We start from the raw sequence: 72,089 nt of genomic DNA on the forward strand, positions 1-72,089 counted from the left end.
CCACTTAAAGCTCTACAGGAAGATCTTCAAAGGAAATATCAAGTTGAAGTGACTTTGCACCAAGTTTTTAGGGCTAAGATGAAGGCAACAGAGAAAGTGCAGGGTCACTATAGGGCTCAGTATGAGAATCTTAGGAATTATTGTGAGGAGCTTCTCAGATCTAATCCTGGAAGCACAGTTAAGATAGATGTTGAACCTCGTGGCAATCCTAGCAGTCCAACAAGGCAATTCGGGAGGATATATGTTTGCTTAGGTGCATTAAAGGCTGGATTTAAATTGATAGGGAGACCTATACTGGGGCTTGATGGATGTTTTTTGAAAGGGCCATTCCCTGGCCAGATTCTCATAGCAGTAGGAGTGGATGGCAACAATGGGATTTATCCTGTTGCCTATGCAGTGGTGGAGGCTGAAACAACTGCAAGTTGGAAATGGTTTCTTGGGTGTTTAGGTGATGATCTTGAACTGGAACATAACAGTAATTTCACCTTCATAACTGACAGGAAAAAGGTAACTATTGTTCAATGATATACTTGTTAGTTTTGCATTTTCTTATTACAATGCTAACCCATTTTGTAACTATTATGCTAGGGATTGATACCTGCTATACTGAAGGTGTATCCAAGCTCAGAGCACAGATATTGCCTGAGACATATACATGAAAATATGAAATCAAAATGGGGTGGTGATGAATACAAAAACCTGTTGTGGAACTGTGCATCTGCATCAACAGTTCCTGAGTTTGAAATGGCTATGAAGGCAGTTCTTGATAAGGACAAAGGACTACATGATTGGCTAAAAGAAATTCCAACCAAACATTGGGTCAGAGCCTACTTCACAGGTATGTAATTTACCACTTGAATTGTTTTCAGTTGACTTGTTTTGATCATGTTAATTAATTGATTTGAAAATATTACAGGCAGGGCTAGGTGTGATATTTTGCTGAATAACATCTGTGAGGTATTCAATAGGCAATTGATACAAGGTAGGGACAAGCCTATAATAACCTGCCTTGAGTATTGGGTTGAGTCTTGGGTTGAGGTTTACAAGCATAATGTAGAACCAGTTAATGGCAGTGATTTGTGGCCTAAATCTACATGCCCAACCACTTTGATCCCTCCAAAGTATCATGTCCAGATTGGGAGACCAAAAAAGAAATGAAAGAAGTCTGCACAGGAGATTGCAGAGGCTAAAGTTGCAACTTCAAAGGAAAAAAAAGAAGGCTAAAGTTGCAGAATCTGTGGTCAATGTCAGCAACATCATCCCTGTAACTGGTAAGTTGCCAAGGAAGGGAGGCTCAGTGACATGTAAAATCTGCAAGGGTGTTGGGTATAACAAAAGAACTTGTAAAAGGAAAGGGGCAGAAGCACAGCCAGGGGCACAAGGTCAGGAAGGGGCACAAGGTCAGGAAGGGCCACAGGCTTAGATGGACTACAGTTGACTACAGTTGACATTTTTGCAGTTTGTTTCAAACTGTGATGTTTACAGTTTGCAACAAACTGTTTTAGTACATTAGATCATGTCAAACTGCTTAACTTTTAGTTTAATGGTTGTATGGTGCTTATGTTTTGGTACATTATGTTCATGAAACTGTTTATGTATGTTTGGTATGTTAGATCATGAAACTGTTTATGTAATGTTAAAGACTGCACTTTGCAGATCTATTTTGGTATGTTAAATGATGCATATTTGGTATTTGGGTGTACATTTCTTAGGTTAAATGCTGCATATTTGCAGATCTGTTTGGCTGCACATTTGGTGCAGATTTGCTGCACATTTGGTGCAAATTGGCTGCACATTTGTTGCAGATTTGCTGCACATTTGGTGCAAATTGCCTGCACATTTGGTGCAAATTGGCTGCACATTTGTTGCAGATTTGCTGCACATTTGGTGCAAATTGGCTGCACATTTGGTGCAGATTTGCTGCACGTTTGGTGCAAATTGGTAAACTGCACATTTTGGTAACTGCACATTTGGAAAACTGCACGTTTGGTGCACATTTGGTAAACTGGACATTTGGTAAACTGCACATAGTGTCATAAGACATTAGACGCACATGTCGGCACATTTCGGCACATTTGGAAAACTGCACATTTGGTAAACTGCACATAGTGTCATAACAGATTAGATGCACAACACATTAGATAATTCATTACAAAAAGCCCCAAGATTGGCATTACAAAATCCATCATACAAAAAGCCCTAACCATATTAGCAGGTCGATACTACAGACCAAACTTACAAAATCCAAACACAACTCAAACCCTAACCAGACTTAAGATAGTAAAACATAAACAACAAAAAACTGAAACCTAAGATTACTTTAAGCATCTTCTTCTCCTGTGCCAATTTTTTAGCTTCTTCTTCAAGCTTCATGTTCCGAGCAAACATCTGTCTTGCATTCTCTTCATGCCGCTTGATGGTGTCCAACAGTGCAGGAATCATCACAACCGGATTCTCAATCTTCGGTGGCTCAGCCCAAGCAACGAATCCACAGCTTGATGGTTTGTTGCACCGGTGAAAACGACGACCTGGGATTTGTGTTGTCCATGAGGTTCTCAGTGACGTTGAGGCTCCACAAGTGCAAACCACCATTGTCGTTCTTCGATCTCCTGTGGGTTAGGGTTTTTCTGGGGTTTGATCTCTGGTTAGGTTAGGGTTTCGATAGGAACGATGAAGATGATGAACTAATTGTTTGAGATAATAAAGGGGTTTTTATATTATGTGTTTTTTTTAATAATTGAATCACATTAATGAAAATTAAATGCCCAAGCTACCCCTCCAGATAAGGACAAAAAAGGGTGATTAAACCAGTCAAAAATAAGGGATTTTGAGTTTTGGACTAAAATGGCAACAAAATGCAAATCACAGGGACCCAGATGTAATAAGTTTGAGATTTGAACTAAAATGGCAAAACTGGCCAAACCACAGGGGCCAAAATGATAGTTTACTCTAAAATATATTTAATTAATACTAGATTTAATAGTATATTGAATTAATGTCAAACAAAATTTTACCTTATAGTTACCAGAATTATTAAAAGAGTTCGTATAATTATTTTTTTTTTATCTTTTTGTATGTGTACTTTTGAAAGTACAAAGTAGGCTATGTTTGTAAATTCGAAGACATCTTTAGCAATTCGTAAAATAAAGAGGACCCATCATAATAATTTGTACAATTATATGACTACAAAGGTAAAAGAATCGTATTAAAAATCAATACTAAAATATAATCTATCTATACTATATAATAAAAGAAACTATTTTAGGGATACTTGTCATCATATTAGGCCATATTTTATAGATAAGTATTATTTTAGTTTAATATTTTCTAATTAATTATAGATAATCCTCATACTAAATATTATTTGGTTTAATTTCTTATGGATAATTATTATTTGGTTTAATCTCCTTCTCATTTATAATATTATTTATTTAACTAATAGAGTAAATTACGATTTTGGCCCCTATGGTTATATCACTTTTACTCTTTTAGCCCGAAAAGAATTTTTAACATCTAAGCCCCCAACGTCTTTTTTTCTAATCTTTTTGGCCCTTAACGTCTTTTTTCTAACCCTTTTGGCCCCTAACATTTAATAGATGGGGTTAGTGTTAGGGGCCAAAATGGTTAGAAAAAAAGACGTTGGGGGCTCAGATGTTAAAAAAAAAAAAATTGGGCTAAAAGGTTAAAAGTGATATAACCACAGGGGCCAAAATCGTAATTTACTCTAACTAATATTATTTATCATTTATACATTTGATTTGAGTTTTAAATAATGGGTTAAATTTATTGAGACTTCGTTAACAAATATTGCTACAACAAAATAATCTATTTATATCAATCTAAATTTTTATCTATACTATACTATATAATAAAACATTAATGTGTGACAGATGTCGTTCATTGAGGTATTTATTTTATGATTTTCTCGCCTCACTTCCAAACTTATCTTATATTAATTAAATAAATAAATGAATAATGAGCTAATATTAAATTTTATCCTACTTTAAATTTCGAATACCATTCTTCTATTTTTCTAATAAATTATTATCCGAAATTGTAAATTGTTAATTTAAAACATTTTAAATAAAACAAATTATTTAACACGAAAACCAAACTTTGTATTAATATATTAAACATTTTTATTTTCACTATACAAAATTACATTTGCTAACTTTTTTATTATTTGGTATATAAAATTACATTTATTTAATTTGTGTAATAAATGAGGTTTTTTTAAAGATGTATTATTTTATTATTTGGTAAACAATATTACATTTATTCAACCCGTGTAAAACATGTGGTTTTAAAGATATATTTTTTTATTTGGTATATAAAATTACATTAATTCAACCCGTACAATATGGTTCTTATATATATTACTTTTTGTTATTTAATATATAAAATTATATTTATTCAACCCGTGCAAAAAAGGAAGTTTTTAAAGATAAAATATTTTATTATTTAGTATATAAATTTATTTACTCAACCCGTGTAATACACGGGCTTATAACCTAGTATACATAATAGAAAATATAAGGTTTGATTGTATTTTCTTAAAAACTTTAGTGGGGGAGGTGCATTCAGTAAAACTTAAAAAAGGTTAACCAAAACAAATTAAAGTTGAGATTTAACTAAAACAAATAAAGTTTAACCGGAATAAAACAAAAGCAGTTGTTTTTTCAGTATGAAGGTGGTCTAACTTTTAGATTGATATACTTTTATCAAGATTTCGCACTTGCTCACACTGATTTCTTATATTGTCAAACCTCCGAGTTATCTGAACAGAAAGATCATTTGGTAATTATATTATTTTTTTAAGTATCTACTATATTTGTTTAGTATTTAACAAATTATATACAACTTTCTTTAATATGAAATACTTTTTTTTACTTGCAACTTATCGTTAGATTTTTTGTACATCATAAGATGAAGAACATAATACCTACGACACATGTTACTATAACTGCTTTTCCTAACCATACATGTCAAGTTGTTATGAAGAAACATGGTGAAAATTTTTATATGACTACTTGATGGAACCGCATCAAAGAAGACATGACAATTGAAGATGAACACTTTATTGTCTTCGACATGATTTTCGAGTCAAAGTTTGATATGATGCTTTTTAAAGGGATAGAAGCTTTGGTCTGTATTCCTGAACGACGTCTTGCACGTGTTAAAGAAGAAGTTAACGAAGAAGTTGCCGCTTAAGTTATTTAATATTCTTTTAGCTATGATATATAACGAACTAGAAAGCAACTTTGTTTTTTCTCAATATTACATTTTATAACTGTTTAATTTTACAGACGTTGTTATCGTTTATTAATCTACCTCATTCATCATGCAATTTTCATTTATTAATATATATGTATACTAGTCTTAAGTTACCCGCGTTGCGGGCCAGTGGGCATAAAAACGTGCTATCAACATTGAGGAGATGGGGACACAAAACCATGCTAAGTAGCATCGAACGAAGACCAAAACCGGGTAAAGCGTAAAAAACACGAATTTCCAACACAAAGTGACTTAAGTGACGTAAAACGTAGAAGGAGTCGAATTTATAACGATGCGTATTAGACAGTGGAGGGGGTAAAACAAACTTAAAAGACCAAATGTGACCACCAAATACGAATGAAAAAAAACACTGAGGGGCCAAATGTGACTATCAAACACTGTGCTAAATAGCAACGCACGACGAACAAATCCGAGAAAAACGTAAAACAAAAACAAATAAAAAACTAAAATTATTTAACCTTTGTGACACAATTATGAAAACTAAAGTTTTGTTACAAAATGAAAAATCATAATGCCAAAAAAAAGACAAAAAGACAAAAAATATAATATTCCTTCGTATGTTATTAAAATTAAAATTGAGAGATTTAATAATAATAATAATAATAATAATAATAATAAAATAATAATAAAAAGATTAAGGATAACAAAATACTTTTTATATATAATATTAAAATTGAAATTAAGAGATTTAATAATAATAATAATAATAATAATAATAATAATAATAATAATAATAATAATAAGGATAAGGATAACAAGATATTTTTAAATAAAAATAAAAATATATTTGTGAAGTTGAAGGAGAAATTGACACGTGGCATTAATTGTAATCTTTTATTAATATTTAGATTAGATTTAATTTTTAAATAAAAAAATTCACAACCTGTGAGTATTCACAACTGATAACCTAGTACTCTAATATATCTATTGTTTTCATTTCTTAAAAGCAAATATAATAAATTAGTGACTTTTTCATGGGTGTTAACGATTCAGTTTGATCGGTTACGACTTATGACTACAATTAATTTTGAGGCAAACCACTAACTAAGGTCATGGGGTATGGGGCTTGGGTTAGGGGAAAACGTCCAAGGTACTACCCCGGGTGGGCTTGGGTTGGGGCGTGGCCCTTAGGGCTTGGGTTTCAAGCCGGGCGTGGGGCGGGGGAAGCGAGCTGACATGGTGGGCTGTGTATGGCCAAAAGAAAAGAGCCGTTGAGCTAGCCGTTGGCCAACGGCTATATTAAAAAAAAAATAATTTTTCACTATAAAACTCACATTTTTCTTCCATTTTTACCACATTCAACCACATCTTCTATACATCTTCAATTCTCCTTCTACAAAATGAAAAAATGCATCCTTATAACCGTGCTTATGGCGAGTTATACATCGTATATCGGGAATCGTGTGTTTACTAACTTCTCACACATCGACGATTCGATACCTACCCCGTTTTCACAATCGCCCATCGACCTTTCACCAACCTCCATCGACCTTTCACAAAACGAATCCGTTCCCGAAACTCAACCACCCAATGATGGTCCTTCCGCATCGAAACCCATCAAAAAGAGAAGTCATAGGAAAAAAACCGAGGCGGATAAAGTAGTTGAAACCGCCAAACAAAAACAACAAAAAAGGGTCGTTGCTGAAGAAGTTGCATTGGCGAGGGCTTGGTGTCAACAATCTCAACATTCAACTTTAGGTATTCTTAACCTTTGTTTTTATTAATGGTTATTTTTTATATAACTTTGTAATATATTAATTTTTTTTTATTAAAATAGGAAATTCGCAACATCGAACCGCCCTGTGGGAATCGGTTAGTAGAGTATTCCATGAAGAAATGGGAAGGGAGGCTTATCGTGAAAACGATAGCTTATCCTCAAAGTGGAGCGAGATAAACACCCAACTTACAAAATTTAGTGGTTTTTTAAATAAAGCAAAACAAAACCCTAAAAGTGGTGAAACCGAAGCCGACATTTTGACAAATGCAGTGGTCACATTCAAATCAAATGTGGGGACCGACTTCCGTTTCATGCATTGTTGGGAGATTTGTAAGTTCCATCCAAAGTGGGCGACTATCCCCATTGGTAGCGAAACTAACTCGTCTTCCAAAAGGTCAAGGGCCTCGTCCCAAGCCTAATCTGATGCACGAGATCAAGAGTTTGAGGACCTTTTGGATGATTCGCCAAGCCCAAACCGGCCCGAGTATGGAAAAAATGTCTCAAGAAGGCGTGCTCAAAAATCAAGATCTGGTACGGCATCGCCTTCAGCTGTGAGTTCTGGCTCGCGTAGGGGAATATACAGCGAGCAGTTGGATGACATTTCATGCAAGTTGGATACATTCAACGTATTCCGACAACAAAGGGCCGAAATACGAAGGAGCAAAGAAGCTAGAGATGGCGCTAGTGATGCCCAGAAACAAAAACGGGATGATTTGAAATTTCTATCCCAGCCCATTGATCACCTACAGGGTGACGAGTTACTACTAGTCTTGGCGTTGAGAGAAGAGATAAAAAAACAAATATAAAAGTTAGGATTTTTTTTTTGTAATTTTCTTTATTTAAAAATGTTAAAAAAATTAAATTTGTTGTTTTAAATAATATTCAAATAGCCCAGCGGGTCAGCCCAGCGAAGCCCAACAAACCAACGCCCTAAACCCCCGCCCCACCATACCGTGTTGAATGTGGGTTTAGCCCATGTCTACCACCCAAGCCACGTGTCAACTAATACCCTAACCCAAGCCCAACCCCTACCCCACCATACCCACAGTCTAAGGTTTAGGAAAATGACAAATCAATTTGGCCACGTGGATAAGTAGGTTAGATCGGTTGGTTTTAACAAGTTGGTGTGTTACTTGATGGTGTCTTTTTTCTAGTGATAGAAACTAGAAACTTCTTAATTCTCCATTACCTAAAATGAACCTAACTACCCCAATATGTTGACAGTTAGTTTTAATTGTATGAACCAAAATTTTGAAATTTTTACAAAACCTTTTTTTTTGTTGAAAGTTTTGAAATCATAAAGACTGTCGATGACATATATATAGACCTGGCAAACGGGTCGGGTCGGGTCATGGGTCAAAACGGGTTCGGGTCAAAACGGGTTCGGGTCGAAACGGGTCAATTAAAAAATGGGTTGTTTTGGTTCGGGTCGAAACGGGTTCGGGTCGAAATGGGTTCGGGTCGAAACGGGTTCGGGTTGGAACGGGTTCGGGTCAGAAAGGGTTTCGGGTCGGGTCGGGTCGGGTTGGTTAAAAAATGTTTTTTTTTTTAAATAGGTACCACACCTCTTCACTCATCTATTCCGTTACCTCGTGTATTTCATTCTCTAGTCCACTCCATCACCCCTTAAAAAGAGTTAAAAAGGTTTTGTCTCATCACCCCGCTAAACGTCGCCAAGATCGCAAAAAAGGTGTTGTTCATATCAATCTTTGTTTCTTCATTCTTCTGATTGGATGATGTTGAATGAATTAGTGATGATTCCAGTGCTAATTTGAACATATTATTATTTTTATTATTATGTTAAATTTTGAAATGATGTAATTAGGATTTAGGATCCTGATCGTTGATTTATTAGTGTTTTTTTGAAACGGTACTGGTCGAAACGGTTCATCGAAACGGTTCCCGTCAAAACGGTACGGTTCGAAACGGTTTGATTCGAAACGGTACTGGTCGAAACGGTTCGATTCGAAATGGTACGGGTCGAAACCAAATGGAACTTGGTTACTTGGTTAGTGTTTAGTGATCTTAGGCTTTTTTGTTGTTCAATTTCTTTACAGATCTTATGATTATTTAATTTTAAGTGACTTAAATGAGACTTGGTTAGCGTTTAGTGATTATTTTTCTCAAGTCGCTTTAAACCAAATGGAACATATTATTTGGTGAATTCTTTTCCTCACTGTTATATCTCCTACTTACGTTAAAATATCATCACTAGATAGTAAGCCGGATTCATATATGTTGTATGCAGGTCATTTAACTTAAAACTTTTTATAAACCGATTTGACAAAAATGGAACAATAATAAAACGATACGGATCGAAACGGTACGGGTCGAAATGGTACGGGTCGAAACGGTACAGGTCGAAACGGTACGCGTCGAAAAGGTTCGATTCGAAACGGTACTGGTCGAAACGGTACGTACGAAACAGTTCGCGTCGAAACGGTACATGTCGGAAACGGTACACGTCGAAACGGTTCGATTCGAAACGGTACTGGTCGAAACGGTACGTACGAAACAGTTCGCGTCGAAACGGTTCGCATCAAAACGGTACTGGTCGAAACGGTACGGGTCGAAACGGTACTGGTCGAAACGGTACTGGTCGAAACGGTACGCGTCGAAACGGTTTGATTCGAAACGGTACTGGTCGAAACGGTACGGGTCGAAACGGTACGCGTCGAAACGGTTCGTGTCGAAACGGTACAGGTCGAAACGGTTCGTGTCGAAACGGTACTGGTCGAAACGGTAAGAAACTCGTCCCGACCCGAAACCTGCCCGTTTCTTTAAGACACTGACCCACATCGACCCATTTCTTCAATGTTGTCGACCCGCTTTGACCCGAAAATAACAAGATGGAATTTCAAGTGACCCATTGTGACCCATTTAGTTAAAATACCTTACCCAAACCAACCCATATAATTTTAAAAGTAACCCAAACTAACCCAATTGGAAGGCTTTGGGTCAAGATTGCCCCCTCTACTGATATATAATATTGCATATTACAAAAAAAAAAAAAATAATAATAATAATAAGAAGATAAGGAAATAATAAGGCTGACCGATCGGTTTAGTTTACTCGGCTAGTTCTAAGTTTCAAATCATCTTCAACTGAATCACACAAATCTCAAACCGGCTGAACCAGCCAACGTGCTTTATTATTAGTGATAAAATAAACTTTACATAAAGTGTGCGAAGCAATTTAAACAAGTGAACATAACTAATCCACATCTATCTAACATAACGTCTTGCATGCATGGTGTAACTACTCGATATCTCAATGTGTTCTCTTGATTTTGACATCTTGATCACATGTTGGGAGTGAAAGCGTGAAAACCCCGACCATCTAATGTTACATATGTACCAAGTACAATGATAGAAATGAAACTACAACGAGACATGTCGATACATAAACTTGTAAAATGGCGTTCGATGTGTTTGTCTGCTTAGACCCTCCCGTTCGGCCATTTTTAATATGAGGAGCTATTAACGGGTCGGTTTGGGGTGTTTGCTGCTCCATGCTGCAATGCAAATCAACAAATAGAGATTTAGACAATGGATGAAATAGCTCATTAATGTATTGCTTTGGGTCAAATAGGTTAAAAATTGCTAGATGCAAGTCTAATTTTAATTTTAACTTAAATCCATTTTGACCCACTACTTAACATGGAAGTTGGAACCCACCCACCTTGCCACCTACAATAAGGGTGGTTTACAAAGCTCTCAGCTCATGGCTTGTTCGAAGCTCGCTTGAAATGAATTTAAATTTTGTATATATATATATATATATATATATATATATATATATATATATATATATATATATATACTCACCAACCAATATCATTCCACACGAAAAAGGGCAATTACAAAGCAATGGCAGGTAGTCGGGCAACAAGTTGCGCCGCCACCCCATTTTGAATAAAAAAACCAATTCTACTGAATACAAAGTTTGAAACCTTTAGCGACGAAGAATTACTATTAACGACTTTTTGAACCCGATTCAAAAGTCGCACAGCGTCAGGAGCGAGACCACCAAAGGTAAGCTCGACTCGTTGACTAGCTTATTCGGCTCATTAAATTGGCTCGTTGGCAGGCATGTTGGCTTGTTTTAATTTAAAGTCCAAATTTGTATTGCGTTTGTTTATAATATTGGAAACTATAAGGACGTAAAAAAATTTTAAAAAAAAGTCCAAATTTAAATATATATTAATTATAACCCCGAGCATAACACAAAGTCTAATATTACATAAATATAATTTATTTTGTTTATAAAATATATATCTTAAAAATATTAAGTTTGATTTTTATATATGTAAATACGTGTAAAACTAAAAAAATACTATTTTTAAATAAATGTGTTGGCTTGACGACCCACGAGTCTACTCGATCTCAACATTTCAACTTGCTAAAATAAAGGAGCCAGGCCGGCTTGACTCGTCTTGTAAACGAACCCTGCCTATAATGACCATGATTGCCCCTTGCATGTGAAAACATATATGTTTATCTGTGTGTGATGTATAGAACCTACCTGTTATTGTTGTTGTTATTGTTATTGGGGCAAAAGATAATAACGTATTCATACGCGTTACAAGTGAATGTGCTCGTGCCATCATCAAACGCGTAGCTATAGGCTCGAGGACAAGCTCGTTTAAAGATACTAGAATAGTAAGACGGCTTGCATGTGTTCGGATTCGCATACTGCCCGCTACAACAATATTGATCAATTCCAAATGCACCACAAGCACTGTTGCAAGCAATAATTCCACCTGCGCCACCACCACCATCGCCGCCCACCACCTGTAGCTCTTTGGGGCACCCTGTAAACAAAATTTTACTTATCCAAATCGATCACCTATACATACGATTTAAAGACTCACCCATGTTAATGTCTGAAGCACATCCTGTCGCGTTACATCCACCCGATGTGGACCGTGGCACAACAATGAGTGGTAGATTGTAACCATCTACGAAACTAACATCATAATAATCCAAATTATTGTAGCCACCGAACGTTATCTCAAAGAGGGACGCAGGCGGCGTCGCACCCATGCCACTGCATTCCATCTTGCCACCACAATCTGCGGTTTCACATTTACCTACACCAACCGTCAAAAAAATAATAAGGGCAAACTTGATGCACGGGTTATGAAAACATACATAATAATTTAGATAAAGTGTCATAAACAGTTTTATAAAAGTTATATCAACTGAACTGATTGGGCCTAGTGGCCCTGACCCTGACCTACACCAGATGGATCAAACGTGCAGCCGGTTCTAGCCCATACTCTCCCAGACCACTTTGGGGTTGTAGGGATTTGTGCGCTTTGGCCCGTATTCAGTTGAAAGCCTGACGTTGGAAGCGGGGTTGATCCTGCACCCGAAAGTGTAGCGGGCCATATTGTAAACGGACAGTTGTTCGTTATAGTGAACATGGAAGCCGAAGAACACGTGAATAACGACACCAAGTAGATTAAAATGGTGAATCTATAGGTTGATAATGATATTGAAAGCATGTTAAAGTACTGTTGAATATTGTTTGCTTGTTTTCTGTTAAAAAATGTGGCTTGGTTAATTCATATATTGGGCATGAAAGGCTTAAGGTTGCTTTGATATAAAGGGTCTATAATGGGTGGCCTTTGAAGTAAGTAATTCTTTTCTTTAAAAGATGCAATCAGAAGTTTAATTCTTGAAGGGTGTGTTTAATGGTGGGAAAATGTATTATATTGGTGAGTTGGGTTGGCTGAGTTGACTCAGTATCCTGGAGAGGGGTGTAGGTTGCATGAAGATGGCTGTGAAAAGGGCAATCTAAAGATTCCAAAATCCTATGTCTAGATCTAAAAAACACTATTTTGGGAGAAAAGCAAACAAAATTCCATCTTATAAATATATTAAGTCAAGGTAACCTAAAAAATAGTTTTAAGGAATGGTTTTATTCTTCGACTCATCCCATGAAGCCTTGGTATCATTAGCCTTTACGTACACATGCTAGGCTAGAAAATGGTGTTAAAAAAACGAATAAGTATGAGAATAATAAAAGATGAGCATCGTTCACTCGATCGACATGAACAGACTACTTCAACGGGTCAACTTGAAAAGGATTTTGTTGGTGCACTACATCTGTTGATTTCGTCTTAGATCAAGTCAAACATTGTATTGTATAGATTAGGGCGTGTTTTACGAGAAAATAGGAGAATATACATGTTGAGTGAACAGGTTTCGCTTATAAGGTCATGGTATAAAGGTTTCGCTTGAATAGACATGATGGTTCCGCTTATATGTGCACAAGTGGTTCCGCTTGTGTGGACATGTATGTATAAGCAGAATCCTCACACCTATATATAGCTGTCTTATAAGCGAAACATAGAGGATTTGGACGGACTCCATACCGAGGTGCTGCCGGTGTGACGTTTGAGCTGTAATCATTGTTAAATCAATAAAACAGTAGATTAAAGTGAAGAACAAGCTATTTCTATCTGTGTTTCTTGTTATTCCGCACTTGAAACATAGAAGAACGCCTCTGAACGACTCGTTCGGGTCAGATCACGATCCTACAGGAAGTAACAATGCGATAAAGTTAACCAATCAATAATCAAGCTAATCGAATCATCAATCAAACTCGATACTCGAATTATGCGAACTTGGTGTTATATTACGTGTGTGTGTGCCTTACGTGTTACCTGTGCGTGTTTACTTTATGTTATATGTGGTGACCAATCGAATCAATCAAAATCGAAACTCGAAACTCAATCGAAATCGAAATCGAATATGGAATGTAGATGCTTGTATGTAGATATAGTGGTTGGGATTAAAAGTAATTTGAATAGGAAACTCTATCGTACTCATATCGTCTTCAATCGAAATCGAAATACCAGAAATCGTCGCACCGTACACTCGAAACAGGCTGTGGATCGATCAGGCTCTTAGCCGATCGAACAGCCCAGCCGATCGGACAGACTGTCCGATCGAGCAGGCTGTCCGATCGGGATGCCTGGCCGATCGGCCAGCCCTTTCCTCTTTGGGAAGCCTATAAATAGGCCTGTCATTGTCATTCTTTCCACTTTTGGAAACCCTCTGACCGACCAGCTCGTGCTCCCCTACTTTTCTCAGATTTCTTCCGATTTCGGTAAGTTTTCATCCTAAATCTTGTACTTTCTTGATCAATACACACTCCTACATCTTTCTATCTTTCAAATCTTGATTTATAATTGCGAAATCATCAAGATCTAAGCATTCTAGGATGATGTCATCATGGTGTTCTTCAAGAACATCATGTTATGACCTCAATCCACCAAGAATCGCTTGGATCTAGCCAATTTCCACATAAACAAACTAAGATCCATCACAGATCTAAACATTTACATGATGTGAAGGATTGAAAGAATGAATTTCAACTTTCTTTCAACTCTTTTACACTCAATGCTTTCAAATCGGTAGAAACGGAGCTTGAGCCAACTCACTAATCATTCTAATGTTTGTGTGGTTCAAGATTCGGATTCTATCTACGAGGTTCACCGACTTCGGGTTAAACGTTAAATTACCGTACCGAACTGTTCACCGGCCGGACTTGGGTGATTCCTGTCCGAGCAGGAGAAACAAGGAAGAACGAAGGTTCCATGGTTCAGCTCGTTGTCAAAATACCCCGATATAACGTCAAACAATCAGAACAGCCAAGTGTTAGACGAACAGGCCGACCAGGTCAGGATGCTGACCGATCGAACAGGCTGTTCGAACGAACAGCCCAACCGATCGGACATGTCATCCGATCGACCAGGCCAGCCGATCGGCTAGCACATGGCCCCACACTTTGACAATTTCATGATGTATAGTATTGAACGAAGTAATGTTCGATCGAACGAGCTGTTCGAAAACATTACTCATCGGATCATGAGATACTATGCTTCAACCCTTAATCGAATTTCAACTCGTTCGACGTATTGGGGTGCCACCCGATCGAACATGTTGTCCGATCAGGTGACACCCAGTTGAGGACTCACTATAGAAGTGTCTAACCGATCGGTTAAGCCGGCCGATCGAACAGACCGTTCGATCGATCGACGTGAAAGGTAAGAACACTTCAGTGTTCTCAAATACTACAACGAAAACTTCAAAAGGACAAGCCATCAAACACAAACACATCCTACACAAAGGAAGAAACAATCCACTCGAACAGTCCAACCGATCGAGCCTACCGGCCGATAGAAGAGGCTGTCCGAACGGACTACCTAACCGAACGAACAACCCGTTCGATCGAACCTACCGTTCGATCGACCAGGCTATTCGACCCATCATCACTTGTTTCCATTTTACGCATTGCTCATCGTTATGCTATCGAACTATTCAGGCTAACCCTACTCTCAAGCGCTCCCTTCAATCCATCAATCAATCGCTGTGAGTATACTCGAACCCTTTTTGCTTTAGTATTTTTGGGTGTTACATACATTACCTATTTAAAACACAATCGAACACACTACTCAATTTCTTTAGACGCTAACCGATTATGCATGTATTACGTGACTAAATGAATGCTTGTTGATTGTGTTTACACCTGGAATGCTGTCTACCTGCCTTAACGACGTAGTACTATAGTTTGGACTCAGCACCCGTTCACACGGGGGTTGTTAAGGACAATTACTTGCATGGATTACGGTGGTAATCATGTATTGCAAACTGTATCGGACAGTCAACCCGCAGTCATTGGTATCCATGTCGATAATTAACATGCTTCGTTTTCCTCTGTGTACGTGCTGGTTATGCGTAAACAATTTCGAACTTTATATGCTATATCAAACTTGTATGCTCACCTTTACATTTCATGTATTGACTTTATTTTAACGTATGTGACAGGCAATTAGGATGCTTATCTGCTAGGAAGGCGAGCTTAGAATAAGCGTCTAGAGCATAGTTGTCTGTAGATCTTGCAGATCGAGTCTCTAGAAGCATTTAAACAATTTTTATATTTAAATCTGAGTTGTCGGAATAGAATATTTGACTTGATGTTATCTGTAATAATTTGTTTGCTATTTGAGGTACGGTATGGGAGGTATTATATAAATTGAATTGTGATAATAATTGTTATGGAAACTTTTGGACAATCTGTGTCGCTCAGTGCCATGCCCCGATGATTCCGCCATCGGTTGGGGTGTGACAAGTATAGCCTAAGTAAGTCCGAGTGTCGAACCCACGAGACTCTACTGACTACGTTTACTAGACTCTGACTAGACTGACTCTAACCTAACTGTACTTAACTGTTTTGTTGTTTGGGGGGGTTTTTTAATTAACTAAAATCTAAATTAAACTAATGAAGACGAACGAGATAGCTAAACGACTGGGAACACGAGGTTTAAATCAATCTGAAGGAGAAACCACCTAGGCAATGAATCCCTTAGAACATGTAATGACTTATGACTTTGACAATCGACCAAAGATCTGATATCTAATCCGACCAACTTCCCGCTAAGAATAATTAAGTCCTATAGTAACTAGTCAGCTCAGAGCGGGACCCCCACTCTCCAGTTCCTAGAAACCGACTATGAAGAACAATCAGAACACGTAATGAAGTGCTAAGATGGACCGACTCGACCTATCGATACCAAATCCCACAACTACTAGAATTAGAAGAGGATCACCCTAGTAATCTTTTAGATGTGAAGCTAACCTCAATTTGATACACCGAATATCTAGGAGAAACTAAACGCGTATAAATAGAAGAACCCCGAGCTATCGAGTGTTCAAACTATCAAACATCAAGATTGGATGCACACTTTAACCTAGCTGATCTATTTAACTTGGTCACCTTGGATTATTTCTTAAACCAAACTCTAGATCGAGAACCTGGAATAAACGACCTATAAGTTACTAGAATATGTCTAGGGTGAATTTCTTCTTTCTAAACACATCAAAAATCAATAACCAAACAATAATCACAGCCAAGAACTAGCACACATAATCATATTCAGCAAGAAACCAAAGTTATTTTAAATCAAAACACGTCATAGTCGAAAACGTCAAATATAAAAATCAAAACAAAGGTTCTAAGTTCATCTCAACCTAGGTGGAAAGATAAAACTAGCCAACACTCGTGTTCTTTAATGGCAAGAATCATAACCAAACGAGTTTAAACGAAAAAGAAACCGAAAAATAAAAATTGATGCGTGTTAAATCTTTGTTCTCTCGGTCTCGGATTCGTTCTCGTATCGATCCTTCTCCAACTTCTTAAAATCTTCTCAAGATCCTTCAACCGTGCTGTCTATCCCCCTCTGATCGTTTCCCCTTTTTAGAATGTAGGGATATATCGTAGGTTTTTGGATATATTATCTTAATATATCATAAAAAATGTTTCAAGGCACTAAAAATCCAACTTTCACGTAACCCTTTGCTGGGCTAGACTTTCACGGTCCACATGTCTTTTAAATCAAACTCCAAGTTTGTCCACTCCTCTTCTGATTGTTGGGGAATTTCGGTTTGCCGGATGATCAGAGAGGCGTGTAATCACTCTAAGATCAAATTATTTCGGTGGTTCACCCGAATAATTCAATCGGATACAACTCTGATTTCGAGAAATTGAACCTGGGTATGTGTTTTGCGTGAATTGATGAGCCAGAGAATTGTGACCAAAATCTGAATACGAATTTTGGGGTTTCTTGCAGATAACTGCCTCTGGCAGTTATTTTCGAATTTTAATAAAATTGCATTAAAAACTGCCTTGAATTTTTGTCTGAAAATTTGTGATAAATTTTCATAAATTTTATTTTCTAAGGCAGGGGCTCTGCCCCTTGGACCCCGCCAGGGGCTGCCGCCCCTTGGACCCTGCTCCCAGGGGTGCTGCCCCCGGACCCCTGCCAAGGGGGCGCTGCCCCCTCGGTACCCCGTATAGTACGGGCTCCGCCCGTACAATTCGAATAATAATAACTCAAACAAGCGTACACTCCCGCACCTCCTAACTTGCTTGATGTGTATTATTATTCGCTTTGATCACCAAGTCAATCCCCCGATTACACTAAAATATCTAACATTCCTCCCCCATTTTAGCATAATCCTTGATTAACTTAAACAATTTTACAACAATCAAACTTATGCATAAATGAAATATCGCGACGATTGAATTTCACATTAGTATATTACACATTCCAAATATTCGAATATAGGGGTGTCGTTAAGGATTGAACCCTTTCTATTCAGTGAATACATGAAGATAATATACACACAAGTTTACATACTCTAATGTTCTTTCTTGACACTATTTTTACTAGCCTGTGTCCCATCCTTCAATGAACATATCAAAGCCAAGTCCTAGCTTCTTGAAGCGGCTAAACTTCATGCTCATATAGGTAGCTCTTTATTCTTGCACCTGCATATGCAATTTTTCAAAGAACTATTAAGAAGAAAACCTTCAACCTCCTTTAACTTGTAGGTCTGAACACATACCTTGGGATGATGCTACTAATGTGTTCCAATTTCTAGATGTTAAGCTTTCCACATTGAATTCAGCACCTAACGTCATATTAGGTGGGAATTGGGTATCTTAACACGAGAAATCTCAGGTGGACTTTAATCCCATCCCTACAGCCGCCTTGTGCACAAGATCTCTACATAACTCTTTGGTTAAGTGGTCGGCTAAATTCTGTTGAGTTCTCACAAACTCCACCGATATCACCCCTTGCGTGATGAGCTCACGAATCATGTTGTGTCTAACACCTAAGTGTCTAGACTTCCCATTATACACTTGGCTATATGCCTTAGCCAAGGTAGCAGCACTATCACATCTAATAGATATTGATGATATAGGTTTAGGCCACAATGGAATCTTATAAATCAAGTTTCTTAGCCACTCGGCTTCTTTGCCAGCTGCGGCTAATGCTACAAACTCAGACTCCATTGTTGAATCAGTTATGCAAGTCTGTTTCTTAGATGCCCAAGATATGGCACCTCCTCGAAGTAGAAAAGTCCATCCACTCGTGGAAGAATGATCTTCCTTGTTTTTAATCCAGCTTGCATCCGAATAACCTTCTAAAACCGAAGGAAATCCAGTATAGGTCAAACCATATTTCATGGTTCCTTTCAAGTACCTAAATACTCGATTCATTGCTTGCCAATGACTTGCACCTGGATTGCTAGTATACCTACTAAGCTTTCCAACAGCATAAGCTATATCCGGTCTAGTGCTAATCATGGCGTACATGAGAGATCCAATGGCCCTTGAATATTCAAGTTGGCTTACAGCTACACCTTCATTAGGTGAGAGCTTAAAAGCAGGATCCATTGGAGTGCTAACCGGAGAACTATCATGAAAATTAAACTTTTTCAATATCTTCTCAATATAATGAGATTGAGAAATAGAAATGCCATTGTTCTCCCTTTTGATCCTTATACCAAGGATCACTTCCGCCTCCCCCAAGTCTTTCATATCAAAACAAGATGACAAAAATTTCTTTGTTTTATCAACTTGATCCTGGTCAGTACCGAAGATCAACATGTCATCTACATATAGACAAATTATGACTCCTTTCCTAGAATCATCAAATTTGCTATATACACACTTGTCTGCTTGGTTTAATACAAAACCATTAGACAAAACCACTTCATCAAACTTTTGATGCCACTATTTTGGTGCTTGCTTTAAGCCATATAATGACTTAACTAGCTTACACACCTTATGCTCATTGCCAGACATAACAAAACCCTCTGGTTGTTTCATATATATCTCCTCATCCAAATCACCATTCAGGAAAGCGGTTTTCACATCCATTTGGTGAATTACAAGATTGTGTATTGCAGCCAAGGCAACCAGCAATCTAATAGTGGATATTCTTGCTACAGGAGCGTAAGTATCAAAGTAGTCAATTCTTTCCTTTTGTCTAAAGCCTTGGATAACCAATTGGGCTTTAAACTTTTTAATTCAACCATCTACTTTCATCTTCTTCTTGAAGATCCATTTACAACCAAGTGGTTTACACCCAGGGGGTAGATCAGATAGTTTCCAAGTGTTATTCCGCATAATAGAGTCCATCTCATCATTTATAGCTTCTTTCCAGAAAGCTACATCCCGAGATGCCATGGCTTCACTATAGGTTTTAGGATCTTCCTCAATATTGAAGCAATATTGATATTGAATTTTAATTTCATCTCTTGATCCTTTAACCAAATCTAGCTGAAAATCATCACCAAATGATTTAGCTTTTCTTGCTCTAGCACTCCTCCTAGGTTCCGGAGGAGTATCAATCACTTGATCAGCTAAGTGAGAGTTACTAGAGCTTGGAACCATGTCTCTAGGCCTAGGTATTGAAGAGAATCTATTCTCATCATACTCTGCAGTTCTTGCCTCAATAACCGTATGCACTGACACGTAGTCATTTGGTTCTATAACATAGAACCTGTGAGCAAATGAATGCTCCGCATACCCAATGAAAATGCAGTCTATACCTCTTTCCCCTATGTTCCTTATCTTAGGATCAGTGAGCCTCACCACGGCTCTACAACCCCAAACTCTCAGCTTATGCAGCTCAGGTGGTTTTTTATACCAAAGCTCAAAAGGGGTGGTCTTGTTCCTTTTATTTGGAACCTTATTTAGCAAATAGCAGGCTGTCAACATAGCCTCACCCCAAAAGCCCTCACTTAGGCCCGAATAGGACAACATGGTATTAACCATTTCCTTTAAAGTCCTATTTTTCCTTTCCGCCACACCATTTTGTTCCGGTGTGTAAGGAGTTGTGGTATGGTGTATTATTCCAGTAGATTGGAAATACACCGGATCAAAATACTCACCACCTCTGTCCGTATGTAGGGTTTTGATCAACCCACTCCGATGAAGCTCTACTTCTTGTTTATAAATCTTAAACTTTTCAAGAGCTTCATCCTTAGCATGCAACAAATAAACGTAACAAAATCTAGTAGCATCATCTATAAATGTTACTACATATTTTTTATTACCTAGAGATGGTGTAGCATGAAAATCACATAGATCACTATGTATCAAATCTAACACTTTAGTTTCCCTATAAACATGTTGCATGAAAGGCTTTTTGGTTATCTTATTCAACTTGCAAACATGGCATTTATCATTGTTTATGTTAATAGGCGGAATTAAGCTCATTTTAGACATTTCTTTAACTCTTTTATAATGTACATGTCCTAGTCTAGCATGCCATAATTCCGATTCAGTCAAGTTGTTTCTACTACTAGTTGAAGCTATGCAATTTGCATTACTAGTTGAAGGTACATCATTAACATTACTAGTTGAAGCAACACAAACAGATTCATTCATAAACGAGACATCAACATTCAACATAAACATACCATTACATAGATAACCAAAACCAACAAAGGTACCATGTCTTGACAAGATATACTTGTCATTTTCCAATACTTGTTTGTACCAACAATTATTCAACACAATGCCACTTAACAGATTCTTTCGAATTCCGGGCACATACAAAACATTGTTCAAAAGTAAACATTTTCCAGAAGTAAAAACAAGATTCACAGTTCCTATTCCTTTGATTGGTTCAGTTGCAACGTTCCCCATCTTGATGATAGATCTGTCTTCGATTGGTTGAAAGTCTTTAAACCAACGAAGATCCTTGCATACATGACTCGTTGCACTCGAATCAACCCACCAAGCAATGTCATCATCCTGCACATAAAATTCCTCAGAAATTAGTGACACATAATTCTGAACCGAATTATTAAATTGTACTAAATTCTGACATTGCTTGCCCGGGTCCTTGGACCCGCTAGAACCATCCTCATTCTTGTTCTTTGAACCGGACTTCTTGTTATTCTTCATCATTTTACAGTCCCTCTTAAAGTGACCAACCTTACCACATTTCCAGCAAGGGTAATTCGGCTTTTTGTTTGAACCCGAATTGTTGTTTCCTTGAAACTTGCGTTCCCTTTGAACTTACTGTTTCCTTTCGATGATTCACCCGTTTGAACCATGTTCACAGAACTTGATCCAGCCCATTTCTTATCATCATTGACCAACACATTTTCCTGTGCTCTCAAGCCTTCTTCAATTCTGAAGTGGCTTCCAAGTTCAACCAAAGTTAACTCTCCTTTCTGATGTTTCAGATTATGTTTAACATCTCTCCAGGAAGGAGGTAACTTGTCAATGATACTCGAAACAGAGATGGATTCATCCATCTTCATATCATGTTGGGCAAACTGCCCCAGAATTCGTAGCAATTCATGATATTGTTCCATCACAGGCCGTTCATCAACCATTCTGTAATTATTGAAATTACTGACAAGAAACTTCTTACTAGAAGAATCTTCTGCCATGTATTTGGCTTCCAACGTGTCCCACAGCAACTTTGCAGTTTCAACATTTTGATAAACATCAAATAAGGGATCAGACATACCGTTCAGGATGTGGCCAAGACATATATAATTGCCGTTCTCCCACTTCGACCTCTTCCTGATTTGCTCCAGATTTCCCTCCTCCTGTATCTCCGGGATTGGAGTAGTCAACACGTACACAACCTTCAACGAAGTCAGAAGAAAATGCATCATCTTCTGCCATCTTCGGAAGTCCACCCCTTCGAACTTCTCCAGTTTGTTCTCCTTGATTGTCATATCCTTTATCGATCCGCTTGCCATCTTCACAGAAAGTAATTTGATCTTTGTTGGGGAATTTCGGTTTGCCGGATGATCAGAGAGGCGTGTAATCACTCTCAGATCAAATTATTTCGGTGGTTCACCCGAATAATTCAATCGGATACAACTCTGATTTCGAGAAATTGAACCTGGGTATGTGTTTTGCGTGAATTGATGAACCAGAGAACTGTGACCAAAATCTGAATACGAATTTTGGGGTTTCTTGCAGATAACTGCCTCTGGCAGTTATTTTCGAATTTTAATAAAATTGCATTAAAAACTGCCTTGAATTTTTGTCTGAAAATTTGTGATAAATTTTCATAAATTTTATTTTCTAAGGCAGGGGCTCTCCCTCTTGGACCCCAGCCAGGGACTCTGCCCCTTGGACCCCGCCAGGGGCTGCCGCCCCTTGGACCCTGCTCCCAGGGGCGCTGCCCCCTTGGAACCCCGTATAGTACGGGCTCTGCCCGTACACTTCGAATAATAATAACTCAAACAAGCGTATACTCCCGTACCTCCTAACTTGCTTAATGTGTATTATTATTCGCTTTGATCATCAAGTCAATCCCCGATTACTCTAAAATATCTAACACTGATCACGTCTCCACCGTGTATATATGTTAAATTATGATTAGGGTCCTTTTTTTAATTGTCATAACAATGTGTATATGTTGTTTCAAAAGGCCCAATATCCATAGAATTTACGATTCTTCTCAAATAGCTGGACTGAACATGTATGTCGGCCCCTAACTTATAAAATAGAGATAGTGGCCCTGGTCTACTTACTGAAAATAGCTGCAATTTTTATTCGGTTACTGGCATTCTACTCTGCCCAACTGGCTGATTATTTCCTTTTTACTCTTTTTAGCTCCATTTGCACCAGAACCTGCCAAAACACAAAATAATATAATATAATACTAATAACTAAACAAAACAAATAAAAACTATACAATAATTATACATTTTACACGGGACAAATATTTGCATTTTACCCCACACCAGCGTGTTATTTAAAAAAAGCCCTTGCATCCTTTCTTTTCCAAGTAATATTTTTTATTTTTTTAAATAATTGGGTAATCAATTGATGGGGCATTATTGGGCATTATTCCACTACACCCATTTGTGAAAAACGCCCATAATGTCCCTTTGCTGACTGGGATGACACGTGTCGCACAATGCTCATAGGTGCGGGCATTATTCATATATACCACAACACATGGTGTTATGATAAGGAACACACGATAAGATAGGACAGGAAACAGTTAGTTTTTTTAATTATATATACTTATGTTCTCCTTAAAGTCAAACCTCTAATAGATGAATATCAACCCTTGGATCAATCTGAAATGAAATCCTGACCGTAATAATTCAAAGAAAACTTCTAGAAGGGGAGGTTGTGAACGGTTATCCTCTCCTTCAATTTCTCGCCACGTCGCCGGTCAAACCCCCTCTCATCCTCTTTCTCTGCTCAAAACCATTCATCGTTTCCCCAATATGAATATCGATTTCGGTTCTCACAAGCACAGGAGCCTATTCCAAATCCAACCAATCTTACAATCCATTGGAGTAGTGTGATTTCATCAGATTTTTTATGGGATTTCATCAACAATCAGATTGGTATAGCCTACGATTTCATCCAGTAGGAGAATAATGAAAGCCGGCAGTGAATTGGTTCAATCTAATTCGACGACGGCGATGGCGGTGGCCTCGAAATCGATGACTATTACGTTTCGTTGAATTAAAGGGTTTTTTTCATCGATCGAGATGTCTTGCTTATGTATTCATCATAGTTATTGGTGAGTTTTTTTTTTGATCAATTTTGTCCTTATGTTTTTGCATCTTTCGGGTTTAATTTTTGAGTTAAGTTAAATCCCAGGTTATATCTTCATCACGGTATGTCAATTTGCATTGTTAATTTCTATGATAACATCTCCGATACATATTACAAGGTTGAAATTAATATGTTTCTTTTTTTATTAATATGTAAGATGGAGCTTCGAACATCATCCACCGAAAAGAGGTGGGACAAAATGCAAGTCCATTAAAATCGGGTCAAGCTGAGGTGCTATCAAATTGCATAAAACTACAACGGTTGAAATAGAAAAAGTTTCAATTTTGTTAGGATTTACTTACAGGTCGTTGACATGGTTTGTGCAGGGCAGGTTGCCAAAAAGCATTTGTCTTTGAACTAAATGTTTACACATAAGCTCTTACTTCCAATTATGTTAAATAAATTGTATATGTTCTAAGTTTTGAGTGATGTTTAGGTCCTTTTGTATTACGATAATACAAGGAATTTGATACATTTGTATGTTCTAACAACATTGTGGATCTCACATGCTTAGGAAAAGAAAGGATGTTGCCATTTGTTGATCTCATATGCTTCGGTGGAACTGAGGAAGCACCGGCTGAATAACACTAAAAGTGATGGTTATCGAGATCAGGTTGGTTATTTAGATCTTTTCTTTTTTTGTTTTATTTTTTACAAATGAGCATGTAGATTCTTGGCATAGAAATAAGTAACATTTTGTGCCTGTTGTTTTTTTTTTCTTCTTTTGGGCTACTATCTCAAATACACAGGTGCATGCTACATGATTTTGCAGGAAATGTTGAGATATATGGTGTTTTAGATTTTGTAGGATCGGGACCTATTGAAGCCCGTGTTACCAAGAACTCAACAAAGGTAAATCGAGCTGTTTATTTTAGCTCTTGCTTTTATGCCCACTAAATAAAAATGTTCAAAAATGGCAAGTTCTCATAATTATTTAAATCATGCTGTTCTCTTATGCTCTGTTCCCTTAGGTGGTTGGTATTGGAATGTCAGTGAAGATGCTTAGTATACTTTTTATATGTTTATTAGCATGCGATTAGTGAAATATGGTAGATTTCTTTCTGATTTTTACATGTTAGTTAATATTTCCCAGGCGGTTTTTGCTTAAGAATGTGTGGAGAGGCAAAACTTGGAAGGTTGCTTGCAATAATTAGTCCATCTGGTGGATCAGGGAAGACAACTCTCCCCAGTCACAAGTGCAGGATCCGTTGTTAGGTGATAACAAGAAAGAAGACATTCCAGATCCATTGTTAGGTGACAATGATGATCAACATTAAGATGAAGGTGTTCAGAAGCCTCAGAAGACAACAAAGTATATGACTAAATATGAAAGGGCTACAATTAGGCATAATTAGTTTTCATATTTTGTTGAAAGTAATATTTGACTTTTGAGAATGAAATTGATTTCTTCTTTATTTTTGTTTCAGCATCAATGCTCCAGTGATGGTTGAAGTGAGTGAAACTGATCCCATTGAGGTAATGATTCATATGCCCATTTTTACTTTTTGTTCAAACTGTATCTTTAGTTTCTTAAAAATAATCAAAAGATATCCAACATAGTCTTTTGTGACATACCTTACATGAGTTTATATAATTTTGATTGATTTTAATACACGTTTCATATACCATATAAAACGACCATTAAAACATTATTAATGGATTGTCTTTGTATTTGCAGTTATCTTTCACAGTTAAATAAGTACGGGTACGTGTCGTCAATAAGTTATCTTTACCTTTTAAATCTGAAGGTAGCATCCATATCATCTAATAATTTGGTGGGAATTCAAGCATTATGGATAATGTTGTGAACGCAAGGTAATAAGCCTCTATATATAGGATGTCTGGTCGTGTGTTTTGAAAGTAATTATGTGATATTACATATCATTTGCTAGTGTTATGTAGAAGGTATACATCTCTGTTTATGTAAATCAAGGTGATAGAGATGGGAAAATCGCAACCATAAGGTATACTAATTTGTTGTGATTTCACACTTCCCCATGAATTATACATCGCCAGTACTACTCACTAATCAAACTTCATTCATAATGTATTATTATTCTTTTTTATGTGGGTAGCATGTATCTTGTAATATATTTCTTATTTGGAGGATTTGTCAAGCATAGGCAGGTTTGATTGTCTAATTTTTAATCATATTTTGTATACTAATTATTCAACCTTATTAATTGATTTCTATTTGAACAAGAAAATGGATTTCTTGATGAAGTGTTTAAATTCACACCTAAGAAAAAGCTTCTATAAAGCGCTGATCATGTTTCAGGGATGGTCAAGGTTTGATCCTCTTCTTTAACTCATGTTAGTTATAATATATAGTAACAAAATTCCAACATCAAACATTTTTTATCTCAAAGGAGGTGCAGATCTCCTAACTCCATTTTTAAAAAGGTAAGGGCAGTTTCTGAACAAGCAGTGAATGATGTCTCCTGTAGACAGACTCTATAATATCTACATAGTGTTTGTTAATATTTTTATAAAAAAACGTTGTAAATATTGTGATAATGTTTTTGGTTGCAGGATAGAAACGTCGGGCACTATGCATCCAGGATAGGCGAGGATTAAAGGACGCAACATCAAAATATGCTGGTGTGGGTTAATGAGTCCTCAACCAAGATGATTGCTAAAAGGATTACCATGTTTAGTTAGAAATTCATTTATGCAATTACAATGAAAACTTTAGATCATTGCATCTTACTTGCGTTGTTTGCCTATTATCTAATAAGTTCCCGTGTACAAAATGATCCCTGTATGTAATGTTTTTTAGAATTAAAAAGTAATTTAGTCTCTACCATGTGTTTTTTACATGGCTAAATCATTTTCTTTTTTTAATGCTTATGTAGTTGTACCATTAATATGCCCGTCCATCGGACGGGTATAGAACTAGTTATTAAATACTAGAATAAAGAAGTTGCGGAGCCTTTTGGCTACTCCTTATTTCCTTCTCTCTCTTGGTTGCTTCCCCGTCGAAGTTGCAAAGCCTTTTTTCGATAACCGGAAAGCTCTTCATAAATGTTATGTTTACTTTTTTTTTCCTCCACTTTAACTGCTCTAGAATATATATCATACATTCTGAAGGGTCAAACTATAAAAAATTGGTTTTTGTTGGACATACTGGCTAACTTATACTCGGCCGGCTGGAGGGTCAGCTAACCCCCCTGACCCTCCCGTGGTTCCACCACTATTCGTCGTTGAATAAACTTGTTAATAAACAAAAGGACTTAGAAGTTATTATAGTGAAATCTTGGAAGATGCGACTAATCCACGCACCTTTTTAACTTTTCGAGTAAATAATAACAATATCTAATTGGAACCGTTTCCCAATACCACAAGAAACAACTATGTTTTCATAAGAACCACACCTGAGAAGAAAGAGAATCAACTCATTGGAGTCGTTCTCAACAAACAACTAAAGAGATGGAATCAACAACTGCTACCCACAAGAAGAATATGGGGCTTCTCAACTCATAACTAAACATTTGGATCAAGAACAACTAGGAACAAGACGATTTTGGGTTTCCCCTTTTAATTCCAAGAGTCCAATGCATTAGCCTCCAACTAACATACCTGGAACTCTTTTCTAGGCATAAAAATCCTAATCGATACGAAATACTTTGGTTTGCTTATGAGACCAAATTTATAGCACAAGTAATGATTATAAAACTAGTTGTATGCTAAAGTTTAAACACAAAATATCTTAAATAATACAAAATCACAAAGCTAAATTTTAAATTAACAAATGTAGAAATCTAGATGATTTTCATACCACAATAAACATCTTAACATATATTACAAGTGAACACATAAGATAAGATAACCTAACTCACAACAAGTAGTTGCATATCTAGAAAGAAAGCAAAGGGATTACAAAATATCCTAAATGATTTGTCTTCTTCTTTTCGAAATAATCTTTACACAATCAGCAAAATCAAGAACTTGTTGATAGGTCCTCCGGCTTCAAGAAATGATCACAACAACCCTTCAAGTCCAAAGAAATGTCTCTTTTAGCACCCATGTGATATTGCATACTTTTATCCTTGAAGGGGTATGGTCCCAAAAAGCCGCGCAAACCTCCGACCAGGTTGCGCGCGGAACCATACTCCTTATTTCAGAAAACTTATTAACATTATCCACGCGCGTCCTACACGCGTTGTGGTTTACCCTGCGCGAGGCAAGGCTCACAAGAGGCCCAGATATCAGCACTTAGCATAAAACAATGGAACAAATGAGCCACTCAGTAGGGAAGCGCGCGGCTACCTACAGTGGTACATAAGGTACAAGTGGCAGTAAAAGGAGCCAATGAGCGTCTAGCAGGCTCTGGTCAATCGTGCGCCACGATCGCCTGACGAGAAGTACATAAGGACGCCTACGTGGCACCAATCAGAGGACGGAGACAACTGTCCCACGATCTCCACTCGTCTGCTGATGACAGAAGGACAACAAGGCCGACAACAGTGACACGTGGCTCCAATCAAGGTGCGCCAGCACCAACGAGCGTCTAGAAGCCACTAAGCGGTCGACGCCAGTGAGACAAAGAGCATATCCGTTTTGTTGTCCGCTTCTGGCCCAAGGCCCATCAGCCCATAACCCCTTACACCTCTCCGGCTATAAATAGAGACCTCATTCCACAGGTTAAACATTCGATTCCCTTGGCTCTCACTCTTTACACTTAATTACTCTCAAAGCAGTCGCTTATTCTCACGCCGGAGCCTGGTTAAGAGGGAAACCCCCACATTCCCCTCTTAACGAGTTAACGGTGTTCTGTTTTGCAGGATAAATCACCAAGTCGGAGCTCAAATATCCTTAAGAAGATTAACCCTCATGAAAGGAGCATAAACCAATCTAATTAACTCCCTAATTAGATCACTGTTTCTTCATTGGCGCCCACCGATTTTTTCTATAACCACCCTCATCTTCTTTTATTTGAGCCTTTGACGTCTCTTTCTTCCTTCGGCTATGACTGGTCAAGGAATCATCCCAGAGTTCGGTTTCGGAACCAACTCTAACACGGCGTTGGGCGAGGGAATCCAAAACTTCCAAGCCCAACAAATCGAAGAAATCGGCGAAGTTGAAATCAACAATACTGGGGGTCCGCGCGGGAGCTTCACCCGCATCACCCAAGTGGTCACCCCAGGAAACGGAGAAGGACCTTCGAACACAGCGCCACCTCAAAATGTATCTGCATTACTTGGCTTACCAGAAGGTGAAACCCCAGCCTCGTGGTATGCCAAGAACATCGCCACTATCAATGCAGCATACCAATCGCTCATCGCGCAGCAGGCAGTTTTGACGGCAGAACCGTCCTTGGTCACCCCTCAAAGTCAGGGGGTGCGCCAAATGCCCCCACCAGCCAATATACAAGGCAGAACCAACAGGCCTCCCCCTACAAGACGTTTAAGCGTACAAGACACGCGCGATACAAGAGGGGAAACGGATAGTTACTATGACTATCCGTCGAACCTTCAACGAGGCCCTGTTCACAGCCGGCTCACGCCGCGCAACATGAACAATGAATGGGAAGAAACGGACCCATATGATCCCACATGGGAAGGTGACGAAGAATCGTCAGTCTTTAATCGTTTACCAAAAAACCATGAGTACTACAAGCCAAGACAACACATCGGCTACACAGAAGAAGCTGAAAGAGATTTCCGCCTGGCATACAGACCAGCGGAAGCTGCGGAACACTCCAAGTTTATCCCGAAAATTGCACTCGCGCCGCTTTCACGAGAGAAGCTACCCCCAACTGTTGGGAAATTCAATGGGTTGACTGACCCAGACGATCACGTCAGAACATTCACGAGTGTGGGCTGCATGGGAGGTTGGAACATGCCCATGTGGTGCCACCTGTTCATTCAAACTCTTACCGGAGCGGCTCGCGCCTGGTTTGACAGCCTTCCGCCTGGGAAGATTAAATCATGGACAGATTTCAAGACGCAATTCTTAAGCTACTTTAGCCAGCAACGTCGCTACCAACGTGACACAGCCGAAGTAGAAGATATTTGGCGAAGAGATGGTGAAGGTCTGGAGGACTTCATTACGCGTTTTAACAAAGAGTGTTTGGAAATAGGCGGCGTCAGTGAGCAACTCATGCGCTGTCACTTCAAAAAGGCTATACGCTGCGATAGTCTCATTAGAACCATCACAGGCAAAGATGGAATGCCAAAGGAGTGGGATAAACTGATGGAAGCCGCAAAAATCGTCGCGCAAACTGAGGAGTCCCTTGCTGGTGGAAAGGGCTACTACCCAGAAGATCGATTTTCAAGAGGAAGTACGCGCGACAACAACAACAAGCCTAACAAATACAAGAGTCATGACTGGAAGTCTGAGAGACCAAGAGGCCGTGACGACAGGCCACGTTACAGAGAAGATGCGCGAGAAACGATTGACCGAATCGGTTACAAGAAGGCGGTCAGAGACGACAATCGTGACAAACACTGGACTCCGCTCACAAAAACTCCAAAGGAGGTATTGATGACGGAGAATGTCGATTTCAAGGCGCCAAGGCCAATGACAAACAAGAAAGGGCAAGACCCTAACTTGTACTGCGATTTTCACAAAGATTCAGGGCACCTGACTGACGACTGTTACAGCTTGCGCCAAGAAATCGAGAGAGCGCTCAAAAGCGGCAAGCTAAGCCATTTAGTGAAGAATGTACGCAAGGAAACTCGTCAACTCCAGCGCCACGATGAAGGGAACCACAAAAAGGTCCGACGACTAGAAACTCACATGGTCAACGGACCCAGGTACAGCGCGAAAGAGAAAGGCAAACGCCCTTATGAATCTTCTTGGCAAGAGCAGCAAGTTATATTTCCAGTAGTGCGTGGCGGACCTCGCGCCACACGTCCTGTGGTCATCACCGGCATAATCGGGCATTATGAAACTGACTACATATTCATAGACCCGGGAAGTACTGCCGACATCATTTACGAACAGTGTTTCAATCAGTTGGATGAAGAGGATAAAGCGCGACTCGAACCTGTCGATTATCCTTTGTCTGGATTTTGCAACGAGATGGTTTTTCCTCTCGGACAGATCAGTTTCCCTGTCACGCTCTCTGACGGGAAACACTCAAGAACAACAAATGTGAACTTCATGGTAATGCCAGTGAAATCGAGGCATGATGTGCTTATTGGGAGGGAAACACAAGGCGAGCTAAACATGGTGACTTCAACGCCTCATTCTGCGATAGGTTTCCCAACCAAGACAGGAGTAGCAATCATATATGCCAAGAAAGAAGTAATGTCAACTGAAGAGCTGCGCCCGACAAAGGCGGCGAAGGTCTCCACGACCGAGCCGGAGAAATGGGTTTTAAACCGAAAATACCCCGAGCAGACTGTGACAATTGGCCACGCCATTTCGTCAGAAATCAGAACACGTCTAAAGCAACTGCTGTTTCGAAACATGGATATATTTGCCTGGACACCGGCAGACATGACCGGTGTCCCGCGCAACATCACCGAGCATTGCTTAAACGCGTACCCATCTGTCGAGCCAAAGGTCCAAAGAAGGCGCAGCCTAGGGGCAGACAAGACAAAGCAATGAACGAGCAGGTATATGAGCTGCTCAAAGCCGGGATCCTGCGAGAGGTAAGATATCAGAGTTGGGAGGCGAATCCCGTGATGGTCGAAAAATCAAATGGCGGATGGCGCATGTGCGTAGACTAGACGGATCTCAACAAGGCGTGCCCAAAGGATTGCTATTCCTTGCCTGAGATCGATAAAAAAATAGATTCCCTCGCGCCATACCGATGGAAGTGCTTTTTGGATTGCTACAAAGGATACCATCAAGTGCAGATGAAGCTAGAAGATGAAGACAAGACAGCGTTCAGAACGGATCTTGGAATCTTCTGCTACACAAAGATGCCTTTTGGCCTGAAGAATGCAGGCGCGACATATCAACGCTTGATGGACAAGACCTTCGCAGGTGACATCGGAAAGCATATTGAGGTTTATATCGATGATCTAGTGGTTAAAAGTCCTGAGGAGGACCAAATGTTGAAAGACATCGAGAAAACATTCAACTCATTGCGCAGCGTGAATATGAAGCTAAATCCAGCCAAGTGTTCCTTTGGCATGGAAGAGGGGAAGTTTCTAGGCTTCATTGTCACAAACGGCGGTTTCAAGGTGAATCCAGAGAAAGTACAAGCTATTGAGCGAATGCCCTCACCGAGAAACATCAAGGAAATGCAACGACTAGCCGGCCGGCTGGCCGCGCTTAATCGTTTTCTCTCCAATCACGCCGCAAAGTCGTATCCCTTCATTAGCACGTTGCGCAATTGTGTGAAGAAGCAAGAGTTCAAATGGACCCCGGAAGCCGAAACAGCTTTTCAACAAATGAAAGCGTGTCTGATCGAACTCCCTACCCTGACTGCACCATTTGAGAAGGAGCCCCTCGTACTGTACTTGTCCACCTCGGATAAGGCAGTAGGGTCAGTATTATTGGTCGACAGAAACGGGGTACAAACTCCGATCTACTATGTCAGCAGGGTACTCACTGACCCAGAAACAAGATATTCCACAACGGAAAAGCTGGTTCTTGCGCTGCTACACGCCTCCCGAAGGCTGCGCCGATACTTCACAGGCCATGTGATAACTATGCTTACAAATTTCCACATTGGCACCATACTACAGAAGCCTGAGACATCAGGCAGGTTGGCAAAATGGGCCATTGAACTGGGCGGCCATAACATCTTGTACAGGCCGCGCCCAGCCATTAAGGGGCAGGTCCTTGCCGACTTCATCACAGAAGTGCCGGCCGATAAAATCAAGGAGTGCGAGCTGATAGAGACTCCCGAGAAAGATACAACAGATGAAACTTGGATGCTTTACACCGACGGGGCATCAAATGAAGATGGCGCTGGAGCAGGATTGCGCCTGGTGAGCCCAGAGAATCACGAGTTTACTTACGCCATTAAGTTGGACTTCAAAAACACCAACAACGAGGCTGAGTACGAAGCATTTCTGGCAGGCTTACGCCTCGCCATCAAGATGGGAGCAAAAAACTTGCGCGCACATGTTGACTCACTCCTGATAGCCAGTCAAGTAAATGGCATATACGACGCGAAGGGAGAAGTCATGGCTTTATATCTGGAACAAGCGAAAGAATTGCTCCAACAATTCAAATCCCACAAAGTTATACATATCAATCGCTCAGAAAACAAGCCCGCAGATGCCCTGAGCAAACTCGTCTCGACTTCCTTTCAACATCTCGCCAAGGATGTAAGGATAGAGGTACTCAAGAACCCGTCAGTATTGCTGCGACAGGTGAATGTGATCGAAACAGGGCAACCATCGTGGATGACCCCGATCATCCAATACTTGCAAGAAGGGCTGCTCCCCGAAAACAAAGCGGAAGCAAGGAAGATCCAAAACAAAGCCCTGCAATACGAAATGAACGGCGGTATCTTGTACCGAAAATCCTTCCTAGGGCCACTACTGCGCTGTGTGGACCCCCAGGATGCGAATTATCTGATAAGGGAAATCCACGAAGGGATTTGCGGCATCCACTCCGGACCACGGATGGTTGTCGCGAAGATCATGAGCGCCGGTTACTACTGGCCTGGTATGCATGTTGACGCAATGAAGGAGATCCGCAAATGTGACTCTTGCCAGAGGCACTCTCCAAAAACGCTGCGCCCTAAAAATGATCTTATCCCCGTATCCACCGCATGGCCCTTTCAGCAATGGGGAATTGACATGGTGGGACCCTTCCCGGATGCTCCCGGCGCCGTAAAGTTCATCATAGTAGCTGTCGACTACTTCACAAAGTGGGTAGAAGCCAAAGCCCTTGCATCCACCACAACTATGATTGTGCGCAAATTCATATGGGAGCACATCATATGCAGATTTGGCCTCCCGCTCAAGATCGTGACTGACAATGGCACCAACTTTGCTTCGGACGATCTTAAGAAATGGATGAAGGAGATGAACATCGAACACACTTTCACATCCGTTGCGCACCCACAAGGCAACGGACAAGTGGAAAGTGTGAACAAATGCATCGTCGAAGGGTTAAAGGCCAGATTAGGAACAAGGCGGCGCGGATGGGTTGATGAGCTCCCAAGCATTTTATGGGCTCATCGGACCATGCCAAAGACGAGTACCGGCGAGACCCCTTTCAGCCTGGTCTATGGCTCAGAGGCGGTCATTCCGGCGGAGATTGGCCTGCCCTCGCCACGCATGACAACGGTCAACGCAGTTGACAATGAAGCGGAGAGGCGCCTAGACTTGGACCTGTTAGAAGAAAGACGCGAAATCGCGAGAATCAGAGAGGCCAAATACAAAACCCAGCTGGAAAGGTACTACAACACAAGGGTTCGCATTTGTACCTTCAACCCAGGGGAATACGTCTTTCGCGACAATGAAGCATCAAATGCGGAACGTCCAGGGAAATTGGCACCTAAATGGGAAGGCCCATATCTGATTCATGAGGTCCTGGGCAAAGGGGCCTACAAATTGCGCACCCTAGATGGCCACATCTTACCAAGAACTTGGAATGCGCAACAATTGCGCAAATGTTACATGTAATCTATTTTCGGCCTTGCGCCATCTTTCAATTCACTACGCCGGCTACAAGCCAAGCAATTATGTATGAAGGCCTAAGCGCCCATTTCTGACTTGAATGAAAACATACGACATGTTTTTTCTATTACATTTTTTCGTTTCAAATGCATGCTAAACTTTTGATTAGCGCGAAAACACTCCAGCATTTCAGGGTTGTTCGAACCACCTCCAAGGTCCTCCGCGAACAAAGCGCGAGACCGGGTGGATACCTTAATACTTAAAAAACGCTTCCATTTATTCGAGCTAATTTAACATAAAGTTTTTATAGCAATGCAATAATTGCAACGGAAAAAACCAAAATGTTTCATTTCATTTAAAACTTGCGCAAATGCGCAGCATTGTACATAGAGTGTCAGAAGAAATTACAAAGGCACAAATGCTTATCAACCACCTATTCAACAAACTATCCTATTCATCGCGGCGATCATCACCATCATCTCCGTCATCTTCACCATCATCATCGTTGCCATCATCATCACCATCGCCGCCATCATCACCAACTGGCTCTTCGTCGGACAACTCGACGGTAACTGGTGGATCGAGGACTGCCTTAAGACGCTGACACCAGTCGTCTTTCTTCAACGATTCAACAACCAACTCCATGATAGGCAAGGAAAGGTTGTCATAGGAGTTTTCAGCACTTGCCAGTGCAGCATCAGCATGTTCCGTCACTGAGCAATGACTTATGTCAAATTCCTGCCCAAGCATCTGCTCAACATGATCGGCACACTCCAGGTAGCCTCCCTGATGACCCACCGCACGCGCCGCATCTGTCAGAGCCGCTACGGCGCGGTCTAGCTCGCCCGCATTCAGGATGGAGTTGGTAACCTTCACAAAAAACAAAAAGCATTAAAGATAAACTCTCAACAAGAAAAAGCATAAGACAAAGGCACTTACCAGCACTACTCCACGAGTGCGCATCCATTCAGCTTCTGAGACAAGCGTATCGACGATGCCTTGAGCCTCGGAGTAGTTGGTTTGGGCCACATTCAGCGCAGCAGTGCTAACAGCACGCGCCTCCTCAGCCGTAGCAGCCTTAACCCTCTCGGCTTCCAGGTCGATCTCCAACGACTCGCATCTGTCAATTTGCTCGTTTAAGCGACGTTTGAGCTCCGCAATCTCAGCGTCCTTGGCGTGGAGATCTCTGTCCTTGCTAGACAGCTGTAGTTTGACCTCAGACAATTCAACCTGAAGGCCGACAAAACAACTTAGGCCGATGTATTAACAAAATAGCAAGTATAAAGGAAAACAAATAGACTAACCTCCACCTGCTGTTTGGCAGCCTTCTCTCCCTGCGCCTCCTCTACCTTCGAGGTCAAGTCAGCAACTTTAGCCTCAAGATCAACTATCTTCTGTCGAGCCGCATAGGCGTGCTCGTTGTCTTGGGCACAAATACGTTTAAAATCGGCCTTCTCCTTGGCCAGTTGCTCTTCAACATTGTGGAGTTTTTTCTGCAGCCCCTCACGGCCCCACTCTTCAGCCTTCTTGTCAACCTCAAACTTGGCTCTCTCCTCACCAAACGCGGCTTTAGATTTTTCAAATTCAGCAATACGTTTCAGCATACGCTCGCGATAAGCCTCCCAGTCGGCGCGCTCCCTAACCATCGTTCGCCATTCGCGAACTATTTGATGGTTGGCAGCACGAGCGTTGGCCTCGCCAAGGATATAAGTACGATACAACATTTCGTGAGGTTTCGCCCTTTGCCGATTGACTTCAGCAGGTGTAAAGGAGTTCAAGAACCACTCGCGCGCAGGGCTGAACTCAACGAAGGTATCTTTCTGTTTTAAACTCCAGGGGGCTTGATGAGGAGCGTCACCACGTTCTTCTTCATTGTAAGTCTTGTAGTAAATATCCCCAACGGTGTCCTTCGCACCTATCACATTGGGGTTATAACCCCCAGCTCCACCAGAGCTCGCGCCGCTTGAGGAGAAGCGGCTGGAACCCTTGGAAGTAATAACAGGACCGGTGTTAGTTGGTTTGGTGACCTCGGGACCTGGAGATTTAAGAGGCTGATCCATAGCCTTTTTCGCCGTTAGCTCCTTCTCCAAGGCCTGCTTCCTCGCCACTTCAGCCAACCTCTCCTGCTCCGCCCTCTGCTTCCTCTCCTCCTCCTCTTTTCTCTTTCTCTCCTCCTCTATCTTCTTCCTCTCTTCTTCTTTCTTTTTCTTCTCTTCCGCAACTCTCTTCTTCTCCTCCTCTCTCTTCCGATCCTCCTCCACCTTTCGCTGCGCCTCAGCAGCCTTCGCGGCATCCTGAGCAGCAGTGTCAGTGGACTTGACGGTAATCTTGGGCCTCTTCGCCGCAGCCTCACTGAATGTGACACCCTTATCAGGGGTCTTCTTCTTGATTTCTGAAAAATAAAGCAAGTGCATTTGAGTAAAGAGAAAAGTATTAAGAAGAGAGGCGAAGAACTTACCAGGAGAAAATTTGTATAACGAGCGCAGCTTGCTCGTTTTCCCAACCGCAGGAATCACAACAGATGTAGGGGCGGAAGCCACACCAGTCGTGGCTTCGCTCCTACCTCTCTTCCGCCCAATAAGCTGAGCACCGGCATCTTCTTCTTCTGCTTCGTCATCTTCAGGAAAAGATGGAGTCGCGCCAGCTTCAGGGTTACGAGAACCCGCGCTCCTAGAGCTTTTCGACCCACCAGCACCAGTTTTTCCCTTAGCTACACGTGACAAGCCTTCAAATGAGTCACTGATGATCACATAATCATCTAAGTCACGTTGACGAAGGCGAAGAGTACCTTTGACAGCAGCAGTTGTCGCGCGACTAGGGCCAGTGCCCTTGCTGGTCACTTCAGGCTCCACCTTCTTCTTCTTCTTCACAGGTTTCTTTTTCTTCTCCTCAGGGTCAATCCCCAGGTCGCGCAACACACCTGCAAAGATTTTAGACCAGGAGCTTAGCTCTCCGCTGGAAGACCCTACTGACTCCTCGCTGGAAAGATAGAAAGTCTCTTTCCCAGCAAGAGTCACAGAGCGCAAAGGACGAGGTTTAGGGTATTGCGCACCTTCAGTAGCGGTGGGCGGCGAAGCGAAGGCATCAGCAGCTGGAAACATGAAATTGCCTTTAATCTGGTCAAACCAGCTTTCCTCGTCATCGCGCAGTGGGCGAACGCCCATGGAGCCACCAAATGTAGAGAAGGCAGCTTGGTAGAGTTGCGCTTCTACAAATGGAGATAAGTAAGTGACAATTACAGAAATCCTACTTAGAAAAAGAATAGAGAAATGACTAACCTTGATCGCCAAGCTTTAACACGGGAACTTCCCTGCTGCTAGGTGACCACTGGTCACTCATTTTCGCTGCAACCAAGACGTTTTCCCCAAACACCCGGTTCGGAGTTGGGGTCAGCTGCTGGTACCACAGAGCAGTTTTCGGGATGGGAAGATCTTCCTTGAGTATGGCCTCAGTCCAGTCCCTAAAGGGCATGGCAATCGGCAAGACTTCTTCCCTGATGAAGAAGAACTTGGGTTTCCAGTCGTGGAAACTCTTAGGAGGATTCAACAAGATCTTCTTTGCCGCGCCCCGGCTTGCAAACGAGAAGAACCCCATCGTTCTCTGCAACTGGTAGAAAGCACGAAACTTATCTACCGATGGCTCGAAGCCATGGGAATGGCACAAAAATTCAAAGTGTCGTACCCTCACCATCCCGGGAGGGCTCATCTGAGATATATGGAAATTGTAGTAAGAAAGGATACTGCCTAGGAAGTTGGTCGCCGGCAGTCGGAAATTACCCTGAAGAAAGAAGTCTTCATACAGGGTAATGTAACCGGGTGGTGCATCAGCCGCGGTCTGGCCCTGAGCCGGATACCGGGCATCCCACTCCGGTGGGAATCTGAAACTACGAACAATCTGTTCGAAGAGACCTAAGTCCCATCTAAGGACAGGAACTGGTCCTTCCTCACTAACAAGAGCCTCTTGGTGTTCTTCACTCATCTTTTTAGAAAAGATCTGGAAAAAAGCTTGAAGAAAAGTTTGAAGATTTGAAGAAATCTTGAAGAGACGAAGAACACTTTGAAGATTCAAAGAGTTTTTGAGAGAAAAGTGGAGAAGAAACGAAGAGAAGTGAGAATCTCTCACCTTCTCTTCGGATATATATACCCATCGCATTTAATGCGATGGGTAACCGTGCCGCGTTCGCCGCTAGGCCAACCAACGAGAGGTTGCCACGTCAAGCGGGAAACCAGGGGTGACGGTTACCACGCGCGCGTGGGCCTCACTCTCCTGACATGAAGTGCAACCGCCGCAGGCGGCATGATGACACCCGTGCCAGGGGTCAACTCAAACGTCACTCTCAGCGACTTATCTCACCAACCTGTCAGAAGTTCTAATTTCGAAGTTTCCCGCCATAAATGTTGCAAGTAACTTCATGCAGAAGTTACATGAACCGCGCCAGCTACATATCACCTCCAATAAACCCGCGCGCCTGATCAGACAAACGACAATCCCTAAAGACCTGCATTGGTACTCGCGCAATTGAAAACAACATTTTCCGCATGCGCCACACCAATCAGGATCAAAAGAACTTTTCCCCTATTACACCTATTTCTTCTAATTTTATTAAGTCCAGAGCTCCAACCACTTGCGTTGCGCATGGTGCAGCACTGGACTGGGGGGACTTGAAGGGGTATGGTCCCAAAAAGCCGCGCAAACCTCCGACCAGGTTGCGCGCGGAACCATACTCCTTATTTCAGAAAACTTATTAACATTATCCACGCGCGTCCTACACGCGTTGTGGTTTACCCTGCGCGAGGCAAGGCTCACAAGAGGCCCAGATATCAGCACTTAGCATAAAACAATGGAACAAATGAGCCACTCAGTAGGGAAGCGCGCGGCTACCTACAGTGGTACATAAGGTACAAGTGGCAGTAAAAGGAGCCAATGAGCGTCTAGCAGGCTCTGGTCAATCGTGCGCCACGATCGCCTGACGAGAAGTACATAAGGACGCCTACGTGGCACCAATCAGAGGACGGAGACAACTGTCCCACGATCTCCACTCGTCTGCTGATGACAGAAGGACAACAAGGCCGACAACAGTGACACGTGGCTCCAATCAAGGTGCGCCAGCACCAACGAGCGTCTAGAAGCCACTAAGCGGTCGACGCCAGTGAGACAAGGAGCATATCCGTTTTGTTGTCCGCTTCTGGCCCAAGGCCCATCAGCCCATAACCCCTTACACCTCTCCGGCTATAAATAGAGACCTCATTCCACAGGTTAAACATTCGATTCCCTTGGCTCTCACTCTTTACACTTAGTTACTCTCAAAGCAGTCGCTTATTCTCACGCCGGAGCCTGGTTAAGAGGGAAACCCCCACATTCCCCTCTTAACGAGTTATGGTGTTCTGTTTTGCAGGATAAATCACCAAGTCGGAGCTCAAATATCCTTAAGAAGATTAACCCTCATGAAAGGAGCATAAACCAATCTAATTAACTCCCTAATTAGATCACTGTTTCTTCAATCCTGAACATACATCATCTCATATTAGCATCTTTTTCAGTTAAACTTCATTAAAACAAGCCTATATATCCCCCACTTGTAGTGGAGTGGTGGAAAGAACTTTGGGTTTCCTTGGAGACCCGGGTTCGATCCCCACCTGTTGCATTTGGGGGTAAGGGCAATGAGGGCGAGGAGACCCGTGGACACAAAGGACCGCGGGCCTGAGCCTGAGCCCGCCCCCGGTTTTCATCCGGCTGTTACTCTAGCGAGGCTTCTTGTGTGGAGGCAGAACGGTTTTCGGGGGAAAGCCGTAACCAAGTCTGATAATCAGCGCGGGCCCGGTTAGGACAACGTAGTCTGGGCAGACTTGGCTAGGGGCCCCCGATTTGGGGGGTGTGGGGGTTGCTCTCACAACCAAAGTAGACTCTCACCTTTCAAAAAAAAAAAAAAGCCTACGACCCAAACGGGCAACAGGCCATACATACAAATACATCCGACCCAAACGGGCAAAGGGCAAGTAAATTACAACATGTACAAAGGGTATTTACACCACTCCAACCAGCTAATATACTTACATGAAGATCTATTTCTAGCTCAAACGTAACCTCTAGATTTTACCTCCCCTATAATCTCTTACGTGCTACATCTTTTCTGAGAGTTTGAATTTACCTATTTTAACAACTTCATCATAAGTTTTTTCACTTCCTAATTATTTGGAACTCATTTGACAACAAGGAAAGTATATTTCGGCTCCATTCATTTCTGTTTTTACCAATAAACCTCTTTTTTTTAACTAAATTTAACCAACTTTTTTCCATTTTCACGTGAGTTTGGTGTTCCTTTCCGACTTTGAATTTGTAATTTAGAATATTCACCGAATAAAGATGGAATGGCACGTGATGTGACAATACCAAGTGTTGGACCATCTTTTTAGGATTAATAATTCATACCCTTTAAACCTTTTAGCCTAATCTCTAAATCTTTACAAAAAGCCGCAACAACAAGGATAACCATTTTGAGTCTAACTTGCAAGCCAAGCTACCCATGAATGTAAGCTTAGATAACCTTATAACTATATAAATATAGTTGCAGTTTTATTAGAATTGACAAACGAGACAAGCTCGAGGTTGATACATGACTCATAACACACCCAGGCTCAAGCTCGCAGTTTTCTTGGTCTAAAAAACTCGAGCTCGACTCGTTTACAAACCTAACCTATCGACCAACACATACTAAAGTCGGAAAAAAAGATACATACGTCATATAAACATAATAAGGCTACTAATTCACAACAATCAGTCATCTCTCACTACAAAACTCAATAATTTCCACAAACTAGCAATTCCTACACACAAGCCCAGAACCAGAAGCACCTTATGCATATGCACACGAATTCCAAGAACAATGTCGGCTTTTGGCTTTACATGTGAAACAATATCTTGATCGTATCCTCCATCAACTGTGGAGACAGCAGTTGGGCCTTCCTCCTGCAAAATCGCGGTTTCAAAATCAACACTCTCATTGGGGAGTTGAAATGTTTAAAAGTTGAAAACTACCTTAATCATGATCGGTTTCCGTTCGTTTTCTTCTTCACTACGGGTGGTGACAGGCCCCATTTGAAGCTTCTTTTGAAAACGGATGATCGGTTTCGGTTCGTTTTCTTCTTCACTACGGGTGATGACCGGCCCTATTTGAAGCTTCTTTTGAAAACGGATTCTTCTCGGTGCTGTTCCTTGAGCGTTAAAGTCTGGACCGTTAGCAACACTTTGTGTAGGGCGTCTCCTTATCTTGATTCCTGTATCAGAAACATGCTCGCTGTTGGATGCAAATGCAGCTTCACTATCGACGCTGCCGCAAGAATCTTCTTTGGCTTGAGCAATTCCAGTTTCAAAAGCTTCAGGCTGGAAAGAGAAATCCCGACTCATACGCTACAAAAAAACCAGATGACACAAGGTTAATTTAGCAACCAACAACAGTTCATGTGTGTTGCGACTAAACCCTTTGTCACTGTAGGTATAAAAAATAACGTTCTTTTTAGTTTTTACTTTTATATATAACAAATGATTTTGCGTTATGATAACACATGGCATCGTGCTATAAAAATTAGCTGGCGCATAAAACTATGTTACATGTTGATATTAAAGATGAGTGTACCTGTATTTGCATGACTTCACCGTCTGATTCGCCACTATAATCATTTTCTTTAACATTAACTCCAGGAAATGAAGCTTGAGCAACGGACCCGCCATTAACACCAGAATCATTGTCTAGCTGATCTGATACAGCTAGACAATTGCTCCAGAACTCAACACTCCCGGATTGATTTTGCATTCCATTTTCTTCAAAACCAGAGTTCACAACTCCGTGGTTGCCAGCATATGCAGGTCCGAATTCGAGTTGCATCTGAGGATGCGTAATAGGGGAAAACATATTCGAATCTAAATGTACGGGTGGTTCATCCAACCAATTATTTAGAGCTTCTTCTAGATTAAAATCATCATCCTGATAATTTGAACCAATACCATGGTCCTGACAATCATAAAAACCAAACATGTCACCGTTCCTCTCATAATCTTCGGTTTTCAAAATCCGGTTGGTCGGAGGTTGCACGTTCTGTTGAACGGTCAAACCCGGAGTTACAGGCTCTGACTGAGCATCTTCCATAGAAGACTTCACAACAGAAAGAGGAGATGCATCACTCTGATCCACATCACCACTCTCGCCGTTCTCATCTTTTCCATCATACTTCTTGAACAAACGACAAAGCACAAATGGGCTCTGCAAATTTATAACAAAGCTCGTTACTTTATGCTTTAAAACTACAAATCTTGAATAAAAATCACAACTTTATGCATCAAAACGAAAAATCTTGAATAAAAATAGAACTTTATGCATCAAAACTAGAAAATCATGAACAAAAATTACAACTTTATGCATCAAAACTACAAAACTTGAACAGAAACCATAACTTTATGCATCAAAACTAAAAATCTTGAACAGAAATCACAACTTCTTGCAAAAAAACTAAAAAACTTGAACAAAAAACACAACTTCATGCAAAAAACCTAAAAAACTTGAACAAAAATCACAGCTTCATGCATCAAAACTAAAAACCTTGAACAAAAATCACAGCTTCATGCATCAAAACTAAAAATCTTGAACAAATATAACATCTTCATACATCAAAACTAATAATCTTGAACAAAAATCACATCTTCATACATCAAAACTAATAATCTTGAACAAAAATCACAACTATATCTATATGCCTCAGAACTATAAATCTTGAACAAAAACCACAACTTTATGCATCTAAACTAAAAACTTGAACAAAAATCAAAACTTTATGCAACAAAACTAAAAATCTTGAACAAAAATCAAAACTTTATGCATCAAAACTAAAAATATTGAACAAAAAATCAAAACTTTATGCATCAAAACTAACAATCTTGAACAAAAATCACAGCTTCATGCATCAAAACTAAAAAATCTTGAACAAAAATATCATCTTCATGCATCAAAACTAAAAATCTTGAACATAAATCAAAACTTTATGCATCAAACTAAAAATCCTGAACAAAAATAAAAACTTTATGCCTTAAAAAGTACAAATTTTGAACAAAAATCACAACTTTATGCATCAAAACTAAAAAACTTAAACAAAATCACAGCTTCATGCATCAAAACTAAAAAAACTTGAACAAAAATAACATCTTCATACATCAAAACTAAAAATATTGAACAAAAATCACAACTAAATCTATATGCATCAGAACTATAAATCTTGAACAAAAACCACAACTTTATGCATCAAAGCTAAAAATTTTGAACAAAAACCACATCTTTATGCATCAAAACTAAAAATTTTGAACAAAAATCACAACTAAATCTATATGCATCAGAACTATAAATCTTGAACAAAAACCACAACTTTATGCATCAAAACTAAAAATTTTGAACAAAAACCACATCTTTATGCATCAAAACTAAAAATTTTGAACAAAAACCACAACTTTATGCATCAAAACTAAAAATCTTGAACAAAAATCACAACTTTATGCATCAAAAAAAAAAAAATTTCTTGAACAGAAATCACAACTTTATGCATCAAAATTAAAAAAAAAAAATGAACAAAAATCACAACTTTATGCATCAAAACTAAAAATCATGAACAGAAATCACAACTTTATGCATCAAAACTAAAAATCTTGAACAGAAATCACAACTTTATGCATCAGAACAAAAAATCTTGAACAGAAATCACAACTTTATGCATAAAAAAAAATCTTGAACAGAAATCACAACTTTATGCATCAAAATTAAAAAAATTTGAACAAAAATCGCAGCTTCATGCATTAAAACTAAAAAATCTTGAACAAAAATTACAACTTTATGCATCAAAAAAAAAAAAAAAATCTTGAACAAAGAAAAACCACAAGTGTATGCATGAAAACCATAAATCTTAAAGAAAAACCACAACCTGTCCAGGATGGGTACCATCAAGTTCCTTCTCAGTAGCACAATACTCATGAATAACCCAGTGGGTTCTCTCCCCCTTTGGGGCCCGACCCGTGTAGAAGACAAGGGTCTTTTTCTTCCCAATCACACTATTCCCCCTATTCGTCTTGATCGTCCGATCTTTTCCAGTAGCCTTCCAATACCCAGAAACCGTTGCCCGGTTAGATCGCTGCCCGTTCTGATACTTTCTATCTTTCGGGCAGAAAAAGAACCATTCATTGTCAATTGACTCGATCACCGACAAATCTGCACAAAATTCACTTCATTTATCAGTTTATGTCAACCCCAAGATTCTGAATCTGGGTATGCTCAAAAAAGGTAAAAATATAAAGAAAAAAAAAAGGAAAAAGACAAACCGGGTAAGTCCCAAGGCTCTTTCTTGCAAACATCTACTTCACGAATACAACTCACTTCTTTATCGAAACCGTTGATCTTCAAACGGAGATAATGATTCACCAGTTCTTCATCCGTCGGTCGAAACCGGTAACCGACCGGTAAAGATCTTATCGGTAAGGATTTTACTGGCACGACTTCCATTGTAACAATTCACAACGGGTTTTTGATGGGTCTTTGAAACAATTCACACACGGGTTTTGGATAATCTTTGAAAAAGATGGATTTTAGAAGTAAGAAACACTAGGGTTATGATCAATGTTTCAAGTGGGTTATTGAAAAAAGTGGATTTTTTTTATATATGATTGAAGACGTCAGCTAAAATTGGTGAGGAAGAGGAAAGTGGGTAGTGAGGTTCGTGGATAGAGAAGGTGAGTTTTAATTCTGTGTATATACCGCGTAAAATTGATTGGACAAGAGTTGGGTGTTATTTACGATTATGCCATTCGGATTTAGGATATTTGGTCTTTGTTGTAGAGGGTAATATGGGGAGAGGAAAGTTTGTAGGCTTAATGAGGAAGATAAAGAGAAAAAGTCATCCAACCAATGAAATGATGACACGTTGACGTACGTGGAGATGATCGCTCACAATCCCAAACCGGCAAACCATCTTTCACACAAATTATTTAACAATAGGTTTATCTTTATACCACTTTTCAGGTGATGTCTTTTTTAACGAATGTTGACAGACGTTGTTTTTTACTAGGTATTTTGTTGCAATTTTAGTACTTTACACCCAACTCAGTTAAAAAACCCTGTTAATTGTTGACATGCGGTGTCCTTTACTAGGTATTTTGTTGCAAGTTTAGTCCTTTACCTAGGTATTTTGTTGCAAGTTTAGTCCTTTACACCCAACAATTAACATAGTTTTCTAACTAGGTTGGGTGTAAAGGACTAAACTTGCAACAAAATACCTAGTAAAGGACACCGCCTGTCAACATTCATTAAAAAAGACACCGCCTGAAAAGTGGTATAAAGATAAATGACAAAACTTGTAATTTTTCCTTAACAATAAGACCGTTCTAGAGTGGCTTGAAAATTAGTAGCTACGCGACACGTAAGCACAGAAAAGTGGCGTGGTGAAAAAATGGGTGTGAAAAGAAATGTGGAAGAGAGGTGTTATTCAACACATGACACCTATTTAATATTATTATTTTCTATTTAAAAAATATATAAAATCAATTAAATTTAATTTAAGAACATTAATATTAACTTAATAAACATAAATTTTAAAAATCACATAAAATTGAAGTTACATAAAATTAAAAAAGAAATTACATAAACTTCAATCATCCCCTTCGTCAAAGTCGTCTCGTGGAAGGCTCCAAATGTGTTTAACCAAATGCGCTCGAAGGTTGTGATGCATTGTATCATGTTTAATTTCAATCAAGTTCGTTTCATTTTCTTGTTCACTTAATTCTACGGCGCTTGGTTTGGTGAATAATAACCACTTACCAATAACTCATGTGCGGTGACTGTGACAACCCTTACTAAACCAGGTATCCGTACGATTTAATTAAAAATTAATTGCTGCTTAATTACTGTGCTTAACTGAAATTGTGAATGAACTGCTACTTGACTGTTGATACTTGTACATATCTGCATCATACTTTACATACCGTCACTACATTATTTACGTACTGAACTCTAGTGACAAACATGATGCACAAATGCACAGTAGCACTATGAGCGGATAACCTATTGAACATGCTGATAAAGCCAGCATCAGGCAGACACTGCCTCTAAGGCCTGTATGAGCCAGAAATATTTTTACTACACCCATAGTGAGTGTAGGGATACAAGGGTTGTAGGACTGCGTCTCTAGGAATAAGATATAATGACTGGATGTGCCTAAAACGTACTCTAAGCACAAGCCACAGCACTTTAATTAACATACCAGCTTCCGGCTAACTAATAAAGTGCCAAAACATGAGGAAAATATTCCTGACACTTTGGGAAATAAGTTGTGTCACTAAAAATATTATTAACGACACTTAAAAGCTTACTTAAGCACTTTAACGGATTACTATCCAACCGAACAACCGGACTTTACCCGGAACATAAAAATATTGACAGTAACAATATTGATCTTTTTCTGAGCCAGTTAGGGTCCCTGAATACCCTAACACCCGCTATAAAGCACATCACACCACTAACCGAGTTAACCCCTAAATCTAACTTGGTTTAACCTAACTAATACTTAAACTCTAGTTGGAATCGAACTAGCTTACCCCCACCCCCCTTGGGCCGATTCGGTCCCCATGTAACTAGTCTTGTACCATTTCTTGATTATAATATAAACTCTTGTCTCAAATCTAGAAGACATTCGATCCATTGGTCCATAATCCCTAAGATTATCTATAAGTATTAGCTTAAACACACAAGATCCACACTCCACATTCACCAACACACCTCTCTCTCTCTTGCTCCCAAGCTCACGGCCGAACACCCCCCTTGGCACCCCATCATTTTCGGCTCTTGATCCTCCCATTCCAAGGTTATACAAGTCTTACGGGTCACGCATAAGGAGTCTTGGAGCTAACGGAAGGCGAAGGACCTTTCTACTTTGCTTTTATCCACCTCTTCTTCGCATAGATTCTTCCCTAGCCCCGAGCTAGAGGTATAACACTTAAAACTCATACTCGAACTAATCTAAGGTGGTTAATAAGATTTGTAACGGTTAAAAGTCGGAAACTTGCGTTTTGAGACATTAAAGTCTACTAAAAACATGAATCTTGTTGGTTAAAAGCATAATAGTTGTGTAAAAGTTGTAGTATTTGAAAGTTGTGATTATTTAGGCCCGATCTACGTTGTGGTAGCTCCGATCACCATTTAACCCGGTTTGGTTAAGATCATGGATCTTGACATAAGCTTGTTTTGAATGGTACAAGGGTTAAAAGGTGAAACTCTACCACACAAGAAACATGAACTTGTGTAAAAGTATTTTTACTTGTAAAATAGTGTTTAAAACTAGCGGATCTACGTATCTGCAAGTGGTATTTTCAAAGGACCATGTGTCGAGAAAATCATGTTTTCTAAAAGTCGGATGACACACTAACAAGTATGATTTTTACAAACCACAAGTGTATAAACACTTGTGAAACGAAAAGTTTCGACAAAATAACAATCTTTGTGAAAGATGACGGGAAGTTGTAAAGATAGATTTATTCTAAAAACGAGGTTTTTACGAGATTAAACTATTTTATACAAAGATCCACAAAATATAACGGGATCTACACTATAGTTTTCGGAAAAACTACAAGTTCATGCGATTATGCAATTTACATACTTGTCGACTAGTTTGATGTGTCAGAAATTGTTTGGTTGAATCAAGAAGTTGTTGAAATGATTTTGTAAAAGAAAATGATACGCTTGAAAGCGTGGCCACCTCCAGTTACAGGGGAAACTCTGGCGAAATTTTTCTAAAAACCTAACACTTAGAATTATTTACAAGTGTTAGAATTATTTTTGAAATGTTTTCAAAATATATTTCGCCACGACTTTATTTACAAATATTCGGAGGTGGGATTTTCACAAAACTAAACGTGATAAATATATATTTGGTAAATATAATTTTTTCACAACACTGTTTATGATTATTTTGTGAAAATACACAAATATTATTTTTAGAGTAAAAATAATATTTACGAACGTTGACAGATCCAAAATAATACGAACGCTTTCACGATAAACATATAAGTTACAACGGTAATTATTATTACCACACGATTACGAAAACGTAACTTACGCATTATACGGAAATGATTATGAACGAATATTTTATCAACGTATTATTTTTGGGGAAAAATTATGTGAAATGGAAATATAATATTTTTGAGAAAAATATTTATATTTTGGAATTGGAAATGAAAATATATTAAGTAAGACTTAATATTATAAATTGAACGCACATGTATTAAATCCCCCATCCTTGGGAAGGAGATTAACTACCAAGTACATACAAAATATAAACACGAAATAGTTGTCTAACTATTTCCCAAAAACCTAAACTATAAAGCTAAGGCACGGCCATCCGTCTAATAGAATTAGTACATGTAGGTCGTCGCACAGCTGACATTCGGAGTACTTGGTAGAGACGCACTGACTGTGAGTTCATGTCCCCCTTTTCTCTTAACTGTTTTCAGTTTTCTAAACTGCGGGGGTGAAATACATGTTACTATTTACGAGTACTTTATACATGGTATGGTTAGCGTAAGGAGGGTTACTACTTAGATCATGTGAGTGGGTAGGCGCAACTTGAGGCCATTAATCCTCATTGTGGGACCGAGGGACAGTAGCGGTAGATCTATCTGGGTGTAGCGAGCCCAGCCCCAGGCCCAGCAGAACGGACCTCGGGGTGACTTTGTGCCCAACGCAAAATCCGCTAGGTTTGAGTCTTCCTACTTGCACTTCACACATATCAATGGCCTTGCAAACCATTGGTGATCTCTTTTTCCTTATTTGCTACATACCAGGATTTTTGATAAATACAAAGGTTTATTTACTCACTTACACATGAACTTGCTCAACATTATTGTTGATTTTTCAACTTACATGTATTTCAGGGAATTAAAAGGTCTGGCGCGGTATGGCACGTTTTCCCGCTGCACTAGTTTCCAAGGTCATCCGGGGTTTAGGGAATGTGACTCTTTCCTGGACAAGTCACAGTCCTTAAACTGTGTTTGTGTATGTTTAAGTCTGTAATGTTTGTTGAACAAGATTATGGTTGTTAGGGTGTTTCCCGTTAAAACAATGTTATGGTATTTTCGGTTTTAAACTTAATGGATGATCTTGCATATTTTTAAATTCATATAGCTTTGTTATGATTAAGCTATGGTATTAAGAAGTCACACCAAATTAACCACGCTTCCGCAAAGCCAGGGTGTGACAGCTTGGTATCAGAGCTCTGATCATAGCGAACTAGGATTCCTTCTCGAGTCTAGACTATGATCACTAGGGCTCTCACGAAAACATTTTTACTGCATACCACTTAAGTCCAGATCCAAAACCTTTTTACAAACAAATGTTGAGCACATTTTATTTATTATTTTTAGGCTCAGTCTGGGAGGCTGAGGCTCGGTCTGGGAGGCCGAGGCTTGATCTAATAGATCGAGGTAGTTGTCTAGTGGGACTAGGGAGTCAGTCTGGGAGGCTGGGAGAATTGGCTAGTGGGACTAGGGAGTCAGTCTGGGAGGCTGGGAGAATTGGCTAGTGGGACTAGGAAGAGCAGTCTGGGAGGCTGGGAGAATTGGCTAGTGGGACTAGGAAGAGCAGTCTGGGAGGCTGGGAGAATTGGCTAGTGGGACTAGGAAGAGCAGTCTGGGAGGCTGGGAGGCTAGTGGGACTAGGAGGTTTATGTGATATCTTACTTGGTAACTTATGTGATTACCTGATTGTATGACTGATTATTTGTGCATATTTATGTTTATGTTACAGACTCATGGACTCGCCTGGTACTGGCGACTCGGACACCACCGGACCCATACCTGTAGTATCTGACGACCTCGTATCCTCAGAGCACGAGGTGCACACTTCTGACTACACCAGCACGGACGATGACGATTTCCAGCCCTTCGCACTACCCGAGGGTGCTGATGAGCCTGCAGATGGCCCTCCTGCTGAGTACCTACCTCTAGTAGTGATTCCGGCTCCTATACCTTTAGCCGTCTATCCCGCATATGACTTACTTCTTGACGCCGAGGCTGACGGCGATATCGATCTGTTTGAGGATGAGCCTATCGAGGATGAGATCCCGGACGCAGCCCTACTTCCTGCTGGCGATCTTCTGATGATCGCTGATGCCCCTGCCGAGGACTCACCCGCACATTCACCGGTCCCAGACTCCTTTGAGTCTGTGGCATCCGCACCATCTCACGAGGTGAGCGCACAGCACTTTGCACACGACTCGGATCCTGACCAGGCATCCTCTGCTGCACCTATTCCGAGCTTTGCGTTTGACCATGATGACATAGAGGATTCTGATCCCATCTTTCCTCCGGGATTCGACCCGGATCATGATATTGAGTTTATCCCGATGGACCAGCCCATGGAGGATCCCGCTGATCCAGTTGATCCTATTGATCCCGAGTTCGATTTCGAGATGGCTTTTGATGACCCTGAGCCTGCCTTGGCTCCTGAGCAGGCAGCTGCTCTAGAACCTATGCCTGAGCATGACCCCGTACATGCCGGCATCCCTGTTCTAGCTGACCCGCCTGTCGATGATCATCTGGAGGATGATTATGTTATTGCTGTCGATCCTGTTGTTCCCCCACCTATTGTTGATATACCTGTTGACCATCCTGTCGATCACATTGCACCAGTTGATCCTGTTGTTGCTCCCCCATTTGATCCCGTTCCACTTGAGCCTGAGCACGCATTGTTTGCCGACCACATGGATCCACCGGATGAGCATGCACAGCACGGTTGGATACCTGCTGAGGAGGATGTTCCACCTTTGCCCCCTCAGATCCCTGTTACACGACATGTTGATTTTTCTTTTCAGTTTCCTCAGATTGTACCTCCAGCGAGGCCTGGAGAGGGTTCTTCAGCCCATCCTTTTGGGCACATACCGATGTCTATCCCCTTTATGCCCCAGATGTCATCTGTTCCACCCTCTACTTCACCGTTTCATGTGGCACCGTTTGACCCCACCAGTGAGCCTTTGCTTTGGTCGACACCACTGTCACACCCTGGCTTTGCGGAAGCGTGGTTAATTTGGTGTGACTTCTTAATACCATAGCTTAATCATAACAAGCTATATGAATTAAAAATATGCAAGATCATCCATTGATAAAAATACAAAACATTGTCTTAACGGATTAACACCCAACAACCATAACTTTGTCTAAACATTACAAATGCAAACTTAAAGTAAACATGGTTCAGGGACTGTGACTTGTCCAGGAAAGAGTCACAAGTCTCGAACCCTGGATGACCTCGGGCCTAATGCAGCGGAAAACAAGCCATACCGCGCCAGATCGTTAATTTCCTGAAATACATGTAAGTTGAAAAATCAACAATAATGTTGAGCGAGTTCATGCGATAGTGAGTAAACAAACCTTTGTATTTATCAAAAACCCTGGTATGTAGCAAATAAGGAAAAAGAGATCACCAATGGTTTGCAAGGCCATTGATATGTGTGAAGTGCAAGTAGGGATGACTCAAACCTAGCGGATTTATGCGTCAGGCACTAAGTCACCCCGAGGTCCGTTCAGCTGGACCTGGGGCTGGGCTCGCTACACCCAGATAGATCTACCGCTCCTGTCCCTCGGTCCTACTATGAGGATTAATGGCCTCAAGTTTCCGCCTACCCACTCACATGATCTAAGTAACAAACCTCCTTACGCTAACCATACCATGTATAAACATATTCATAATCATTGTAACATGTATTTCACCCCCGCAGTTTAGAAAACTGAAAACAGTTAAGAGAAAAGGGGGACATGAACTCACAGTGAGTGCGTCACAATACCAAGTAATCCAAATGTCCAACTACTGTGCAACGACCTACATGTGCTAATTCTATTAGACGGATGGCCGTGCCTTAGCTTTATAGTTTACATTTTGGGAAACAGTTAGACAACCGTTTCTTGTATATACTTGGTAGAAAATCTCCTTCCCAAGGATGGGGGAATTAATACATGCGCGTTTATAATATTAAGTCTCACTTAATATATTTTATTTCTCATTCCAAAATATAATTATTTTTCTCAAAAATAATATATTTTCTCTTCGTATAATACTTTCCAAAATAATACGTCGACAAGATACGCATTCGTGAATAGTTCCGTATAAAGTGTAAGTTACGTTTTGGCGATTTAGTGGTAATAGTAATTACCGTTGTAACTTATATGTTTGTCGTGAAGGCGTTGGTATTATTTTGGGTTCGACAAAGTTAGTAAATATTATTTTTACTCTAAAGATAATATTTATACATTTTCACAAAATAATCATAAACAGTGTTGTGAAAAATATATTTATCGAATAAATATTTATCACGTTTATTTTTGTGAAAATCCCACCTCCGAATATTTGTGATAAAGTCATGGCGAAATATATTTTGTAAACATTTCAAAAATAACTCTAACACTTGTAAATAATTTCTAAGTGTTAGATTTTAGAAAAATTTCGCCAGAGTTTCCCCTGTAACTGGAGGTGGCCACGCTTTCAAGCGTATCATTTTCTTTTACAAATCATTTCAACACTTCTTTTAAATCAACCAATCAATTTCCAACACATTAAACAAGTTTCAACAAATCATACTTGCCAACTTGTATGTAAGATCGCATTATTACATGAACTTGTAGTTTTTCCGAAGGTCGTAATGTAGATCACCTTATATTTAGTGGATCTATGTATAAAATAATTTAGTCTTGCAAAAACCCCGTTTTTGGAACAAATCACTCTTTACAACTTCCCGACAACTTTTATAAAAAATTGTTATTTTGTCGGATCTTTCGTTTCACAAGTTTCTATACACTTGTAGTTTAAAAATCATCTTTGTTAGCATGTTATCCAACTTATATAAAACATGATTTTCTCGACATCTGGTTCTACGAATGTACCACTTATACATACGTAGATCGGCTCGTTTTAAATACTATTTTACATGTCAAAACACTTTTACACAAGTTCATGTTTCCCGTGTGGTGGAGTTTCACCTTTTAACCCTCGTACCGCTATAAACAAGCTTATGTCAAGATTCGTGATCTTAACAAAGTCGGGTTAAACGATGATAAGAGCCACCACATCATAGATCGGGTCTCTACAACCAACATATTCGAATACTACGACTTTTACACGCGTTATAAGCTTTTAACCAACGATATTCGAGTTTTAGTAGCCTTTAAAGATTTAAAAGATGGGTTTCCGACTTTTAACCGTTAAAAATCCTTTTAACCACTTTAGATACGATCAAGAGCGAGTTTTAAATGTTATACCTCTAGCTCGGGGCTAGGGAAGAATCTAGTCGGAAATGGCGTGGATAAAAGCAAATGAACGAGGTCCTTCAACTTCCGCTTGCTTCAGGCTTCCTTATACGTGACCCGAATACCTTGTATGAGCTTGGAACTTACAAGATGAAAACCGAAACGGATGGATGGATGTGAGGAGCTCTCGGCCGAGAATAGGGGGCAAGAGAGAGTGAGAGTGAGTTGGTGTTTAGTGTGTGTAAATCTCTTGAGTGTGTGTGGTATTTATAGAAAAAAATCAAGCTCCATCGTCCAACGGTTTCATGTCGTCTAGATATCCACAACATCAATTAAAATATCAAAAAGTTGTACTCCCCTTGTCCTTTCTTGTTAGCCGATCCCATTAGGGGGGGGGGGGGTATCCGGTTGGGTTTCGATCGTTCAGTTAGAGTTCAGTTAAGTTAAGTTGGTTACTTTTAGAGTTTAACCCCGTTAGTTGTTTAACGCGTTATAATGCGGGTGTTAGGGTAATCAGGGACCCTAACTGGCTCAGAAAAAGGCTAATAATATTTTTGGCAATATTTTTATGTTCCGGGTATAGTCCGGTTGTTCGGTTGGATAGTAATCCGTTAAAGTGCTTAAGTAATCCTTTAAGCGTCGTAAATAATATTTTTAGCGACACAATTTATTCTGCAAAGTGTCAGGAATATTTCCCCATGTTTTGGCACTTTATTAGTTAGCTAGAAGCTAGTGTGTTGATAGAAGTGCTGTGTTTTGTGCTTAGAGTACGTTTTAGGCACATCCAATCTCTGTATCTTATTCCTAGAGACGCAGTTCAACAACCCTTGTATCCCTACACACACTATGGGTGTAGTTAAATAATTCTGGCTCATTCAGGCCTTTAGAGGCAGTGTTTGCCTGATGCTGGCTATATCATCATATTCAATAGGTTATCCGTTCAAATGCTACTGTGCTTTTGTGCATCATGTTTGTCACTAAAGTTCAGTAAATAAGTAATGTAGTGACGGAACTCAAAGTATGATGCAGATATGTACAAGCATCAACAATCAAGTAGCAGTTTATCAGAAATCTCAGTTAAGCACAGTAATTAGGCAACAATTAATAGTTAATTAAGTCGTACGGATACCTGGTTTTGTGAGGGTTGTCACATTCTCCCCCCGTTAAATAAATTTCGTCCCGAAATTTTAAATTCTGCTTGTAGAAGCAGGGTTCTCAGGAAATAAGTGGGGGTATTTCTCCTTCATTCGGTCTTCACGCTCCCAGGTGAACTCAGGACCATGTCTAGCATTCCAGCGAACTTTGACGAGCTTGACACTGCTCCGGCGGGTCTTGTTTACTTTCCAATCCGTGACCTCAACAGGTTCTTCAACGAAGTGGAGCGTGTCATCAATATGAATTTCGTCGGTAGGAATGGCAACGTTAACTTGAGTTGGACTTCTCTTCAGATTGGATACATGAAATGTATCATGAACATTATTCAGTTCGGCAGGTAGATCCAACTTGTATGCTACGGTCCCAATTCTTTCCAAAACCTTGAAAGGACCAATGTAGCGCGGATTCAACTTCCCACGCTTCCCAAAGCGTGCTACACCTTTCCAGGGTGATACCTTCAACAAAACCATATCCCCAACCTCAAACTCCTGAGGTTTCCTTTTCAGATCTGCGTAGGTCTTCTGACGGTCACGAGCCGCACTAATGCGATCTCGGATTTGCGCGATCTTATCTGTAGTTTCCTGAACTACGTCGGGACCTACCAATTGTCTATCACCTGCGTCAGACCAACAGAGCGGCGACCTGCACTTGCGCCCATATAAAGCTTCGAATGGCGCGGCACCAATACTGGTGTGGTAGCTATTGTTGTATGAAAATTCAACCAAGGGTAAATGCTTATCCCAGCTACCGCCTAAATCCATCACACATGCTCTCAGCATGTCCTCCAATGTCTGAATCGTCCGCTCACTTTGACCGTCGGTCTGCGGGTGAAAAGCAGTGCTCAGATTCAACTTTGAGCCAAAAGCTTCCTGGAAGGATTGCCATACCCTCGATACGAACCTTCCGTCTCTATCAGAAATAATCGAGAGAGGTACTCCATGGCGTGTAACAATCTCTCTCATGTAGATTTCAGCCAATTTGCTTGTATGATCCTTCTCGCGGATAGGCAAGAAGTGTGCTGACTTTGTTAAGCGATCCACTATCACCCAGACAGTGTCATGGCCTCTTGGCGTTCTTGGCAACTTCGTAATAAAATCCATGGAGATTTCTTCCCACTTCCACTGGGGAATTTTCGGTTGCTGCAGAAGTCCCGAAGGCTTCTAGTATTCCGCTTTAACTTTGGCGCAAGTTAAGCATTTGCTTACGTATATAGCAACATCGCCCTTCATCCTAGGCCACCAGTAATAATCTTTAAGATCCTAGTACATCTTATCCGCTCTAGGGTGGATAGAGTACCGCGACTTGTGAGCTTCATCAAAAATAATCTCTCTTAAACCACCAAACAAAGGAACCCAAATCCTTTTCTCAAAACACAACGTTCCTTCCCTGTTTGGCACCAATATCTTCTCCATCCCACGGAGATATTCTTCCTCAAGGTTTCCCTCCTTGAGAGCTTCCTTCTGCGCTGCACGAACGCGTGAGGAAAGGTCGGTTTGAATTATCATTTCCATAGCCCTAACCCTTATGGGCTTGATCCTTTCCTTACGACTTAGGGCATCGGCGACCACATTCGCCTTCCCTGGATGATACTTGATCTCGCAGTCGTAGTCGTTCAACAACTCGACCCATCGTCTTTGCCTCATGTTCAACTCCTTCTGGTTGAATATATGCTGGAGGCTCTTGTGATCTGTGAAGACCGTACACTTCGTACCATAAAGGTAGTGTCTCCAGATCTTCAAAGCAAAGACCACTGCGCCTAGCTCCAAATCATGCGTGGTATAGTTCTTTTCGTGCACTTTCAGTTGGCGTGACGCATAGGCAATAACCTTTTGGCGTTGCATCAACACACAACCCAATCCTTGACGCGATGCGTCGCAGTATACCACAAAATCGTCGGTACCTTCCGGTAGAGCTAAGATTGGCGCGTTACAAAGCTTATCCTTCAATATCTGAAAGGCTTCATCCTGTTTGATTCCCCAATCAAACTTCTTATCCTTTTGTGTGAGGAGCGTTAACGGTTGAGCGATCTTTGAAAAGTTCTCGATGAACCTTCGATAATAGCCTGCCAAACCCAAGAATTGCCGAATCTCGGTTGGCGTTTTTGGCGTTTCCCAATCTTTGATCGCCTCGATCTTGGTTGGATCCACGTGGATTCCATCTCCATTCACCACGTGCCCAAGGAATTGCACCTCACGTAGCCAAAACTCGCACTTAGAGAATTTGGCGTACAACTGTTCCTTCTTTAGCAGCTCCAGAATGGCTCTAAGATGCTGCTCGTGCTCAGCCTTTGTCTTCGAATAAATCAGGATGTCATCGATGAATACGATCACGAACTTATCCAAGTACGGCTTACAAACTCGGTTCATCAAATCCATGAACACTGCAGGTGCGTTTGTCAAACCAAACGGCATAACCAGAAACTCGTAGTGCCCATATCGAGTTCTGAAAGCTGTCTTCGGAATACTCTCTTCCTGTATCCGCAGCTGATGGTATCCAGATCGAAGATCGATCTTTGAATAAAAGCTTGAACCTTGAAGCTGGTCGAACAGATCATCGATTCTTGGCAGGGGATACCTATTCTTGATTGTCAGCTTGTTCAACTCTCTGTAGTCAATGCACATACGGAAACTACCGTCCTTCTTCTTCACAAACAAAACTGGAGCTCCCCAAGGCGAGAAGCTTGGTCGGATAAAACCCTTGTCTAACAACTCTTGAAGTTGTGTCGATAGCTCTTGCATTTCAGACGGAGCAAGTCTATAGGGTGCCTTAGCCACAGGTGCGGCGCCTGGAACTAAGTCGATGCGAAACTCCACTTGCCTTTGAGGTGGCAAGCCAGGCAAGTCTTCTGGAAAGACTTCTGGGTATTCCCTCACGACAGGGATGTCTTCGATCTTCGGCTCAGCAGCCTTCTTATCTACAATGTGTGCTAGAAAAGCAACACATCCTTTCTGCAAACACTTCCTTGCTTTCAGGCAGCTAATCATCCTTAACGACGTCTCACGCTTCTCCCCATGAACAACAATGGTCTCACCATCATCGGTTGGGATACGAATAATCTTCTCGTGACAAACTATCTCTGCCTTGTTACTCGATAAGCAATCCATCCCTACTACCACGTCGAAGCTTCCCAACTGGACTGGTAGTAGATCGAGTGCAAACTCACGCTCTCCCAGCTCGATTACGCAACCTCGAATCACCTCGTTAGCTTCTACTAACTTCCCATTCGCTAATTCGATCGAGTATGGAATATCTAACTTACTAGCGGCTAAACCAAGCATGTTTCTAAATTCTAGCGATACGAAGCTATAATCGGCACCAGTATCAAACAAAACGGATGCATAGCGTTGGTTTACAGGGAACGTACCAGTGACAACATTGGGATCCTGGCGCGCTTCCCTGGCCTCCATGTTAAACACTCTTCCGCGTGCCTGGTTTAATTCTGGGCAATTCCTCTTGTAATGCCCTTGATCTCCACAATTGAAACATCCGGGCCTCTGCCCGTTTCCACCATTGTTTCCAGCTTGATGGTTTCCCTGGTTCCGATTCATGGCGCCCGCTTGGTTAGCATTATTGGCACGGTTCCCATCACCTCCCTGGTTACCTTGTGGGCGGTTCCCATTACCACCACGGTTATTCCTATTCCCATTTCCTCCTTGGCCTCCCCGGCCAGCATTAGCCCAACAGAAATCCTTCGTATGACCAGTCTTCCCACATGATTCACAAACTCTCAGGCTGCAACGACCAGAGTGATTTTTTTGGCATGAGTTGCACTTGGGTTGTGCACCCATGTATCCCTTCCCTTTCTTTCTACCAGCTGAATCTTGAGCTGGCGCATTCGATTCTCCCTTTTTAACCACCATCCCGGTGCTTTGCTTGAAACTCGAAAACTTTCGCTTACTACCACCAGATGACTCCACATGAGTCTCCTTCTTCTTGGGCTCAACCTCATCAAAGCCACACTCAGATCAATGGCTTCTGTGATGGTTGCAGGTTTGGAAGAAGTCACCATGCTGATTATCTGAGGAGCCAATCCCCAGATGAAGCGTTCAATCCTTTTGAACTCGGGCGTAACCATATAGGGTACCACATGAGACAAATCATGGAACCTCTGAACATATTCAGCTATCTTGGGACCCTCCATCTTTAGGTGCCAGAATTCGGTCTCTAACCTCTGAATTTCCGCGCGAGAACAGTACTTCTTGCGCATAAGCTCTTTCAACTCTGCCCAGGTAAGCGCGTAGGCCGCAGTTTCGCCAAGGGTCTGGACCTGAAGATTCCACCAGGATAGGGCTCCATCCACAAATAGCCCTGAGATGTAGGTGACTTGTTGATCTAGCGCACATTTGCTCATGCGAAGTACGGACTCAGTCTTCTCTGCCCAGCGGACGAAAGCAACAGCACCACCTGTGCCGTCGAAGTTTATGGGCTTACAGTCCAAGAATTGTTTGTAGGTGCACCCTGCACATACATTACATCATAGGAACGACATTAGCATCTGCTAAAGGAATCCATTTAGGCCATGGTATGTCTTAATGACTTAGGGTTACCATGAGGAGGATTTTGGTTGCCGTTAATGTTCGAGCTACTTCCGCTTGGTCCTCCTTGCGAGGCAGCATATTGAGCAATGGCGTTAGCGATAACTTGCTGTAGTTCTTCACGAGTAGTGGGCATCGGCTGCGGTTGACGTCTTGGTGCCATCTTCTAAAGATGCGTACGTCGATTAGGCCATAATAAACATACGTATATAGTAATAGTAATAGCATATAACATCTCATGTTATCAATATATCACACACAACATCCCATGTCCCAACATCCCATGTCACAAATATCATACACACAACATCCCATGTCCCAACATCCCATGTTGCAAATATCATACATACAACATCCCATGTCCCAACATCCCATGTTGCAAATATCATACATACAACATCCCATGTCCCAACATCCCATGTTGCAAATATCATACATACAACATCCCATGTCACAAAACATAAATAAGCAATCAAGTGAATCAGATATGGTGAGAATACGGCGATTGTTATATATATCGAGACCATAATGTGGTAAGGGTATCAGTACGTCACTGTATCATACAATCACAAATCAAATAGGGGCTACATCACCCCTGTCAAAAACAATATCACATCAGTGTCACATACATCCAGTACATCAACAAATATCAACAAAAATCAGTATCGTCAGATGGTCTCCAAAAGGCTGTGCAGTCACAATCGCGGTCGTCTCACCCACGTCTACCACTATGGCACCGATGAGCTCTATGCAGATAGGGGTGGAGGAGGGGGAAAGTGAGTGTAGAGTAAGCGGCGTAAATGAAGCCAATCCTCCTCCATCGCCTGCTGAGTGCGAATAACAGAAGCGATCTGCTGCTCCATAGTCGAAAGTCGGGTAGCAAAGTCCGGGGGTAATGATCGAAAAGGCTGAAAAGATGAAGATGTCTGACCATGATATGGACCTAATGATAGCTGAGCTCTCTCGAGCTCCTGGAGTCGCTGTGTATGGGACTCATGCTGATGGACAAAGGACATCAAGACGTCCTCAATGGTATGTCCCATATGGAATGGATGATATGGATCAGTGGGTGGCATCGGAGAGGAAGGTGACCAAAGCAGTGGCGTGCTGGTGGGATCGAATGGTGCTACATGAACAGAAGATGGAACAGGTGTCATCTGAGGTACGAAAGGCATAGGCATCGGTATGTGCCCAAAGGGGTGGGCTGAAGAGCCCTCTCCAGGCCCCGCTGGAGGTACAAACGGTGGGATCTGAAATGAAAAATCAGTATGATGTGCATCAGTGTGATGTGGTGGAAGCGGTGGAACATCCTCGTCAGCCGGTATCCAACCGTGCTGAGCCTCCTCATCGGGTGGATCCATATGCTCTGCAAATAGAGCGTGCTCAGGCTCAATGGGTACAGGATCAAAAGGAGCAATGACAGGATCAACACGATCAATATGATGGTCAACAGGGACGTCAGCAATCAAAGGTGGGTCAACAAAAGGATCAACAGCATGATCAGCAACTAATAAAGGGACATCATCAATAGGAAGATCGCCAACTGGCGGGTCAGCCAAAACGGGCTCAACAGGTACGTCGGCATGTACCAAGTCATGCTCATGCACAGGATCGAAAGCAGCTGCCTGCTCTAGGGCCACGGCAGGCTCCGGGTCGTCAAAAGCCATGTCAAAATCAAACTCTGGATCAATGGGGTCGATAGGATCAGCAGGAGCAACAGGATCAACAGGGTCCTCCATATGCTGGTCCATAGGAATATACTCAATATCGCGGTCAGGATCAAATCCTGGAGGAAAAACGGGATCGGAATCCTCAATATCGTCGTGCTCGAACACAAAGCTCGGAATGGGGGCGGCAGAAGATGCCTGATCGGGGTCCGAGTCATGAACAAAATGCTGCGTGCTCGCCTCGTGTGATGGTACAGATGCGACAGACTCAAAAGAGTCTGGGACTGGTGAGTGGACGGGCGAGTCTCCAGCTGGAGCACCAGCGATCATCAAAAGATCGCCAGCGGGAAGAGGGGCTGCATCAGGAACCTCGTCCTCAAAAGGCTCGTCCTCGTAGAGATCAATGTCGCCGTCAGCCTCGGCGTCGGGTAGCAAGTCGTATGCTGGATAAGAAGCAAGAGGTATGGGAGCTGGAATCGCTACCAAAGGAAGATACTCAGCAGGATCGCCATCAATAGGCTCATAAGCACCCTCGGGTAGAGCGAAGGGCAAGGAGTCATCATCATCGGTGCTGGTGAAGTCGGAGGTATGCACCTCGTGCTCTGAAGACACAATGTCGTCCGACACTATGGGTAAGGGTCCGGTGGTATCTGAATCACCCGTGGCTGGTGAGTCCATGGGTCTGTAACATAAACACAAGCATATACAAAAATCAGTAAATCAGGTAATCACACAAGTTACCAAGTAATAATCACATAATCCTCCTAGTCCCACTAGCCTCCCAGCCTCCCAGACTGTCCTTCCTAGTCCCACTAGCCAACTTTCCCAGCCTCCCAGACTGACTTCCTAGTCCCACTAGCAAACTTTCCCAGCCTCCCAGACTGACTCCCTAGTCCCACTAGCAAATTCTCCCAGCCTCCCAGACTGACTCCCTAGTCCCACTAGACAACTACCTCGACCCATTAGATCGAGCCTCGGCCTCCCAGACCAAGCCTCAGTCTCCCAGACCGAGCCTCAGCCTCCCAGACTGAGCCTAAAAATAATAAATAAAATATGCTCAACATTTGTTTATAAAAACGTTTTGGATCTGGACTTAAGTGGTATGCAGTAAAAATGTTTTCGTGAGAGCCCTAGTGATCATAGTCTAGACTCGAGAAGGAATCCTAGTTCGCTATGATCAGAGCTCTGATACCAAGCTGTCACACCCTGGCTTTGCGGAAGCGTGGTTAATTTGGTGTGACTTCTTAATACCATAGCTTAATCATAACAAGCTATATGAATTAAAAATATGCAAGATCATCCATTGATAAAAATATAAAACATTGTCTTAACGGATTAACACCCAACAACCATAACTTTGTCTAAACATTACAAATGCAAACTTAAAGTAAACATGGTTCAGGGACTGTGACTTGTCCAGGAAAGAGTCACAAGTCTCGAACCCTGGATGACCTCGGGCCTAATGCAGCGGAAAACAAGCCATACCGCGCCAGATCGTTAATTTCCTGAAATACATGTAAGTTGAAAAATCAACAATAATGTTGAGCGAGTTCATGCGATAGTGAGTAAACAAACCTTTGTATTTATCAAAAACCCTGGTATGTAGCAAATAAGGAAAAAGAGATCACCAATGGTTTGCAAGGCCATTGATATGTGTGAAGTGCAAGTAGGGATGACTCAAACCTAGCGGATTTATGCGTCGGGCACTAAGTCACCCCGAGGTCCGTTCAGCTGGACCTGGGGCTGGGCTCGCTACACCCAGATAGATCTACCGCTCCTGTCCCTCGGTCCTACTATGAGGATTAATGGCCTCAAGTTTCCGCCTACCCACTCACATGATCTAAGTAACAAACCTCCTTACGCTAACCATACCATGTATAAACATATTCATAATCATTGTAACATGTATTTCACCCCCGCAGTTTAGAAAACTGAAAACAGTTAAGAGAAAATGGGGACATAAACTCACAGTGAGTGCGTCACAATACCAAGTAATCCAAATGTCCAACTGCTGTGCAACGACCTACATGTGCTAATTCTATTAGACGGATGGCCGTGCCTTAGCTTTATAGTTTACATTTTGGGAAACAGTTAGACAACCGTTTCTTGTATATACTTGGTAGAAAATCTCCTTCCCAAGGATGGGGGAATTAATACATGCGCGTTTATAATATTAAGTCTCACTTAATATATTTTATTTCTCATTCCAAAATATAATTATTTTTCTCAAAAATAATATATTTTCTCTTCGTATAATACTTTCCAAAATAATACGTCGACAAGATACGCATTCGTGAATAGTTCCGTATAAAGTGTAAGTTACGTTTTGGCGATTTAGTGGTAATAGTAATTACCGTTGTAACTTATATGTTTGTCGTGAAGGCGTTGGTATTATTTTGGGTTCGACAAAGTTAGTAAATATTATTTTTACTCTAAAGATAATATTTATACATTTTCACAAAATAATCATAAACAGTGTTGTGAAAAATATATTTATCGAATAAATATTTATCACGTTTATTTTTGTGAAAATCCCACCTCCGAATATTTGTGATAAAGTCATGGCGAAATATATTTTGTAAACATTTCAAAAATAACTCTAACACTTGTAAATAATTTCTAAGTGTTAGATTTTAGAAAAATTTCGCCAGAGTTTCCCCTGTAACTGGAGGTGGCCACGCTTTCAAGCGTATCATTTTCTTTTACAAATCATTTCAACACTTCTTTTAAATCAACCAAACAATTTCCAACACATTAAACAAGTTTCAACAAATCATACTTGCCAACTTGTATGTAAGATCGCATTATTACATGAACTTGTAGTTTTTCCGAAGGTCGTAATGTAGATCACCTTATATTTAGTGGATCTATGTATAAAATAATTTAGTCTTGCAAAAACCCCGTTTTTGGAACAAATCACTCTTTACAACTTCCCGACAACTTTTATAAAAAATTGTTATTTTGTCGGATCTTTCGTTTCACAAGTTTCTATACACTTGTAGTTTAAAAATCATCTTTGTTAGCATGTTATCCAACTTATATAAAACATGATTTTCTCGACATCTGGTTCTACGAATGTACCACTTATACATACGTAGATCGGCTCGTTTTAAATACCATTTTACATGTCAAAACACTTTTACACAAGTTCATGTTTCCCGTGTGGTGGAGTTTCACCTTTTAACCCTCGTACCGCTAGAAACAAGCTTATGTCAAGATTCGTGATCTTAACAAAGTCGGGTTAAACGATGATAAGAGCCACCACATCATAGATCGGGTCTCTACAACCAACATATTCGAATACTACGACTTTTACACGCGTTATAAGCTTTTAACCAACGATATTCGAGTTTTAGTAGCCTTTAAAGATTTAAAAGATGGGTTTCCGACTTTTAACCGTTAAAAATCCTTTTAACCACTTTAGATACGATCAAGAGCGAGTTTTAAATGTTATACCTCTAGCTCGGGGCTAGGGAAGAATCTAGTCGGAAATGGCGTGGATAAAAGCAAATGAACGAGGTCCTTCAACTTCCGCTTGCTTCAGGCTTCCTTATACGTGACCCGAATACCTTGTATGAGCTTGGAACTTGCAAGATGAAAACCGAAACGGATGGATGGATGTGAGGAGCTCTCGGCCGAGAATAGGGGGCAAGAGAGAGTGAGAGTGAGTTGGTGTTTAGTGTGTGTAAATCTCTTGAGTGTGTGTGGTATTTATAGAAAAAAATCAAGCTCCATCGTCCAACGGTTTCATGTCGTCTAGATATCCACAACATCAATTAAAATATCAAAAAGTTGTACTCCCCTTGTCCTTTCTTGTTAGCCGATCCCATTAGGAGGGGGGGTATCCGGTTGGGTTTCGATCGTTCAGTTAGAGTTCAGTTAAGTTAAGTTGGTTACTTTTAGAGTTTAACCCCGTTAGTTGTTTAACGCGTTATAATGCGGGTGTTAGGGTAATCAGGGACCCTAACTGGCTCAGAAAAAGGCTAATAATATTTTTGGCAATATTTTTATGTTCCGGGTATAGTCCGGTTGTTCGGTTGGATAGTAATCCGTTAAAGTGCTTAAGTAATCCTTTAAGCGTCGTAAATAATATTTTTAGCGACACAATTTATTCTGCAAAGTGTCAGGAATATTTCCCAATGTTTTGGCACTTTATTAGTTAGCTAGAAGCTAGTGTGTTGATAGAAGTGCTGTGTTTTGTGCTTAGAGTACGTTTTAGGCACATCCAATCTCTGTATCTTATTCCTAGAGACGCAGTTCAACAACCCTTGTATCCCTACACACACTATGGGTGTAGTTAAATAATTCTGGCTCATTCAGGCCTTTAGAGGCAGTGTTTGCCTGATGCTGGCTATATCATCATATTCAATAGGTTATCCGTTCAAATGCTACTGTGCTTTTGTGCATCATGTTTGTCACTAACGTTCAGTAAATAAGTAATGTAGTGACGGAACTCAAAGTATGATGCAGATATGTACAAGCATCAACAATCAAGTAGCAGTTTATCAGAAATCTCAGTTAAGCACAGTAACTAGGCAACAATTAATAGTTAATTAAGTCGTACGGATACCTGGTTTTGTGAGGGTTGTCACAACCACCAGTCATGCCACCTACTGATCCTTACCATCCATTTCATGTGGGACACACTATAGAGGACGTTTTGATGTCCTTCGTTTATCAGCACGAGTCACACACGCAGCGTCTCCAGGAGCTTGAGAGAGCTCAGCTGCCACCATGTTCATGCCATGGTCAGACACACTCTCCTCTTCAGCCATATCGATCATTACCCCCAGATTATGCTGCTCGCCTCTTTACACTAGAGCAGCAGGTTGCTTCTGTCATCCGTACTCAGCAAGCTATGGAGGAGGACTGGCTCCAGTTACGTCGCTTGCTTTACACTTACCTTCCCCCTCCTCCACCGCCATCTGTATAGAGCTCATCGGTACTGCTTGTGTAGACGTTGGTGAGAGGACCGCGATTGCTTTTTTGCACAGCATTTTGGAGACTACATGATGATACTGACTTTTGACACATACTTGATGTATTTGATGTATTTGACACTGACTTGATATAGCTTTTGGACAGGGGTGATGTAGCCCCTAGTTGATCGATGATTGTATGACACAATGATGTACTGATACACTTACGTTGTGGTCTCGATATATATGGCAATCGCAGTATTCTCATCATATTTGATTCGTTTGATTGCTTATTTATATTTTTATGACATGGGATGTTGTGTGTATAATATTTGTGACATGGGATGTTGTGTGATTAGTATTTGTGAAGTATTGATAACATGAGATGTTATGTGCTATTACTATTACTATATACGTACGCTTCAATATGGCCTGACCGACGTAAACACATCTTTAGAAGATGCCGCCAAGACGTCAACAACAGCAAATGCCTACCACACAGGCCGAACTACAGCAAGTCATTGCTGCTGCTATTGCTCAATATGCTGCCTCTCAAGGAGGAATGAGTGGAAGCAACTCTGGCAACACTGGCAACAACAACAATCCACCTCATGGGTGCACCTACAAACAGTTCTTGGACTGCAAGCTCGTAAACTTTGATGGCACAGGAGGTGCTGTCGCCTTTGTCCGCTGGGCTGAGAAAACAGAATCCGTTCTTCGCATGAGCAAATGCGCATTGGATCAGCAAGTCACTTATATCTCTGGGCTATTTTTGGATGGAGCCCTATCCTGGTGGAACTTGCAAGTACAGACACTTGGTGAAGCTGCTGCTTACGCGCTGACATGGACCGAATTGAAGGAACTCATGCGCAAAAAGTACTGTTCCCGCGCTGAAATCCAGAGATTGGAGACCGAGTTCTGGCATCTAAAAATGGAAGGCCCAAAGATAGCAGAGTATGTTCAGAGATTCCACGACTTGTCGCATGTGGTACCTTACATGGTCACTCCTGAGTTCAAGAGAATTGAACGCTTCATTTGGGGATTAGCTCCTCAAATCATAAGCATGGTGACCTCCTCCAAACCTGCGACTATCACTGAAGCCATTGATTTGAGCGTGGCTCTCACCGAGGAGGCAATTCGTTTGAACAAGTTTGATGAAGTTGAGCCAAAGAGGAAGGAGACTCATGTGGAGTCATCTGGAGGAAACAAGCGGAAGTTTTCAAACTTCAAGCAGGGCACCGGGGTGGTGGTTAAGAAAGGAGAGCAGAACGCGCCAGCTCAGGATACAGCTGGTGGTAGGAGGAAAGGTAAGGGATATATGGGTACACATCCCAAGTGCAACTCATGCCAACGACATCACTCTGGTCGTTGCGGGCTGAAAGTATGTGAAGCTTGCGGAAAGACTGGCCATTCAAGGGATTCTTGTTGGGCTAGCACTGGCCGGGGAGGCCAAGGAGGATTTGGGAATAGAAATAATCGTGGTGGTAATGGAAATCGTTCCCAAGGGAACAACGGAGGTGATGGAAATAGAGCCAATAACGCAAACCAAGCGGGCGCCATGAATCGTAATCAGAGAAACAATCAAGCTGGAAACGATGGTGGAAACGGGCAGAGGCCCGGATGTTTCAATTGCGGTGATATGGGGCATTACAAAAGAAATTGCCCGGAGTTGAACCAAGCCCGCGGAAGGGTTTTCAACATAGAAGCAAGGGAAGCGCGCCAGGATCCCAATGTTGTCACTGGTACGTTCCCTGTAAACCAACGCTATGCATCCGTTTTATTTGATACTGGCGCCGATTATAGCTTCGTGTCGTTAGAATTTAAGAATATGCTTGGTTTAGCCGCTAGTAAGTTAGATACTCCGTACTCGATCGAATTAGCAAATGGAAAGTTAGTAGAAGCTAATGAGGTGATTCGAGGTTGCGTAATCAAATTGGGAGAGCGCGAGTTCGCTCTAGATCTACTACCAGTCCAGTTGGGAAGCTTCGACGTGGTAGTAGGGATGGATTGGTTATCGAGTAACAAGGCCGAGATAGTTTGTCATGAGAAGGTCGTTCGTATCTCGACCGAAGATGGTGAGACCATTGTCGTTCACGGAGAAAAGCGTGAGACGCCGTTGAGGATTATTAGCTGCCTGAAGGCAAGGAAGTGTTTGCAAAAGGGATGTGCTGCCTTTCTGGCACACATTGTGGATAAGAAAGCTGAAGAACCGAAGATCGAAGACATCCCTGTCGTGAGGGAGTACCCAGAAGTCTTCCCAGAAGATTTACCTGGATGCCGCCTCAAAGGCAAGTGGAGTTCCGCATTGACTTAGTTCCAGGCGCCGCGCCTGTGGCTAAGGCACCATACAGACTTGCTCCGTCTGAGATGCAGGAACTGTCGACACAACTTCAAGAGTTGTTAGACAAGGGATTCATCCAACCGAGCTTCTCGCCTTGGGGAGCTCCAGTTTTGTTTGTCAAGAAGAAGGACGGAAGTTTCCGTATGTGCATTGACTACAGAGAGTTGAACAAGCTGACGATCAAGAATAGGTATCCCCTGCCAAGAATCGATGATCTGTTTGACCAACTTCAAGGTTCAAGCTTTTATTCAAAGATCGATCTTCGATCTGGATACCATCAGTTACGGATACATGAGGAGAGTATCCCAAAGACAGCCTTCAGAACTCGATATGGACATTACGAGTTCCTCGTTATGCCGTTTGGGTTGACAAACGCACATGCAGTGTTCATGGATTTGATGAATCGAGTTTGTAAGCCGTACTTGGATAAGTTCGTGATTGTGTTCATCGATGATATTTTGATTTATTCAAGGACTAAGGCTGAGCACGAGCAGCATTTAAGAGCCATTCTGGAGCTGCTAAAGAAAAAACAGTTGTATGCCAAATTCTCTAAGTGCGAGTTTTGGCTAAGAGAAGTGCAATTCCTTGGACACGTGGTAAATGGAGATGGAATCCACGTGGATCCAACCAAGATCGAGGCGATCAAAGATTGGGAAACGCCAAAGACGCCAACCGAGATTCGGCAATTCTTGGGTTTGGCTGGCTATTATCGAAGGTTCATCGAGAACTTTTCAAAGATCGCTCAACCATTGACGCTCCTCACTCAGAAGGACAAGAAGTTTGATTGGGGAATCAAACAGGAGGAAGCATTTCAGATATTGAAAGATAAGCTTTGCAACGCGCCAATCTTAGCCCTACCGGAAGGTACAGATGATTTTGTGGCATACTGCGACGCATCGCGTCAAGGATTGGGTTGTGTGTTGATGCAACGCCAAAAGGTTATTGCCTACGCGTCACGCCAACTGAAGGTACATGAAAAGAACTATACCACACACGATTTGGAACTTGGCGCAGTGGTTTTTGCTTTAAAGATCTGGAGACACTACCTTTATGGTACGAAGTGCACAATCTTCACAGATCACAAGAGCCTCCAACACATATTCAACCAGAAGGAGTTGAATATGAGGCAAAGACGATGGGTAGAACTGTTGAATGACTACGACTGCGAGATTAAGTATCATCCAGGGAAGGCGAATGTGGTCGCCGATGCCCTAAGTCGAAAAGAGAGGATCAAGCCCATAAGGGTTAGGGCTTTGGAGATGGTTATTCGAACCGACTTTCCTCTGCGCATTCGTGCCGCGCAGAAGGAAGCTCTCAAAGAAAGAAACCTTGAAGAAGAGTATCTCCGTGGAATGGAGAAGTTATTGGTACCAAACAGGGAAGGAACGTTGTGTTTTGAGAAAAGGATTTGGGTTCCTCTGTTTGGTGGTTTAAGGAAGGTTATTTTCGATGAAGCTCACAAGTCGCGGTACTCTATCCATCCTGGAGCGGATAAGATGTACCAGGATCTTAAAGATTACTATTGGTGGCCTAGGATGAAAGGCGATGTTGCTATTTATGTGAGCAAATGTTTAACATGCGCCAAGGTTAAGGCGGAATACCAGAAGCCTTCGGGACTTCTGCAGCAACCAGAGATTCCTAAGTGGAAATGGGAACAAATCTCTATGGATTTTATTACGAAGTTGCCAAGAACGCCAAGAGGCCATGACACTATTTGGGTAATAGTGGACCGCTTAATGAAGTCAGCACACTTCCTACCGATCCGAGAGAAGGATAATACGAGCAAACTGGCCGAAATTTACATGAGAGAGATTGTTACACGCCATGGAGTACCTCTCTCAATCATCTCCGATAGAGACGGAAGGTTCGTATCGAGGATATGGCAATCCTTCCAGGAAGCTTTTGGCTCAAAGTTGAATCTGAGCACTGTTTTTCACCCGCAGACCGACGGCCAGAGCGAGCGGACGATACAAACGCTGGAAGACATGCTGAGAGCATGTGTGATGGATTTGGGCGGTAGCTGGGATAAACATTTGCCTCTGGTGGAGTTTTCATACAACAACAGCTACCACACTAGTATTGGTGCCGCGCCATTCGAAGCTTTATATGGGCGCAAGTGCAGATCACCGCTCTGTTGGTCTGACGCAGGCGATAGACAGTTGGTTGGTCCTGACATGGTTCAGGAAACCACAGATAAGATCGCACAGATACGAGATCGCATCAGTGCGGCTCGTGACCGGCAGAAAGCCTACGCGGATCGAAGCAGGAAACCTCTAGAGTTTGAGGTTGGTGATATGGTTTTGTTGAAGGTATCACCCTGGAAGGGTGTGGCACGCTTTGGGAAGCGTGGGAAGTTGAATCCAAGGTATATTGGACCGTTCAAGATCTTGGAAAGAATCGGGTTAGTAGCATACAAGTTGGATTTACCTGCTGAACTAAATGGGGTTCACGATACATTCCATGTATCCAATCTGAAGAAGAGTCCAACACAAGTTACCGTTGCCATTCCCACCGACGAAATCCATGTTGACGACACGCTCCATTTCGTTGAAGAACCTGTTGAGGTCACGGATTGGAAAGTAAACAAGACCCGCCGGAGCAGTGTCAAGCTCGTCAAAGTTCGTTGGAATGCTAGACATGGTCCTGAATTCACCTGGGAGCGTGAGGACCGAATGAAAGAAAAATACCCCAACCTATTTCCTGAGAACCCTGCTTCTACAAGCAGAACTTAAAATTTCGGGACGAAATTTTTCTAACGGGGGGAGAATGTGACAACCCTCACTAAACCAGGTATCCGTACGATTTAATTAAAAATTAATTGCTGCTTAATTACTGTGCTTAACTGAAATTGTGAATGAACTGCTACTTGACTGTTGATACTTGTACATATCTGCATCATACTTTACATACCGTCACTACATTATTTACGTACTGAACTCTAGTGACAAACATGATGCACAAAAGCACAGTAGCACTATGAGCGGATAACCTATTGAACATGCTGATAAAGCCAGCATCAGGCAGACACTGCCTCTAAGGCCTGTATGAGCCAGAAATATTTTTACTACACCCATAGTGAGTGTAGGGATACAAGGGTTGTAGAACTGCGTCTCTAGGAATAAGATATAATGACTGGATGTGCCTAAAACGTACTCTAAGCACAAGCCACAGCACTTTAATTAACATACCA

General features: G+C 41.2%; 4 protein-coding genes and 1 long non-coding RNA gene across 8 annotated transcripts; 1 reads left to right on the forward strand and 4 right to left on the reverse strand.

The window, feature by feature from the left end:
• Window positions 1-2,262: 2,262 nt before the first annotated feature.
• LOC110880804 lies at window positions 2,263-2,592 on the reverse strand. The gene has a single exon (XM_022129252.1). The coding sequence runs from the start codon at window positions 2,590-2,592 to the stop codon at window positions 2,263-2,265; it is 330 nt and encodes a 109-aa protein (XP_021984944.1).
• A 7,555-nt stretch (window positions 2,593-10,147) lies between these two features.
• Window positions 10,148-12,583, reverse strand: LOC110884229 (pathogenesis-related thaumatin-like protein 3.5). Its single transcript, XM_022131916.2, has 4 exons — window positions 12,251-12,583; window positions 11,886-12,104; window positions 11,537-11,825; window positions 10,148-10,526 (listed from the first exon to the last, which is right to left on the reverse strand). The coding sequence occupies exons 1-4, from the start codon at window positions 12,519-12,521 to the stop codon at window positions 10,358-10,360; spliced, it is 948 nt and encodes a 315-aa protein (XP_021987608.1). The 5' UTR covers window positions 12,522-12,583; the 3' UTR covers window positions 10,148-10,357.
• Window positions 12,584-21,789: 9,206 nt separating this feature from the next.
• Window positions 21,790-22,602, reverse strand: LOC110880806. Its single transcript, XM_022129253.1, has one exon. The coding sequence runs from the start codon at window positions 22,600-22,602 to the stop codon at window positions 21,790-21,792; it is 813 nt and encodes a 270-aa protein (XP_021984945.1).
• A 1,445-nt stretch (window positions 22,603-24,047) lies between these two features.
• Window positions 24,048-27,231, forward strand: LOC110880965. 4 transcript variants are annotated; one of them, XR_004891307.1, is made up of 6 exons: window positions 24,048-24,395; window positions 24,945-25,043; window positions 25,180-25,282; window positions 25,524-25,742; window positions 25,858-25,906; window positions 26,109-27,231. It is a non-coding gene; the product is annotated as an uncharacterized LOC110880965 (long non-coding RNA). The 4 variants fall into 4 exon arrangements; XR_004891305.1 differs by having other exon boundaries at window positions 25,203-25,282; XR_004891306.1 differs by lacking the exon at window positions 24,048-24,395 and having other exon boundaries at window positions 24,406-25,043.
• A 14,273-nt stretch (window positions 27,232-41,504) lies between these two features.
• LOC110884230 (NAC domain-containing protein 62) lies at window positions 41,505-45,831 on the reverse strand. The gene is made up of 5 exons (XM_022131917.2): window positions 45,319-45,831; window positions 44,925-45,208; window positions 42,599-43,222; window positions 42,001-42,372; window positions 41,505-41,931 (listed from the first exon to the last, which is right to left on the reverse strand). Exons 1-5 carry the CDS (start codon window positions 45,497-45,499, stop codon window positions 41,740-41,742), a joined length of 1,653 nt encoding a protein of 550 aa, XP_021987609.1. The 5' UTR covers window positions 45,500-45,831; the 3' UTR covers window positions 41,505-41,739.
• Window positions 45,832-72,089: the final 26,258 nt, after the last annotated feature.

This window comes from Helianthus annuus, chromosome 4, assembly GCF_002127325.2.
Source record: "Helianthus annuus cultivar XRQ/B chromosome 4, HanXRQr2.0-SUNRISE, whole genome shotgun sequence".
Taxonomy (NCBI): Eukaryota; Viridiplantae; Streptophyta; class Magnoliopsida; order Asterales; family Asteraceae; genus Helianthus; species Helianthus annuus.

What these genes read in the sequence shown, in the direction of transcription:
- LOC110884229 (XM_022131916.2), bottom strand. Translation starts at nt 12,521, where the DNA reads ATGCTTTCAATATCATTATCAACCTATAGATTCACCATTTTAATCTAC. An exon ending in GTTTGATCCATCTGGTGTAG is followed by an intron (nt 12,105 to 12,250) that starts GTCAGGGTCAGG and finishes CGGTTGGTGTAG; the next exon opens with GTAAATGTGAAACCGCAGAT. An exon ending in AATAACAACAACAATAACAG is followed by an intron (nt 10,527 to 11,536) that starts GTAGGTTCTATA and finishes TTTGCATTGCAG; the next exon opens with CATGGAGCAGCAAACACCCC.
- LOC110880806 (XM_022129253.1), bottom strand. Translation starts at nt 22,602, where the DNA reads ATGGCAAGCGGATCGATAAAGGATATGACAATCAAGGAGAACAAACTG.
- LOC110880804 (XM_022129252.1), bottom strand. Translation starts at nt 2,592, where the DNA reads ATGGTGGTTTGCACTTGTGGAGCCTCAACGTCACTGAGAACCTCATGG.
- LOC110884230 (XM_022131917.2), bottom strand. Translation starts at nt 45,499, where the DNA reads ATGGAAGTCGTGCCAGTAAAATCCTTACCGATAAGATCTTTACCGGTC. An exon ending in ATGGTACCCATCCTGGACAG is followed by an intron (nt 43,223 to 44,924) that starts GTTGTGGTTTTT and finishes ATAAATTTGCAG; the next exon opens with AGCCCATTTGTGCTTTGTCG. An exon ending in GGAAACCGATCATGATTAAG is followed by an intron (nt 41,932 to 42,000) that starts GTAGTTTTCAAC and finishes GCGATTTTGCAG; the next exon opens with GAGGAAGGCCCAACTGCTGT.